We start from the raw sequence: 70,157 nt of genomic DNA, 5'->3' as shown, positions 1-70,157 counted from the left end.
ATGACACGAGTGTGAGCATGTCGGAAGGCCAGGTGGCCTACAGAAGCAGTCTAGAGCATGCCCACTGGGCCTGGTGAGATGCAGCCACTGGCGCCATTACTCACCATAAAGTTTTTGCCGAGTGTACATGGAAAGAAGGTGGAAAAAACACACACCAAGAGGTGTCGCTTGATACAGTGTGGTGTGGACTGCCCCTCAGTGTTTGGCCCGCCTTGGGAGTGGGCTGTGAGGATAGTGTGGTTACCAACTTGTTTGGATAAAAACAAGATCAACCTGGTTTCTCCTCTCTGTCTGCTCATCCCCTAAATTGAAAAGACTGTTGATTGAGATACTACTGACCTAGGCGTTTAAACCTAGTAGTTTAATAGCCTATGAGTACTGTAATACAAAAACCATAATTAAACAAAAAAAATCATATCATTTCAGCTTGGTTACACAATCTTTTTAAAGTATTTGCACTAGGCAAATTATCTCTCTCATTTAACAACTCCAAAATTCAGAACAACATTTACACTTTCTTATTAGCTAACTTCTGTGTTTTGGAGGGGAAATACTGCAGAGATCCATACAAGAAGCCCATGTGCCCTCATGATGGAAAGATGGTGGAAGCTGGCACTATTATATTTTTTTTTATCCTGATTTTTATTGTGTTGTTACAGCTATTATTTTGAAAATCCCCCCAAATTGTGTGGATTTTATGTCCTCCCCATTCTTTGGAATTTGTACAGCTACTAGCTCTTTGTTATCCAGGTGACACAGTGAACTCTATGAATGCTGAACATCGTGCTATCAGAATACATTAAATATTTCATGTTCTCTTGTTTTACCGTAATAATATTTTACATGGGGCAGGAGGGAAAAGACCCTGATATGTCTGTGGAATCTTATTCTCCAACAGAACAAAATATTTTGGGTTTTTTTAAAATCCACCTTTGGAATCACAACCAATAGTATGAAGACCATTCATTCATTTGCTCCTTCTCCTCAGAAACATAAGGCAACAATTTGTAGGAAATAACTTCAATGTTAAATGCTGCCCTTCTACATTAATTTGAATACAGCGTGAAAATGCAATGAACCATACCTTCAGTTCAGCTACATTCATTGATTGTGTACTTTTGAGTATACATACCCATTCTCAGAGAAATTGTGTATTGTTTTGCTTTTACTTTATCTGTTATATTATTTACCTTCTCTTAGCTCATATTATTCTAGGTTAAACTTCCATATTGCTCAGTGTGCTGACTGAGGTTGAGGATAGGTATTCTATGGCCAATGAAGGATTTGGAGTGTAATATCATTGTTGTGGTTTGGCTCACTTCTGAGAGATGTGCATGAAATAGAAGGAACCAAATTGGACAAACACATTCCTAATCTGGAAATCATTAAAGTCACTTTTTTTTTGTATGAGACCAATAGTCAGAGATTGACCATGTAAAGCATTTCTTCTCCAAATAAACTTTTATTGATGCTAAAGTTTATACAGTGGTACCCCGGGATACGAATGCGCCGCCTTACGAAATTTCCGGGTTACGAAAAAAATCCATTTAAAAAAACTGTTCCGCGTTACGAATGTTTTTTCGGGTTACGAAAAAACTTTTGGTGCTTTTCGGCGCTATTTCGCACGAAATCGCGGCTTTTCCCCATTAGCGCCTATGGCTTTTCGGCTTGCGAAAGCCTTTCGGGTTACGAAAGCGGCAGCGGAACGAATTAATTTCGTAACCCGGGGTACCACTGTATTAAAGTGTAGTTTTTTAATGAAGGAGTGGCCTTGCATTGTGTGGTAAAGAGGATTCCAAAAACCAACAACAGTCATAGTTTCCTGTAGGTTCTTGGTATCTAACAGGAAAAAATGTAAGTCTGTGTTTTCTTGTTGTATCGGGGAGGTTGAAATCTGCTAGTCCCACCTAAAATAAACCCAGTGAATCAATCACAAAATGGCGAGTCAACACATTATTAAATTCAATTGATTCAATGGGTCTGCTCTAGTTTGGTGTAACAATAGGATTTAAAACTATGACTCTTTGCTATTGACTGGAGCCAGACTTCATCAATGTTCAGGCTGCATCCACACAGTGCAGAAATAATCCAGGTTGACACCACTTTAACTGCCATGGTTCAATGCTAGGGAATTCTGGGAATGGTAGTTTGTTGTGGCACCAGAGCTCTCTGACAAAGAAGACTAAATATTTCACAAAACTACAGTTTCCAAAATTACATAGCATTGAGCCATGGGAGTTAAAATGGTGTCAACCTGGATTATTTCTGCTGTGTGTATGTAGCCTTACAGCCAGAGTATAGGAAGCCGCTTTGAAAAGGGAATTAGTTAAAGTTTCAAGCACACCACCCCAATAGCTCATTGCCATTATAGTTTGATTTTTTGGAAATTAACTCTGTATTTTCCTGTTTCTCAAACTTTCAATAAATGTGCAGTTACCAAAAGAAAGACAAGCCCATCTAAATACTACAAGCCACTGGCCTGGGACAGAAAACACTTTCTCCTTCCATCCCTTATTCTTAACACTCACAGCAGAGCATGAGGCAGCAGCACAGCATGATTCAGTGCTTGAACCATGTGATATCTCTCCTCTAATGTTTAGTGAAGCCACATCTTTGTTACTATCAAGTAATTAAAACGTTACACCACAACAAGTATGATGTTCACTTTCAGCACAAATTGTAATATAATGCTCATATAACTTTGTTCTTTGGAAAATGGCATTTATTACAGTTTGCCAGTTATTTTCACCGTCTCCTTAGAGAACACCCTTTCATTCAAAGTGAATATCAGTAGACCCATTGAAATCAATGGGATATGGGTTACTCTTAACCCCCATTGATTTCAATGGACCAACACTAAATCTGGATCCAATCTGATATGTGTTACATTTTTAAAAAATCACAACCAAATGATCAAGCAAAAAACAAAAGAACCCCATCACTATCAATCCAAACAATTCATGGTCCAATCTGAGCCTAAGGCTGCAGTGATACTACAGAATTAATGCAGTTTGACATTTGGGCAATCAGAATCCAAACAGAATGCCTGTGACATGAAAAATAAGCCAATTTTGGCTGCATCCACACTGCAGAAATAATCCAGTTTGACACCACTTTAACTGTCATGGCTCCATCCTATGGGATCCTGGGATTTATAGTTTGTTGTGGCACCAGAGCTCTCTGACAGAGAAGGCTAGATATCTCATAAAATTACAAATCCTAGAATTCCATAGCATTGAGCCATGGCAGTTAAAGTGGTGTGAAATTGCATTATTTCTGCAGTGCAGATGCAGCCTAAAAAAGAAAAAAGAAAAGCTTTCCCGAAAATGTTTTATCCAACAATACTGTACCAGTCATTGCTTAAGGAGTACCTTCTGTGCCCTCAAATGAAGTGTGGAAAGAAGGAGACGAAGAGCGACTCACAAAGTTATGTCAGTATGAGGACTGGGGCACGGGCACAGAACTGGCCAGCAAACAGGTTATCCAGTCACCAGGCATTGATCAATGTAAACTGTAGGCAATTTAGGTTGGGATGGTGTTAAAACGCAGATTTGCATGTAGGTGGTTATTGTTCCTTCTGTTTTGATACTCAGTTGGTGCTACTGATACAGTTTTTAAAAATATCATCAAGAATAACTAAAGCAACAGTAAAAAAAAATCAGCAATACATATGCCACTTGACAGTGCATAGCCTCTTTCATGCAATTTTCATGCAAAGACTTTACATTGCATGGAGAGAGTTGCATGCCTATGAATTATATTCAGAAAGTCTCTCTGTGACAATCAGATGAATCTGCAAAGTCAGCATTGAGTTTCTGGCTCTACATCTTCTGTGCATTCAATGGGTATTTGTTATGTTATATTAAACAATCTGATTTTGTGTTGAATAGTTTTTACTTACATTGTGTTTCACAGTATGAACACCAATGGATGACACTTAGAATGCTTGCATAGACATTAGTCCAGTTTATCATGGTGGAATATATTTTCAAGTACATAAGAATAGAACTGCCATTTCACACCACAATCTGAATTATACTGGCAAACACCCAAAAAACTACTTTAGGCACATACAAAATTCTAGTGGGACTAGTGTAGAAAAAGATGTAATCCCAAATACCTTTGATTGTGTGGAACTAGTCTCTATGTTTCTTTGAAAACTGGCAACAGCCATGAAAATAAAATTGTCATCTCCATTCATATAATGCGTGGAAGTAGAGATGATTACATAGTTATTCTTGGCATAATCTGGGTGTTAAATAAAATGATTTGAGCTCGCTTTTAAGTTAATAGGACAGTTAATGCCAGGGTAAAGCCTAATGGAAAGCAAAGAAAGAAATCTGAATCCCAAAGGGGGGTTCGGGGATGGTAATAGGTTCTGAAATTTTGATTCACACTACAGCAACCAGCTGTTGGATACAGGTGAGAAATAAGAAAACATATTTAAGAAGGAAGGCTCTTCTGGCTTTACACATGGGCTTTTAAGAAAAAGCAAAGGGAGTGCTTGAATGAAGCTAGAAACACCTAGATTTCTGGGAATGGATTTTCTCAGAACAGACAGTAATTTCATGTCAGTTTTGTAGCTACATGTAATTAAGGAAATCAGAGCCAATGTAGTGTATTGGTTTGAGTACTGGACTAGAACTCTAGGACCCAAGGGTCAAAATTCCTGCTCATCTATATAAATCTACTAGTCAACTTCTCTCAGCCTCAGAGGAAGGCAAAGGCAAAACCCCTCTGAACATATCTTGCCAAGAAAACCCTGTGATAGGTTCACTCTAGGGTTGCCATAAGTGAAGAATGACTTAAAGTCATACAACACAAACCAAAATGAGGGAAATGGTCCCCGTCCCCCCCCCCCCCCCGGATCTTTACTATGCTTTCCTTTTTCTATTTTAAAAATTCCAATTCCATTTCCATTAATTCATTGTTCATCCTAATTCTGTATTTTTGACAATGACCCTGTTTTATCTTTTCTAAAACTCTAGGGCCAAATGAAATGCCACAAAATTTTTCTCTATCACCTCTTTGAATAGTATGTATAGAGATCTTGTAGCACTTTTGAGACTAAGAAAGAAATTGGCAGCATGAGCTTTTGTAGACTTAGTCTACTTCCTCAGAGTCCTTCTATTACCCCTCTCCTCCTTGCTTCTATCACTATTACAGGGAAATCCATGTCCCTCTGGCTCTGTCTCCTCTGAAGGTCTTGCATTTAGAAATATTTAGCAATATATTTAACAGCTTGCATTCATTACTTATCACAATTATTCTTCCAAGTATGTTAATCAATAGTGTAGATACAACCTACATTTCTTTAATAATATATAGTTAGATGGCAAATAAGCTGTTTCAAACAAAATAACGACATATAATGATGCTGTAGGAATCTTGAGCCAAAGCTCTAAAATGTTTTTAAAAAGCAAACGTGTAGAAGTAATCTGTCTACAAAACTAATACTTAGTGGTACAGATGCTTATTATGTAAAAAAGAAGAAAAAACAGATATAAGAGATTTTATACACTTACAAACAAAACCTCTACTGATTGGATAGCTGCTGAATTGTCAAAACAGTCCATTAAGTGATCAATGTAGAGCGATAAATTATTATGTGGTGAAAAGAGTGACTTTTATCAATTCTGAACCACAAAATAATAAAGTTTGGAAAAGTGCATGAGATATTTTGTAAGACATATAGCCTTACTGACATATGAAGCAAAAAACAAAATAATTTTCTCCTATGGTTATCAAAAAATAAAAATCTAGTCAAAACACACAAAATCTGAAAATCTTTAGCAATGTGCTCTGTGTATGTTCAAATGAGTTAAAACAATATACCCTGTCTTTTAAAATACAGCTACATAGGTATACTGTAGTTTTCTATTTTCTGTCTCTAAAAAGATCAGTCATATAAATCCACTTATGTTCCCAGTTACTGGAAGACATAGGACACCTATAAACATATTAGTGTGACTGTTTCGAAGCACCTGATAAGGCAGAGGTGTTAACCTAAAAATGAATTCAGTAAGAATTACCTCTTATTGTATTTAATGTTGCAGACAGAACTGGATAAACAAGTTGTCAGTTTCCCTGGCACAATATTAAAATTTTCTTCCTACAGCAGACTCTGGGGGAAGTAATTAGTATAGATTAGAGCTCAAAGCCCAAACATATTTACTTGGAAGTAAACTCCAATGAATTCTGTGCAATTTACTTCAGGCATGCATGCATGCATAGGATGGTACATACACAAGATTTCACTTTAAATTGCATTACTACTTGAGGGGGAAATAGCTTCTTGTTCCTAAATGCTTGAGAGATGAAAAACCTGGTGCTGGTTACATATACTTTACAGAAAATCTCATAGATTTCAGTGGATCTTAATTCCAAGATGTGCTGCTTTACTTGGAAATAAAATCTGCTTGTTGGAACTTACATATATTCAACAGATAACACAAAATACTTAACATTTATATTAAGGTTTTAGATTGTTATACACACTTCACACAGAGTTTAACACATTACACAAATAACAACCCTTTCTGTAGATCAGTCAGTAGATAAGTAACCAAGGCTAATACAGCATGGCTTACCCAAGACTACGTAGACTGTGTCCAAAATGAATTCAGAAACTAGCTCTCAACTCACTTTTTCAGTCATTTCACCACACCAGAATGGATATTTGGAAGCTGTATATTGCCCCTGTCCTGTTTACCTGAAGCACAGAGGTAGAAGCGGTCTTGGCCCGAACACTCAACTTCAATGAACTCATACAAGCTTTGCCCAAGTGTTCTGAACAGCTTCTTGTTGAGATCCTCCTTCACCAGTGATGACATTGCCTTGGCTCAGGTCACAGTTGACGCTACTGGTTTGTTTCCACTCCTCTTTTTTGTTTGCCTTTTTGGATCTATCCAGGAGTCAGGACTTTGGTGCTGCAACACCACAATCAGGCCCCTACCTCTAGCTGCTCAACTTGCGGGATAGAAGGGAAGCAACATCAGCCCCCTTCAATGTCCAGCCCAACATAAGAGGTTCATTTGCTCTGACATACTTTTCTGATTTGATGAGAGTTTCTTTCCTATGGGTCTTAGAAACCCCCTGGCTATCATAACACAGAGGCATCTTTAATACCAAAGCAGTAATTTGCACTAACTCATTTTGATTCCATTATCCCAGTCAGTTAACGGCTGCCTGAAGGTATTGATTGGGAAGATCTTCCATTAAGGATATTACCACTGGCGAAAGAAGAGACAGGAGCAAAAGCTACATCTCCTCACCCGCCCTCGTCTGCAACGCGCTTGCTGTTCCTGAACACTTAACTTTTCCCACAAGTCTACGTGCATCACTTCAGAAAGCAGAGCCAGCCAGTTCTGGCTCCAAACAATGCACCAATTCTAAAAGAGCTTTCTACTCTTAGGTCACCAGAAAAGACAAGGCGGGGAAATCATCATCCATGCTATGATATTGTGGAAAGCTGGTCTTCCTTTGTAACTCTTTCTTTGCTAGTATCTTATTCCACTATTATTATTATTATTATTATTTATATAGTACTGTAGATTTACACAGTGCTGTACCTACAAACAACACTATTATACCAATGCTGGAACTCATTTTACAGTGGACCCTTGTTATACGCTGGGGTTTGGTTCCAAGATCCCCCATGGAGAACAAAATCCGTGGATGCTCAAGTCCCATTAAATATAATGACATAGCAAAAGGGTGTCCCTTATAAAAATGGAAAATCAAGGTTTGATATTTGAAATTTGTTCTTTTTTTTAACATTTTCAAACCGTGGATGCTTGAATCCGTGTATAAAAAATCCGTGTATAAGAAGGGCCGACTGTATTTATGAGGAATAATGAATCTTACTCTTGCTGAAAGCTTTGTTATTTTAAATTGATGTGTATTTTAACTGATGTTTAGCTCTTCATTATTGTTGTTCCCCACCTCGATCCATGGGGAGAGGTGGGTAAGAAATAATAATGTTAATTATTATTATTAAAGTTCTACATGGATCATGTACATAAACGGTTCTACTGAATTTTCTTAATTCTTATGCATCCTTAATTGTTTCACTAACTTTGTTCCCTTCCAAACTGTAAACTAATTTTCTCCCTGGTAAATTTAATACAACAGATTTCCATCTCATTTTTAGAGGAATGGGTCCTATTGTGAAAAATAGGCGAAAAAATACTAAATGTGCTGGCTCCCTTGAGCTGACCAACTGAGCCTTGTGGACACTGTCAGGACTGTAGAAAGTATCTGCACTCAGTATTGATTTTAAATAATTTCGCCACAGTATCTTTGCTCATTATGAGAATTGCTTTCTCTTTTCTGACCCCTGCCCTCAGAAATTGTTTGCAACATGTGGCCACTTAGGCCATCTGCAAAAGAGATGCTTCAGTTATTAGTATCTCCTGTACTATATTGGCTGAAACACACATTCAGTTCAAACTTAACTCTCTTTCTCTTACTATCTTGTACTGAAAAATGGATTGTGAAAGTGTTGCCACCCTGAGAAAAGTTACTAGGAAGACAGTGACATTTACTCAGGGGCAAGTTAAAACAGATATCGAAACAAATGTCTCTCAGTCCTTTTCATTTTGAAAAGATGCTTTTAAAATGGGTGACTAGAGAAGAGAAAAATAGTAGGAGAGAGAGGAGTGGTAATCATTTCCGCATATGTCAAATCAACTTTCCCCCAAGCAGCTTTTCAAGTTGAAAAGAGCCATTAGGCTACCATTATGCCCATAATCTCTCACTTGGCTCATGGTTGGGTTAGTTCTGATAGTGGCTTTGGGTGCACTCCAGAACAGAAGTGATTCATTTCCTTTCTACATGTGTCTTCATCTTATTTGAAAAATCACCTCCAAGTAAATATGAGCAGGTTTGCACTGCATGTACCATGTGAAAAATTCAATTTCAGGTGTTTTGGTTTTTTTAATTCCAAATCCAGAAATTTATGGAGAATTAGTGTCTGAATGTCTTTCTTTTAGAATCCCATGCCTTTCTAGGTGTGCCAAAAAGAGGTGGTAGGGAAGGAAAGGTTATGAAGTCCAACATATTTTTGACTTGTGCTCTTACTCAAGGCTCAACTTGAATAAAAACTAGGTGGAAAGTGGCTTAATACCAGGTTCAAATTTTTTTAAGAGTTCCGCACTAGGGAAGAATTCAGTTCAATATATATTAGACTCAATCTTTTATTTACCTGATTTGTATTCCACCTTTCTTTCTAAATTGGGATTCAAGGCATCTTAACAAAAATAATTTTCTCATAAACATGGATGTGTCCTCTCTTTGGAGATTATTGCATTGTATTTAAAGCAACTTATCCCTGACAAGATACAGCCGAGTGTTATCACATGCAGCTGGCCATGCGAGTGCAACCCGTATGCAGCCGGATCCCAGCTGTTAACATTAAATAATGCAAAGTTAAACTGAAATTAAACCGGAGAAAAACAGTAGCTTTTACTTTTGGGAAATTCCAAAAGTAAAAAGGTGGTGTCTTTCTCTGGTTAACTTTGCATCATTTCACTTTAGCAGCTATTCGGTATGATAAACTCCCCAAAATTGTGGGTTCTGTTTACATTCAAATTTAATTTAACTCTCTTTAAATCCTGTTTTCCTGTGGGATCTTGCTAGTGTGATAAACTCCTTTGAAAGTTGTTCACACCTAGAACTATTCCAGTTGTTGTGTTCACATTCCCTTGACAATTGTGCCTTCCCATTTTTGTTGGATGCCTAAATTGTATTTCTAAATGCTCAAGCAAAGGGTTAAGTTATTGAAATACTAGACGTGTTTATTGGGTGCGAAGAATACTCATTTGGGATCAATGCTTTCATTTTGCCACACCCACACCTACACTCCTGTTTCATCGACACCCCTCTTCAGTCATTTTAAAAGGAGCTGTTTAGTTCCTAGAGTGACAACATATTCATGATTTTTATTTTTAATACCCAGGGCTGTAGTTTTTAAAGTGATCAGTGGTCATTCAAGAAGCTGGCTGTATTTTGAGCTTTGTGAATTCTTTTGTAACATCCTGTGGATTAATATACTTTCTAACTGAAGATAATGATACTAAAAAATTAAGAGGTACATAAAAGATAAAACAGCCAATGCTAGGATGGTTCTTCAAATACTTTTGGCCCAAAACTGTTAAATATGAATAAACATTTAAAGGGTTTTTGACTGGCTTTTGGTTTGGCCCGTTTTGCCCCTGTCCCATAGCCATTGTACTAATAGCCATCTGATGGGATGACTGGCAGAAATCAGAATAGTACAAATTTCTCCAGCATAGAAATGCAATGGTAATAGAAACCACATCTGTTGCAATGCTGTTAAGTAACTGTTTCAGAAACAGATCCTTGGGTGGTGTGTGTGTTTGCTGTGTGGCCTATGGTTTCCATGTTTGCCTAAGCTGAGGAATGCTCTAAAGATAGCACTTGCGTTCCCACCCTTGCTTGTTTATGGAGGGGAGGAGTACCCCTTTATTCAGATTTAGTTTTCATTCTCTGTTACAGTAAAAACAAGCTCACTACTGAAGACATTTATACTGGAGACTGAGTTATGGATGTCACAGAGCAGACGGAGGTAGGCACCTTGTTCGTGGAGCCCTTTCACAGTATACAATATCATTTTAACTGCTATGGTTGTACTTCATGAAATCCTGGGGTTTGTAGTTTGTTGAGTCATTAGAGCTCTTTGCCTGAGAATTTTAAATTTCTTGTTGTGCGCCCTCAATTTGTTTCCGACTTATGGCAACCATAATGTGAACCTATCATAGGGCATTCTTGGCAAGATTTGTTCAGAAGAGGTTTGCTCTGAGGCTCAGAGCCTGTGACTTGCCCAAGGTCACCCATTGGGCTTTATGCCCAAGCTGGGAATCAAACCCTGGTCTCCAGAGTTGTAGTCCAACACTCAAACCACTACACTAAATACTCTTGTTTAGGAGTATTCTAGATAATTATAAATACTCCTCCCTAAATTGCATATCCCAGATTTCCATCAGATGTTGTTGTGGCAGTTAATGTGGAATCATCGTGATATCATTATTCAATGTGAAAAAACCCCTTTCCTTCCCAGCTTTATCCCTTTCCATGCTTTCCATCCTCACATGTACCTTTTCACTTGCAGGCAGCAACAGCAGTATTGTCTGGAAAGCAACGATTCTTTAAAGCAGCCTCAACAATTGCTCATCTCTGCGGACTAGTGTTGAAAGGGAAAAGGTAACTCACTTGGCTGCTTGGTTTGATTCTGTCCTTAATCTCCTCATGGCGTCTGAGGGCAGACAGTGGTATATGTACATATTTACAAAAGCAAATAAAAATGAGTGTAGGTAAGCTTCTCAGGCTGAATTTGAGTAGGCCATCTAGTCTAATGTGTACTTAGATGGCTTCATTCAATTGGAAGAGAAATAGAAAGAGAAATAGGCGAGAAACCCTTTGCACATGTATTGGAAGTGCAACATTTTGTTACTTTTACCATACCTGCTGCTCTAACTACTGTATACACTCAAGTGTAAGTCAACCTCAAGTATACGTTGAGGACACAAAGGACAAAGCACAGGAAAATGATCCCAAAGAATACCACTATTTTGACACTCAGGCATTCAAAAAGGCCATAGTGGTGCCATAGTAGAGAGAGTTGGGTTGGTGGCGGCGGCTCAGTGCTTATTTTCTGTTGTCCCAGAATGAACTAAGCTCTCACCATTTAGCACTCTACTGAATGAAAGTGATTGTTCCTATTTTTTTAAAATAAGAGTTAAGGTACAGTATATATTGACCGAAGGATAAATCAACCCAGGATTTTTTTTGGGGGGGGGGGTGTCAATTTTTTGACGAACATTTCTAGACGTATGCATGAGCATGTACAATAATCCCTGAGGTTTGAATGGTTCAATGGCACTGATATAAAGACCTAGATTAATTTAGTTTTAAAAATAGTTTCTCACAGTCAGAAGACCTGGAGTTTTGTTTCTCTCTTGTGCCCTATTTTTAATTTGCTTCAGGACATAGCCCTGAATTTCAGAGGGCTAGGTCAATCCTAATCGTGATGTTATAGAAAAAGAAGAATCTGCCTCTGAGCATGTTTCATCATTTCTGAACATCTGCATAAAGATCCTGTACATATAAGATTAGAAGGGTCAGCTCCAGACAGATTTGAACCCTGGATCCCCTTATCTTTGTAACATGCTGCCCAGTTCTTTGTATGTTTATTTGATGGTAAACCCCACTATGTTCAGTGGGACTTACTTTAGGTAAGTATATTATAGGATTGTAACCTGAAACTAATTTATGCATTAGATCAGTTCAGGCTATTCATTTTATTTCTGTTTCTCTTTTAATGATACTAGAAGTATAAATCCTGAATAACCTTAAATTACTCGCAAAGTCACATTTTTAAATTTTAAACACATTGGCTTATGGTTCTGTATGCTATTTTTATATAACAGATAGTTATGCTTAAGGATAAAAACAATCTAATCAACTAATAAAAAGATGATTATTATAGTATCCTGAATTCTTTGAGGTAGAATACAAAAATATTGTATAAGATTATTTCAGAATTATATCATCACATGCTTCTGCTTCTTCTCTAGGTATATTGGAAGGAGTCCAGTAGTGCAATGGGCCACATTTTACCTGCAGGGGCAGATAAATGTCAGACGTGATCTCTTATTCAACATCAGTGATTATTCTAAAAAACATTTTGTGAGTATTTCTGATGTTTCATGAGCCTTTCATCTCTAAGAGAGATTCTGGGCCTGGAACTCTCTGGGTGCTCTTATGCATCCTTTGTCTTCTATCTTTAATATGGGGAGGTTTTGAGTGATACAAAAAACACCCTGAAGCCCTATAGGAAGAAAACTTGCAAACACAGCAAATGCCTCTCTCCTCTCCCCCCCCCCCCCAATTTATAAGCCAGAAACAAGCCAAAAATTAAGTGATGTGAAGTCACTTCCAGGGTAGTTGACCATCCTTGACGTAAATGTCAACTTCTGTTTTAAGAACTGCTTGGTACATTGATGTTGTTCAGATAAAATAATTCTCTCTCTACTATGTGCCTCAGTGTAAGTGTGTGTCAGAAGACAGGAGCTGCTATTGGCAGGACCATAAGATCCCAAGTCCCACAGTACTTTTTACATGGGTTTTTCACAAGGTACGCAACTCTTTCAAGACATGATTTACCTGCCTTGTGAAACAGGACCTTGTTCAGCCCTATATAATTACTTTTAATTCTAGTGAGAGTTTAAAATTACATTCTTAATTTTTATATGATGTGAACCTTGAGCTGTGTCTGTTCTAATTTTTGTAAGCTGCCTTGACCCCTGGACTGAGAGAAAGGTGAGAAGACGATAACAACATTCCATTATTAATCTGTTTTCTGCTGTTGTCCATTTCTTCACATTGTTCGCCTTCCTATACTGTTGCAGAGCCCATTCTTATTGCACAATTATAGAACTATTATTCCACTTTTTCTGCCATGGTTCCATTGCATGGAATCCTGGGGTTCATAATCTGGTGAGGCACTGGAGAGCTCTGGTTGAGAATTCAAAATGCCCCTCCCTAAACAGCTAATCCTAGGACAGATCCATGGCAGTTAACGTGGAATAAAAGCAATATAATTCTATAATGTGAACAGTCCCTGGTTGCCTAGCAAAATATACTGAATCATGTATCCCATTTTTTTTAATCTCATGTCCAAGAACTCTGATATCTGATGCTGTCCTTGCTGACTTGGGAAATAAATGTACCAGCATGGGATTTGCTTTTAGTTTCTTCACCATTTTTAATGGGTTTCTGTCACTTTTAGTCTCATCCCTCAGCTAAAGCTATTTGGCTTGGAAGGCCCTACCATTATCAATGCCACCATCCACATAGCCTCTTGCCTCACGCAAGTGTACAATTCCACCTCCACAGAAAAACAGGGCCAATGACTGGGACTTTCCTTTAGGAAAAGGACACAAATATGGTTACAGTAGTGATAGGTGCTCTGGAAGCAGTTCCAGATGGACTAACAAAACAGCTGAATGAAATAGCCATGGACAGGATCACAATAACACAAATGTGACACTGCTTGGAATGCAGCACATTATCTGACAATATCTCACTGACTCCTACATTCTTGGATACAATCTGTATTGTTTCTGCATTGGTGTCAAACTGCATTGTTCCTGCAGTGCAGATTAGGCTTCAGTAGGGTCAGGAAGGATTTCTTCCCCCATGCTGTCTGAACTGACACCAAGTGGTTGCCATGTTTTTCACCTTCCCCAGGGAGAAATCAACTCATTTTATAGGCTATAGGGCTACAACAGCCATTTAGATGTTTACCAACCTGTTGCTGTTTGGTTAATGTGGAGGGCTAGTTGCTCAAATAGTACAATTGTTGGAAGAGAAGGAAGATCAGGGGCAAAAATTAAAAGGTGTGAGTGGCAGAACTCTTCCTGGTGAACTCCAAGTGAAGGACCAATTGTTCAAATTGGGGCAATTGGGAGGTTAGCTTTCCCACTTCAGTAAGGTCCCAAAACCTATTGTAAATCAGGTCAGCTTTTTAGGAATGAAGATAAGCGGCCTTTCATCCTGCCAGATGATTAATTGCTATCTTGATTTCTGTATTAATTTGTTACATTTCATTACATGATTATCATTAAGCATCAATTGATAGCTGATGGTTAGATCATTAATGACTCATTGCTGTTACTATACAATTAATGGCACTGTAATCTTTTATATACCCGAGTAATGCATCAGCTCTTTCTCTCTGCCACAAAGAATTATATTGAACTTTTTTTTCCATGTAGCACTTGATTACTCAGACATAACTCACCCCAAACCCTGTGTACTTAGGAATAGCTACTATGGTTTCTAATTTTAAATAGCTGTAGGTTAAAAATGCATCTCTGGCTTCGATAGCCAGCATGACTCAGCCTGAGTCTTGGACGCGGACCCAGGAGACTGACCCCAGCACAGGTCATGAACTCTCAGCCTCATTTCCCAAACTGTAAAAAGGAAGCAATAGTGCCAAGTCTTGGAGGGCTATTTAGAAGCTGTAAGCATTTGTACGGAACATAACATTTTGTAATATCATGCCTAGTGATGGTTGGCATGCCCCATCCTAAGTACTTATTTTTCTGGCACAAGAAATCACATTATCACAGTCTATGAGTGATATATTAAAAATCAACATTAACAAATGAAATGTACTGTAATAGTTTTAACATACTTTTAAAAAAGAAAATATTGCTTTCCATAAGAATATTTCTGTCCCATCGTTCAGTTCCAAGACTGAGAGTACATCTATGTGGGCCAAACAACACAGTCTCACCTAGTTTTCACATCGAGCTGAACAAATGGCATGTGGGATGATTGGGGTCAAATGCAGGCCTTTTCATTGCTTCAGGGTTTTAATATGGAAGAAAACAAGGAGGGGGTTTATCCCAGTTTTGAGCAGACAATCTGGATATTCACACATGTATGTGGACTGTGCTCCATAGTGGTGTGAGGCTGGGGGAAAAGTTCAGAAATATATACATTCACACACATGGGAAACCGGGGGGGGGGGGGGGACTCAGAGTGGTCATGGCCATGTTGCCATGCATACTGCGATATATCAGACTGGGGTCTGCTTGAAAGGGAGAACTGTGTGGACAGTTCTCCCAAATTTACCTCAGTGTTTGTAGACAAGCCTGTAGTTACTGCAGATTAGGGTAACCCAAAGGTAAACAGGATTTCCCTATCAGTATTGACAGGCCCTTAGCATTTTCTTTAATTATTCAGTCTTAATCTTGAAAATGATAAACACATTAGTGGGAGGATGTAAGCAGACTGTGTTCTTGTTGGAGCTGTTGATCACCTTGTCCTCAAACAGTAAGTTTTAAACTGGATGCTTGCCTAAACAATTAATCATGGCATGCATCCAGAGAGAGTTTCTTGCAATGAGGAGAAATCACTTCCTTATCGCATAAAGGGTTGGGTGGGTTTCTGGCTGCTGCTACCCCTATGCCACTTTACATACAGTTCTATAATGTCCCCTGAACACTGGGCCTGAACAGACGGGCCAAAATAAAGCTGCTTCGGGTCACTTTGGAGATATGCTGTGTAAATGATGCATGTGTCCTAAGAGGCTGGAAGCTGTGCCAAAGCCATGCTCCAATCCTAGGGCCCATTGTAGCCCTGAAATGGCTTGCTGTGGGTGCAGTTGGCTTCTATATACATAAGTGTGGATGAGAAAGCTCTATGGCATGTGTGGAACTTCCTGCAGTTCTCCAGATCCAAGTCAATGAAAGAGAGAAGAAAACTTGCTGAAATTACATAGTCATTCTATTATTTCTAGAATAATTGCTGTTTGTGATAAGGCATATTATTTATATGCTCAGTCTGGTGATCTTATAGCCTTCTTCACGCATTCTACAATGTAGTAAATTCAACTTGCATCCTCACCCCCTCTGTTATTGCTCTTTATGGATGACTTTTCAAGGTTCTTGACTGACTGGAGAGCTACGGCTTTCCTCTTCAGACTACCACTCTCCTCGTGTGGAGAGGCCCAATAGATGGAGGAAGCCTAGCACACTTCCACCCTGGCATCTTTTCTACAACTAACAGGACACCTGAATAGGACTTCTCATTGTATTGATAATAGCTTCAGTCATGCATATTCTGCTACACCCCTGAATTGCTATATTGCACATGGGTCTGAGCCTGAAGGCAGTCTGAAAACACCAGTTAGCACAAAATATAGCAGCGAGAAGGCTAACTGCAACTAGACATTGTAAACATGTCACACTAATTACACAGGCCTGTTTTTAATGTATTTTGGGGTGCTGGATTTGGAAAAACACAATAAAAATGCCATACCACACACAACTCTTTTGCAAATTCAGGCCTGTTACAGACTGCCAAAATAAAGCTGCTTCGGGTCTCTTTGGAGGTATGCTATTTAAATGATGCATGGGTCCTAAGAGTCCGGAGGTCGCACCAAAGCCACACTCCATTCCTAAGCACTGGAGGGCAGCTTTTGGTGCAGCTTCCAGATTCTTAGGATGCATGCATCATTTAAATAGCATACCTCCAAAGAGACCCGAAGCAGCTTTATTTTGGCAGTCTGTAACAGGCCTCAGTATTTTTTATCAATTCAGTTATTACTCAGCTGATGTTCTAGTGCAATTTCTTTTAATGTTTTTGAACAGATTTTTGTATTTTGTATCAATTAATAAATAATAATAATAATAATAATAATAATTTATATTTCATTTTTCACAGGGAATCAAAGTGGATCACAACAGTAAAATGACACAGCATACAATTAAAATTACAATTAAAAAGAAAGATCCCAAAAAGCCAGCCCTCTCCCCCTAATAGTGTTTTGAAAATCTATTGGAAGACTTTAACCCCTTTCTTAATCTTTGCAGGATAATTCTTTGCAGAATCATTTCATTCGGTTACCTATTACAACATAGCATCGAAGAAAGTTGTGAAAATAACTGGACATGATGGAGCAAATCTGAGGCCATTTTTGGATTTAGAATGCCTAATTTATGTAAAACCAGCAGCACACTTTTAAAAAAAGTTTTTATGATCCTCAGTTTTGTGGGCCTGTGTTATTTCTTGCCTGTATTGCCTTGGCAAATATCCTCTGAACAAATCTTGCCAAGAAAGCCTGATGGCAGAGTTTGCTTTAGGGTCACTGTAAGTCAGAAATGACTTGAAGGCACACAACCAGCACAGCAACAATTGCCTCATCCATTTCCACATCTAATTCAAAGTGCTGGTTTTAATGCACTGCAAACCTTGCTATATTGATACTGCCTTTTATAATATGCTCCTTTGTTATTTCATGCCTTCAAGTCATTTCTGATTGTCTCTACTAATCCCTTAATTAATGAAGCTCTTTTTCCTGAGCGATTCTCCATTGTGACCCTCCAAGTGTAGAATCCTCTCCCACACAAGGCTCACCAGACACTTATCCTGACATCTTTTAAGCACCAGGAAAATTACTATTTAAAATCCTTCCAGGCTTTTAATGTTTTAGTTATCTTAAAGTTTGAAATTCATCTGACAATACAGAAAACACTGCAAGTCTTACACGCAACTGATGTTAGCATCGTAATGGCTGCATTTCTGTTTACTGTGGAGTTTATCAGACAAGGGAAATTGGAAGTATAATCCAATGGCAATCCGAACGCAATCATGGGGTTTCACGTTAATGTGTGATAGACAACCACACGCAGTTTCGGGCAATGGCAAGCTGTTTTTTGGCAATGAGAAGCTAAGCTAAGAAACTTCTGTTGAATAATATAAAACAAACGGGCTGCAACTACACTGCATTAATGCAGTTTGACACCACTTTAACTGCCCTTGTTCAATGCTATGGAAGTTTTGTGAGATAATTAGCCTTCTCTGTCTGGGAGCTCTGGCGCTACAACAAACTACAAAGTGGTATCAAAGTGCATTAATTTTGCAGGGTAGCAGCTGACATAATGAATATATCCAACATAAATAACTAGTAGTAACACAATCATTCTAGATGAGTTGTATCATCTAACATTTGTGGTAGGGTTCAAATGTTCTGTTTTCTGTTAAATTTTCATACATCTGATGAAGTGGATTCTCAGCCATGAAAGCTTTTGCAGATGCCACAATCAACATTAACAGTGTGATATCACTAAGAAAATACAGTGGGCCCTTGTTATCTGCTGGGGTTTGGTTCCAGGAACCCCCATGGATAACAAATCCGTGTATGCTCAAGTTCCATTAAATACTGTACAAATTGGCATTCCTGCTGAGTTGGGAAACCCAGATTCCATAATAAGGTACACCTGGACTTTGGGAGAAGAGACTGAAACAGAGCAACACTCTAAACTTTTCTGAAAATCTCAGTGCATGTTTACTTGGAAGGCAATACCATTCAATTCAGTTACATTTACATCCAAATAATTTACTCCCCAAATAAAATTGCACAGGGTTGTTGCCTATGCAAATAGCACTATGAATCTGTGAATAGATGCTATTAAATTAAATGGGTTTTACTCGCATGCATAGGATTGTATTGTATGTGATTTGACCTCAGAAGATAGAGGCAAAGGCAGACAGATGTCCTGTTCTTGAAGAGCATTGTGTCTAAACAGGATTGTAACCTACTTTTCAGAAATGGTTAATTCAAGTTCAGCACAGAGCTGAAAGAGGTACCCATGACTGCAGTGTACATATTTATATTGTTCAGAGCAGGCTAAAGTATCCAGGGTAGTAACTCAGCTATAATAAATGATAAAGGCCATGAATAATATTTACATTTAATTTGTGTAGCAGAAGAAAAGTTTTGGGAAACTTAAGCGTCTGCTACGAATCTGTCCAGAACAAAGAATACAGCAAAACATCCTGCAGGTAAGGTAAAAACGAAATCCCAGATCATGGAAAGTTATTTTAAAAAGCAAATGCATTTGTGCTTCTTTAATTTTTTTAAAAAAAAGAATGTATTCTGTGTTACTTGCTATTTCTATGCTGCTGCCTCAGCTACTAATGTGTTGCTTTCTTGGTTCCTTTATCTCCCCCCCCCCCCCCACAAAAAATCACTTAAAAATTCCGAAATAACCCGGAATAGGATTTTGAAGAAGTATACTAATAGCACTAAATAATAATAATAATATCAGATATTACTTTATTTTTCAAAAAAGTCATTATTACGCCCTTGCTACTCCAAAAAGGGTAAAAATCATTTTTATATTATTTATATAACATATTACTTGAAAGCACTGAGAAATAACCGATACCACTATTGTGTGATATTTTGGAAAAGAATAATATGAAAAGCTATACTATGTATTAAATTTGTCACATTATATTTTTGATAGTTCTTGCTTTCACCAAATATTTTGACCACAGTCCTTCCAACTTCAGCATCATTCAACTCCTATATTTCGTCAATAATACTTACTGTCACGATCACTTTAATTATCACCACTATGTTTCTGGGATGACAGCACCCTAGGCCTTTTCATCCCATCACTGCCACAAAATTGTCACTATGGATTTCTATATAGGATGGTGCAATGGCATTTAAGCTGATGTCAAACTGCTTTATTTCCACAGGGTATGTTGACATTAAGGAAAGTCATGTGATACAAGCCATAGGATGTGTAAAACTGGGAGCAAATCAATAGTAAACCAGTAGTAAACTGCCATCAAACCAATAGTAACATGTTAGTAAACCAGTAGTAAAGTGCTAGCAAACCAATAGTAAAATGATAGTAAGCCAATAGTAAACTGTTAGTGAACCAATAGTGAACTTCTAGTAAATCAGTAGTAAATTCCAAGTATGGGGTAATAGTAACAGGCACAGGCATTTACAAATATCTCTAGGACTCTAGGATACTATTTCTTCCTACTTACAACTATGTAGTTGTAAAATACTTACAACTACTTTACTACAGTCAACACCTTCCAACTCTAGGATTCTGTTTATTCCTTCATGGCAGAAGGGGGTTGGAACAGATGATCCTTCAGGATCCCTCTCATAGATTCTATGATTCTATGACATTAAACCAATACTATGGGAACAAAGCTCGATATTGTCACATAGAATAAAAGGCATACTGATTGCAAGCTTGCGAAGGAACAGAAGTAATCATTGTCATGGGAATTTCATGCTTAGAGTTTGTGTACAAAATTTTTACGATAAAAATAAATTGCCAACCCAGCTGATCCCCCAAATTTTCACAGGGACTAGTAGCATGAATGGTTTTGAAGTTCCTGGGGGTGCTTTGGATTAAAGATGCTTTCAGAGCACACAATAGGTATAAATTGTGAGTTAGTTTTCTTTTCCTAGATGGATTATTGTTGTTAACTGACATCCTATAATGTGAATTTCGCCACCCCCTTCCTTTTCCCAAAGGGCCAGTCCATCCCTTTCATAGTGACTTTAGACCACCAAGCATCAAAAGAGGCAGCAAGTTCAGTATCAGCAGAGAGATGATTAAACCAGTACTGAATTAGTAGTAGGGGGTTAGTAGTGGAGGAATGGCAATAATAGAGATATTTGTAAATGCCCATGCCTCTATTACCCTATACTTGGAATTAACTACTGGTTTACTAGCAGTTTACTACTGGTTTACTAGCAGTTTACTTTTGGTTTACTATTAGTTTATCTACACACTGTTTAGCTGGATGCCAGAATATTACTGTTACTGCATTATGTGAATATTTTAGATATTAAAGCTTCCTTATGTATTACTTAGTGTACAGTTTTTCCTAGACCTTTCAGTTTGCCATACTTTTCTGTTTTTGGTTTAGGCTAACACTTTATTGTTTTGATTATCTCAAAAATTATACAAGCTAAATGCACACTATATTTCCACGCTAAATCTGAAATAGTCTTTTGTTTATTATCTAAACTTTCTTCCAGAGTAACAATTTTCTCTGTTTTTCCTTCCATTAGGCCTTGTAAAGACTGGTTTTCTGACTCCAGTTCAGCTACTTTTTCTTCAAATGTACCAATAACTTTATCTTTCTGTTTAATTGTTAGTTTCATTTGTGCTATTGAAACATCTTGTTTCTTCTCTTTAATACCATCCAGTTTTTCTGTTAGGTCATTGTATTTCTTTCAGGCATTATCCAGCTTCTGTTCAGTTTTCAAAAGCTTTTCACCCAGGTCTTTCTCTTGAATTAAACTCCTCATATTATCTATTCGTTCTTATTTACTGAAACCCTATCTAACTCTCCTTCTCAGCAACAGCCCTATTTATCTTCTCCAGCCTTCACTGGCACCAGCTCTCTTCCTGTTGGTTGTTGCAGGGCTGGCCCATCTCTGTCAGCTCTCTACACTTTTAAAAAAATCAATTTTATTTAATTCCTAAATCCCTAGCTGGATAATAGTCATTTTCATACACACAGGTTCTGCTAGTCTTAATAGCAGGATAGAAGTGGAATGGATAGTGGGTATTTTGTAGGACTGGATATTTCTCCATTTTCCCTGCCCACTTTTCTTAGGCTACCTTAGAAAATGACTTTTTAACCTCTTAGGGCTCATTTATGCACCCTCTCACACACACTGAATCTGGTGTGATAAGTCCCCAAGACATGGGACCTTATCCCCGAATCTCATGGAATAAGGCCACATGATTCACAGCCCTATCTGCACCAAGTTTGGGATATACCACCTTAAAAGGCAAAGGTAAAGGTTTGCCCTTGACATGAATGTCTAGTTGTGTCTGACTATAGTGGACAGTGCTCATTTCCATTACTAAGCCAAAGAGTCAGCATTGTCCAGAGATGACTCTGGTGGTCATGTGGCCAGTATGACTACATGGAACAATGTTAGCTTCCCACTGAAGTGGTACCTAGTTATCTATTTCACTTTTACATACTTTTGAATTGCTAGGTTGGCAGAAAGTGGGACTAGTGATGGGAGATCACCCCATCATGTGGTACTTGGGCCTCGAACTGCCAACCTTTTGACTTTACGATAGTCAGAACTGGTATCTTAACCGCTAAGCCACCACATCCCTTACTGTAGTGGTGGGAGCGGATTGAAGAAGGCAGTAGCAGCAGACCAAAGTAACATCCAGATACAGGGACATGTGTATATATTTACCTGATGACCCTGCAGAGAATCAGGTAGCGGAGTGGCTCTGGGGTGAATCTGGGGCAGAACATGTCGGGGTGTCCATTCGGACTTTTGCCCCTAGTGTTGACTTGGCCACTTCGTGATCATTCCCACGTGTTAATTAAAGAATTAAAGAAGCCTTTAACTCATTTTGTTACCTATCCATAAAATAAACAGGCTTTTAGAGCTCATAGATTTTTTAAAAAGCGATTCAACATAAAAAGCTTTTTTGTAAACACAAGTCTCATTGGAAAACATCTGACAAATATTGACAAAACTTTCTATCTCTTACCATATTGCATCATGAGGAATTGTTTTGTATACTATGGTAATGCCCAATAAGCAACAGAGTCCTTTTGAATCAAAGCCTGGGACAGATTTAATTATTTCACTCAGTAAATAGGTGTTGTATAAATTATAACCTTTAAAAACCATTAGCAATATCGATAAAGTAAAATTATCCATCAACTAATAGTTATTTCTGCTAATTACATGAATTCCTATGTGGATTGTTTCCATTACTAACTTCCCCCCAAAAATCAATTTAAAGCAAGTATAATTCCAAAACTGAGAGTTTCTTTTCACACAAAATTGTGACTATGTAGAGATATTTTGTGGCATCTTTGAGACTAAGGGCCTGAAAAAACAGGCCAAAATAAAGCTGCTTCAGGTCACTTTGGAGGTATGTTGTTTCAACGGTTTATTCAGTGTTTAAAAAGCCCAACGCATTTCAGCTACGCCAGGCCTTCTTTGGGGGCTGAAAGCAAATATAAATACACTTGAAATATAATATTTAAAAAGATAGGACAACACTCATCAAACTACGATACCAAAATATCCATATAGTTCTTATCAAAGTTATACATACCCTTCAAAAGAAATCACTGAAGTTGTAAACACTCTTCACAATACAGGACCATAGAGATAAAGGGAACAGACACAGTAGCATTTCCATATATATATATATATATATATATATATATATATATTCTCCAGATGACCTTGGAAAGACATAACCAATGATATTTCTTGGGACAGGGCACAGGGGCATATGATACAATCTCTACAGACAGTTGTTCAATCTATTCATGTCATTATATTACACACCCATACATGTGTTCTGATATATAATTTCTCTGTTACATTCAAATTAAGGACTGTAGGTCCAAATCTTCATTTAAATCTCTAGGCAACAAGGATTTCAACCTCCATTCTATCGCTTTTTTTCCCTTTAAAACATCTTCTTTATAATTATATGTTTTTTCTATAACCCAAAATCAGAAATCTGCTGTAGAATGTTGCATTTCTACAAATGACCAACTAAGGGAGCTCCACTCTTCTATTTTTTAGATTAAGGAGGTGTTCCCCTATTCTGCATTTTTTCAGTCTTGTGGTCCATCTCACATAAAGTTTCTTGCATGCACCATGGGATCTCAGGGGATGTAAGCATAGCCAGAGAAGTTGGGGTTGAGAAAGAGAGGACTAGGCTAGAATAAAGAAGGTAGATAATCTCCCCGCTGGCAACCAGTTGTTGATCAGAAACCAATTTAATTTTCTTTTGATCTTTATTCTGGTTTATGTTTAGTTAAGTGTTTGTTCCCAACTCTGGTTATGTGTATGTTCTCTTTGGCTCCAATGGGAGCAGGATAAAAATACTACAGACAAATTATAAATAAAGGAGGAGTGTAATATTCCCTTGAAATTTCAGGGAAGGGAGAGAGAGCACTTTCTAGAGCAAGCTTCAAAGCAAGAGGACAATGAATTTAACAAAACAAGGGAACTGACTTACTCATAAATGCTATTCCATGACTCATCACCAGCTTTCTTCATAAGACTCAAACTACCCATCCAGCAGGTTTGAAAGGCATGTTGCCATAAGATTAGTGAATAGGATAAGTGCTGACTTGTCTAAGTGATGTATAGTCAAGGCAGAAGGAGATTTGGATAACAAGTGTGTATGGGCTGGTTTGAAGGTTGTTTTGGCATATGTCAGGATTTTGGAGGTCAAGCAGCAGTGGGTGGGATAGACATTCTCACTTGGTGGTTCAGGTCTAGAGTGAGGAAACTGAATTATTGCTAGTGAGAGGACTCTGAAAGGGTTGGGGAATTGATTTGATTGATCTGGCTTATGTTTAGAGGAGAATCACTGTTCATACCACTAGCATTCTCAAGAAAACTTACATTTTGGGTGAAGTGTTCTGGGGTTTGTTGAGGCATCAGAGAGTGACAAAATACTTTTATTTACAGAGGGGACACCAAGACACAGAAGTCTATGTCACTTGAGGGCAAATCTAAGTCAAAGAGCTGGAAGTTCCAGATGCTGCATGATTTGATAAATAGCAAGATGCACTGAGTGAAAGATAAAAGAGAATAGTATCATACTAGGCACCCATGGCTTTATTTATATCTCACTTTTCTCAACGTGGGCAGATTGCATTTCTTCCAAACTATTTGAGCTGCATCTACACTGCAGCATTAATACAATTTTGACACTGCTTTAACTGCCATGGCTCAATACTATGGAATTCTGGGATTTATAATTTTGTGAGCTATTTAGCCTTCTCTGTCAGAGAGCTCTGGAGCCACAACAAATTACAAATCCCAGGATTCCATGGGATGGAGCCATGATAGTTAAAGCAGTGTCAAACTGCACTATTTATTTCTGCAGATGCAACCTCTGGTATTGAGCATATTGAGTTTATCAGATACTGAGTTTATTCAAATATCTCTCAAATATTGAGACTCTTTTCCTCAGACATGAAGGAGGAAGAGTTGGGTACACATGCAGCCCTAGTGCTTACAGTAACTCATTCTCAGAATGCTAAATTGTAGTTTGTGTCCGAACTGGGACACAATATTTGCAGTAGGATGCTCCTTGCAGAGTGTGTGTACTATGGCAGGTGACTGACTCTGCCCACAAACCCAGTGTCAAATATAAAATATGCTCTTTTCCCCAGATTCAAGCATGCTTGAAGACAAACAGGGCTTTTCAATGCTTGCCCAGCAAAACACAGCTCCAGCTATGCCAAGTCATCATCTATCAAAAGTAAGTAAGATGCCTGGGCAATACTTGGGTAATAGAATGGGATCCATTCCATAAGCTTCCTTCAGAAAGCTGGGTCAGAAGGTGAATATTTTTCAACATGGCTCAGATTTTTGTGATTAAATATTTATCATAATTCAGAAATGCCCTGCACTGATAAAATAAAATATTGACAGATGGAAGCTATGTCATCCTTCTTTGGTATTCCACGATTTCAACAGCAGTCTTCTAATGGAGAGTTGTTAGACCTTTGGTGATTAAGAAAATAATATAGGCAGCTGTTACTTTTAAAGAGTAATGTACAAAGATGCATTAAGTCTGTACAATCCTTTCCCATCTCTTGCTTTTTATGACCCTTACCATAATAAAAGGTATCAAACCTTTTTTTAAAAAAAACAAAACAAAACAATCTTACCAGATTTCTTTGAAGAACACAGTTAAAGAAGTACTGATTTTAAAAGGAAAATTCAGAGTGAAGGTGAATCTTATATGAAAGTCACAGCAAGTTCTTCCATGGTGGGAACCTAGTTTTGCATGCCACATAACTAGAATACTATATGATACTTCAGATGGGCTGTCCCTCTTTTAAAAACAAATTGATTCAACTACTGTATGTATGCTTACCCATTTAGCCTTTATTTTTCTATGCATTTTTGAAAAAGAGTTGCAGTGCTGTTTGAGGAAATAGTAGGTTCTTGATTTCCATACCCTCCAACATTTCACAAAAGAAAAGTGGGGCACATGTGACCAAGCAATATCAAAGTGTGGTCAAGATGGTCAAAGTTATTAATGAGAAAGAACACACAAGCTAGGAAAGGCTTCAGCAGTTTGTTTTTGACTCAACCTATTAGGAAGGACAAGACTCTACACTCTCCTCTCTGCCCTGTCCCTTGCTGAGCTAAGTTCAAATTACTTTTAAGTGTTGGAAGTGGGATGATAGAGGGTTAATTGGGACTGTCCCTATCAAATCAGGAAAGCTGGAAGATAAGAACTTCATATGTGCCAGCAAATAGAAGTTCAAAGGTGAGTATTCATGATTGAGCCTTTACCAAAATTCCTACCTAAATAGCCTTTAAAAAAGTTTGCATGTGAATGAAGGAATTCATTCTATAACCATAAAACTGCCTCTGCCATTCTTACAACAGGGATGACTTGTAACTGCTGACTTTTATCTTTATATGCTTTAAATTGTTTCTACAGATATGAAGCTGGAACAGTTATTATAAAGCAAGGACATGTGGCAACGGAATGTTATTTAGTATTGTCTGGTAAACTAAAATTCATGATGGCCGATGAAAATGAAAAAGACAAGATTTCCACCTCTGAAACATTATGTGAAGCAGAAGAAGGAGACTTCATAGGGGTAATTGTTTTCTTCTTTAGGTAGTCTTGTGTGGAATTAGATTCTTTTCAATACAGAGATCTCCAAAATAATTGAATAAGAAACTCTCTGTTGATATTTTTATTGTATTTATTTTGATAATTCCAATTACATCATTTACAGTGCAGCCATACATTATACTCCAAAGTAAGTCACAGCATGTTCATTCAGATTTATTAACAGGGAAATGTGTATAGAACTGATTTCAGTCTTAAATAAGTGGTGTCCAGGTGGTCTACTTGCTACACATAACCTGCTAGTAGTGTGTCACCCATAAATCCTTGTGGCTTATAAAATGAACAAGAGCCTAATAGAAACAAACAAAAATTAAGAAAACAAAAGTAATGACCACAGCTTATTTATATAACTTCAGTCAAGAAATCAGAAGAAACCTAGGACTTGGAAGGGTACCTATGAAGGAACTAGACAAAATCCTGAACTATAAAGATATATCATTAAGTACTAAAGTTAGGATGGTTCATGCCATCATATTTCCCATGTCTATGTATGGCTGTGAAAGCTGGACTGTGAAGAAAGCAGATAGGAAGAAAATCAACTCATTTGAAATGTGGTACTGGAGAAGAGTTCTGTGGCTATTGTGGAGTACTAAAAAGACAAACAAATGGTCCTAGACTAAATTGTGATTGTCATACATGGTCACATCATGAAAAGACATGACTTTCTAGAAAATATAATAAAAGTGGAAGACAGGAGGAAAAGAGGAAGGCTACATTCCAGATAGATAATCAAAGAAGCCATGATCGAGTCTGCAACACCATGCAGAGAGAAAATAAATGACAGCAGTAAGAGAGCTCTGTTGGCTGTCAGATGGTTTTAGGCAAGGACATGTTATCTCAGCAAGGAGATCAAACCATTTGAATGCATATGTAGACTGACAAGCCTTATAATGTGATTGGTTTCACCCTCTAGAAGTACTGCCGGATTATTAAAGGACCCTTACTTGATTTTACAGTCTTTGAAACTTCTGTAAGCTTGGAAAGATGAGGATATTCCATAGAACACATCTTTAGCCATCTTGGCTAATTGGGTCCTGAGTAATGAGGTAGTCATTCTTCCCTGAAGCACTTTCAGCCTTGTCCAAGTCAAGGTATTCCCCACCTTAGCGCTGCATTATTAACTTATGGAGCTCATTACCATATGATGCAGTAATGCTGATCAGTTTAGGGTAGACAAGTATGGGTGACAAATACATCAATGTATATTTGCAGTGGTAGATGAAAGGAATATCTGGGTTCAGAAGAAGCATCTCTAAATGCCAGTTCATTGACCTGCAGCCCACAATTGCAACTTAACACAGATATAAATATGAACACAAGCTATTCCAAGCCAAAAGAAAGTTTCTTACCCTGTCTGGCTACAGTCCTTTCATGGTGAAAATAGAGGCAGAAGTGTTGATGGCTCAGCTCCTTGATCAGTGTGTTCAGAATATGCCACAGCACAAAAATGGACTGGATATAACAATGCAACTTTTGTTTGGTTTTGTATTACGTTGAGTATCATTGAGGACTACAGAAAGAGATTTGGGAGCTATGCAATTTATCAATATGCTAGTACAGTACTGTAAGTTATAACCTATAAAGATATGCTGTACTAAGTTGCACCATGTTTGCAAATCTTTATGCATACAGTACTACTGTGCAATTCTGTAAAAAGGTAAACTCAAAACTACTCTTATTTTTTCAAGGAAATGTGTCTGTTGACTAATACAAGACGTCCCAGCTCAGTTATATGCAAATCCGATGCAGAACTTGTTGTGATAGGAAAAGAGGTATGTACACAGGCCAACCCCATTATTCACACTCTTCCTTTTCTTAATGTTAAACTAACGTTACACTACTTCTTAAGTATTTTAAATATATTTCACAATCTGGCAGCATCAAAGTTTGTCTAGGTTGGGTCTGAGCCTAAATAACCTAAAGGCATAAGATCCAGTCTGATATTGGAAGCTAAGCAGGATCCATCCTGTTTAGTACTTGGATGGGAGACTGCCAATGAATACCAGTTGCTGTAGGCTATATTTCAGGGGAAGGAACTAGTAAAACTACTTCAGAGTATTTCTTGCCTAATAAAACCCTAAGAAGTTCATGGATTCATTATGAGTCAACAAATGACTTGAGGCTGGACACACACACACACACACACACACACACACACACACACACAGGGTCAAAGCCAGCTAACTTCAAGAAACAAGATCATAAAGCAATGCCGTTTAGTATATGATAGTTCTCATATAAAGTTCAGAGTAGAGCTATTCCCCAATTAGACTTGATGTATAAAGGGGTGCTTTATGAATTATTTTTCAATAGAGTTATAAGTTTATATTTCAAAGAGAAAAGCAGATGCACCAGGAATTGCCAATATCTTCAGCCAGTGGAGAATTGCCCCTATCATGCTTCTTGGAAGCTTCTGGCAATTAATCCATTGCCCCCCATCCTCACGGACGTGGCTGGGAAGATTCCAGAGCCAACATACTGACAAATTTGATGAAATATTATCCAGTACATGGTCTTGCATTATTTGCTTATGATGGAGAAAACCTTTATGATGTAGTCTGCATTGGCAGTGAGTTGCAATGGTGTTGCATGAATAACTGTAAAGTTTTTCCTGTTTTTTTTAAACGCTAGCCATTTTTATTGCTTGGTCTGGGACTCTTTTAATTCAAAAGATATTTATAATCTCAGTTTCATGAGGCTAAAGGTGCCAGGAGATTCCCTTGTCAATACAAATGGCTCTCTCAGGCTATTTAAGTCATGACTCTGTGATCAAATGATTTATGTATCCTGATATGTTATACAGCAGTATTTATCACTGTCATTCCCCCAGTGTACTCTTTGCTTTTCTCTGATGAAAGGAAAATGGGTGGTATTAATTAGAACCTTCTACCTTGGTTCATTCATTTAAAAATCCCCATGTGAAGCAGCTTATATTGCTGTAGTTGAGTAAGGGAAGTTAAGCCAGGACATGGTACTGATGCCAGATTTTCTTGATGGATTGGCTTACTTCACTGACCTAGACAGAATGTCACTTTTATCAGAATTTGAATGCACATTTTACTTTTTTGCACATGAAAAATATATTGGTTATTTTTTTTATTATTTGAAGACCTTTGATTTATTTTAGTATTTAATAGTGTATATCTATCTGTCATATTACAGGGTCTAAATACCCTGAAGGCACCAGATCCCATTTTCTTGTCTTTTAGACTAAGGAACTGGCAACACCATGTCTAAGTATTCCCTAAAAAATTCACATGAAATTAATAGAGTCATTACATTAACAGGCAGATTGAAGGCACATACACACGTGCAAATCTGTCATAGCAATATAGCAGTAGCACTCAGTGACTGCACACATTGGCCAAAAGGCCCATGTTCCATCTGTCTGGAGTTATCCTGTGTAGTTGATGCAGGCCAATAGCCTTGGCCTGGGATTGGCCAGACCAGTGGTTCTGGGTTTACCCTGGCCCAAAAGGCCCTTTAAAACCAGTGGTTGTGGTAGAATTTCCCAGAAACTCAACTGCAACAGCTCGCAAATTGCATGGCCACATGCCCATGTACCTGCTGCTGGCACATTCCCTGTGAATACCCTAGTCACAACCTGTGATTTTGGAAGGGAACCTATGGCCATGTGGGTGAAGCCAGATGCCCCATCTCTGCCCTTATGGGCCACAGTGGGGTTTTTCACAGGGGATGCAGTGGCGGCAGGTATGGAGGTGCGCAGCAGTGGCAGACAGGCATACAAACACTGAATACCAGGAATAAAAACCTCCTAGTGCTCCCACCTCGATCCATGGGGAGAGACGGAAAATATAAATAAAGATTTTATTTATTATTATTATAAAACCTGAAATTGTGTGTCACAAAAGAGTACATTCTTTTGGACCCAACAGGATGTACTTTTGGGCTGTGCTTCACTTTGAAATTATTATTGGCAATTGGGGAATGAAACATTAATCATTAGGAATATCCCCATGTTTCCACACCTTAAATGTAATGAAAAAAAAAATGCAATGTTCTTCACATTGTTCCAAAAGTAATACCAGGCATTATCTTATTATCTTTTTTTATACTCTTTAACAAAAGATTAGACATGTACTGGATTTAATTTTCAAATCTCTGCTATAAAGATTTTTTAAAATGAAAATAGACTGTACATTTTATTTTATATTTTCAAAAAACTGATCTTTTTTAATAGTTATTTGGTTAAATAACCATCTTGAGAAATAGTGTACTGTGGTGGAAATATTAGCTTGAAATGGAAATTTTGCAAGAAAATAGATGAAGTGCCTTGCAAGGTCTCTAGATGACCCAGATCAGGGCTGGACAAAATGTGGCTATCTGTAACACCCAGAATAGCTCAGCATTGCCTATGGCAAGTTGGGCTGATGGGCTGGACTTTGCTGAGCTCTGGTTTAGATCCACAGATATCATTACCCTTGGAAGAATGGCTGCTGTAAGTTCATAATCAACAATAGTATTGTCCAAGCAGAAATGTATTCCATCCTCCTTTACATTTTAGTGGGGGCTTGTGGTCTTCTGAATTCAGCACCACTTTTAATCAAATCAGCAGCGGGAGGAGAAGATGGCTGGAGTGTTCCACATATTCTCTCTTTATTGCATTATAAAGGTACGCCCATCAGGTAATTTTATTTTGCACGTTCACTCCTTCCGAGAAAAGGAGGGTGTCTGCCAGTCACCTATAGGAATGCCTAGCTCCACTATGTTTTATGTATTATTAATATTTTAGACTCAGCAGTGCCTTCAGTCCTCTTGTTTTATATTGCAAGAGACTGGCTCTTAAACTCTATAGAAAGATGTCTACTTAGGGGAATTGAATAATGGGATAAAGAAATAAAAAGGTACTTTAAAAGCCTTCTAAACTCTTGAGCAAGAGAAAGGGTTAGACCTTTATTAATGCTTTCACTTCACAGGGCAAGTGGGGCAAATGGACGGCAACACAGCAATAAAATACACTGGGCCTCCTAAGGGATGTTGATTATATTATCCAAGATGATTTACTGTCATGGTGCTTATGTGTGAATTAGATCAACCCTGTTTATCAAAGTTACAGCACAACCCTGCCTAGAGGAACCACTTTCTAAATCAGAGAAAAATACTTTATATTACAGCAAGACCAGGAAATGGTAAGAGACAAAAGAGTATGGCATTTTACAACCCCCTCATTGTGTGATTTTAGGAAGTCTCTTCATTTTCTCTTCATCCCAACATTATCAGTAATATAATGTTACTGGACATTAGGAAAATGTATTTAAAATTTGATAATGCCACGATACCCATGCTTTCTGTCTGATTCACAGAGTATCATTTGAAACAGCTTAAAACCTGACATGGTCTGCAATCATTTGAAAAGCACAAATATAAAGAAGTGATTTTAATTTTAATCATTTTAAGATTTGTATTTTCTAAAAAAAACCCCACTTTCTGTTTTTAAATATTTTACAAAAACACAACAGTCTTTTATGTACACCTCAAAGCAAAATAAAACTCTCCATTCTGTATGAACAGAATTAACTGTATTTTGCATATCGTGAGCTCCAATCCTTGTTTGTTGTTGTTCACTGCTATCAAGTTGACTTTGGCATACGGTGACCCTATGAATGAGATACCGCCAACTCACCCTATCATGAACAGACCTGTTCACGTCTTGCAGACTCAGGGCTGTGGATTTGAACTTGTCCTTCAAAGTAAGCTCTGCGTCAATACTGCATGCTAGTCAGGTTGTTCTCAAGATGGGAAAGAGTGATCTAATAATTAGAGTGGATTGACAGTAAGTTGATGTAGTAGGTTTTATAGAGGTCTATTAATCAGAGCTTGATGGATCCTGGAAGTTTGTTCTGCAAAACATTTGGATGTAGAGTTGCTTAGAGACACTTAACTAATATTGTTTACAAATGTTTTATGATTCATCTCATAAAAGTCATATCATGTGGTTTTGGAACACCTGCTACCTTTAAAAGCAGAACTTGCTGGGCCTTTGTTGTTTCCATTATCATCCAATGTGGAACCTAGGGCCATGTGTTATCTCTCCTTTCCTAACTTGTCTCACGGGATTGTTGTAGATGAAATGGTTGGGAAGAATCAAGTTAGGCCAGCCTGAGCTTGTTGTCAGAAATGCATGATAGAAATATTGGGGGGGGGGGGGGGGGACTCATCAGTGATTTTTTTTGGCTAACTTAAGATACATTATCACACTGAACAACAATTTTGGATCATTTATTTATTTATTTATTTATTTCGTACCTTCTTCCCAGTTTGGGACTCAAGGCAGCTTCAAATAGTTTAAAAAACAACAACATAGTTAGAAATCTACAAAATACAAAAATTCAAAAGTGATTAAACTATATTAAAAAACCTTGAAACCATTTAAGAACATAAACCATATAAAGGACAACAGCACAATAAAATAAGAAACTGAAAATCCAGCATGTTGTACTTTCTGCCTAAACAATAAATCCTCAGAGACCGGCCATAATAGAAAATTCTTTACATAAAGAGAGTAGATAAGGTGCCAGTCTAACTTCTTTGAGAAGGGAGTTCCAGAGCCCTTTCTTTTCTAAATGCAGCCTATCAAAAGATATTTGAATGGTTTTTCTGATCCATATGAAACAACAGCCCAAAGTGCAGAGGGTTTCTCATGCTCTGAAGACAGGACAGCAAGTCAGTATTTGGTAAATGAGTCTGGAAAAAATAACAAATAAATGCCTGCCTGCCCTCCTCCTCCTGCTGCTTCTCTAAAGCTTATTAACATGGAAACTAGAAGTCATGGGAAAGGGTACTAGTTTAAATTGAATTTTTAAATGGGGATTCGGAGAGTGCTGTCTTAACCTCCCTACTACCAAAATAACAGGATGTTTATCTAGCTGCCTTTCACCTGAGAAAAAGATCAAGCAATTTATTGATTCACATTAATAAACAACAGTGTCTCAGTATACCAAAATACATTCAAAACTCCAGATCCCATCTGATCGTGGAATCTAAACATGGTCTGGCCTGACTAGTACTTGGAAGGGGGACTACCAAGGAATACCAAGCCATAATTGAGAGGAAGGCAGTAACAAACAACCTCCGAGTGTTCCTTGCCTTAGAAAACCCTATTCATGGGGTCACCATAGGTCTACAGGTGATTTGAAGGTACATAAACACAAACAGGTGCATCAACAACATGGATAAATGAACATAAAATACTGTATCAATAAGACTTCTCACCTGCCAATTAGGTCTAGATCGGGAGTGAGAAAATGCAACCCTTTTAGATTGTTAGACTGTAACTCTCATTAACCCTAGTGAGCATAGCCACTGGTAAAGGATAATGGAGTTGCAATCCAAAAACATCTGGAGCACACGGTTGTCCAATCCTGTTTTATATTTAGTGGTTCTGGCTTTTTCTAGTTAAATTTGATTAAATGGAAGTTATACAACACTTTTGCAGAAGTACTGGATTGTCCTCTGGAGTATATTGTATTTTTGTACAACAGAAAAATATTGTCAGGAGACTGAGAAGGCCCTTTGAGAGGAAAGTAAGACTTGGATTTTCCTTCTTTTAGCCTCTAATCCCATTCTGGTCTGGATCCAAAATGCACTTAAAGATACCAGAAGTGAACATTGGTGGTTTCTATCTTGCACATGGGTGCATTTAAGGTCCATTAGCACAACGTGATGTTCATATATTCCTGTAATGATTGTCATTAGAGGATTTCCATGCAGAAGTGCTGTGTGTGAATAGTAATAATAAATAAACATTTTGATAGTGAAGCAAAAACTAATCTCTGGGAGCAATTTGTCAGTTCCCCAGGTCTGTCATTCAAACAGTGTATTAGTAAAGAAATCTTCTTGGAGAAATAGAAAAGGTTAGTCTTTGAGGGCTGCCTTTCCCATTAATTATACGCTTTCTTGAAATAAATGTCAGGAAATGGTCAGATGAGAGATGGTTATGAATATTGTCAGACCTCTTTCTCCTGAGACAACAACCTCTTTTTGTCTGAAGGTGGCTGCCTGAGCACATGCCTATCAGAAGTTTCCAAGTATATGTATTCATATGTTACCTGTTCATTGCCTGTACTGTACTATTTATTTTTACTGGGTTTTGTGTGATAACTGGATTAAGCATAGTCAGCTCTTTACTCTGGATGTGGGGGGATTCCCAACTACATTAACCCACATCCAGAAATACTGGATCTTTTAAAAAGACCTGCTTGTCCCCTGAGTTAAATTTTGCTGCTGAAGTCGCAGATAGTTAGACATGTAAGTAGGCATTTTATGGTATTGTCACGTGATGAGTTATAACAAGTTTTCCTGAGTTTCCAACACCCAACAGATACAGTTTTTGGTTTTGTTTAACAAAAACTAGCAGGGACAAAAATTGTACCAACAAAGAGCTTATCGCTCAGCATTTTAAACTGGCTCCAACCTCCCAGGCTGGATCTGGGACACAGGATGGAGGCGGGGATTATTGCGCACTAAATTGCTGCTAAACTGCTGGCCGCCATCAGCCCGGGTCCCTGCCGCGCTCCACCAGCACTTTTTAGAAGTCAGAAAGTCGGTGCCGTTGGATACTTTTTAATTATTATTGTAAAATATATTTTCTTATATGGCGTTTAACAGCTGTTAGTTAAATACAACAAATCTTGCTTGCTTGCTTCCTTTATTGATTGATTATTGTATAATACTGGAATTCCTATGGGGTCAGTAAAAACTCTAGATTAAACCATTCATTGGAAATCAGCTTTAAGATAGGATAGCTAAAGGAAATAATCATCTTCCAGAAAGCTAGCGCCTGAAAGAAGTGGATCATATGCCAAGTGTACAGGGTAGCCCAGAAATAGCATTTTGAAAACGAGTTCAGCCTTGGACACAAAATCTTATGAGGAATTTTTACATTTCTTTTAAAATAAAATGACTTGACTTATTTCCTTTAGTATTCTCTTTACATTTTCTATCAAGAACTGGATATTTCTGTCTAAATGGGCCATAAAGTTATTCTGGTAGAAACACACAGGTGACAGTCCTATTTACATAATCAGTGTTTACAAAACCATGAAGAGCAGGATAGCCCTTTAATGTGTTTTAAGTGTTTAATTCTCTGAGGAAAGAACAATAATATCCAATCAGGTAGGCAAAAAAGGCTTCTGAAAACAATACCACTTCCAACACTGCTTATCTGAAAATTCACATTTAAAGAACTAGAGTGTTAATACTTATAGAACTTCTCCATACATTTTTAATAACTTCTAGCTTTTGTAGTTGAACGTGTAGTGAATGAAGATGCAAGAGGTTGAGTCATCATGCTGCTAGTGGTGCCAATCTCCAGGCATTAACTTGAATTATTTATGGTTTTCACTGAAAGAAGTTATGGCACATTTGAAAAAGCGAAGATCCTCCATTGCTAAAGGGAAGGTCTATCTTGTCACAGTGGGTAAAATTAACAGAAGTGGAAATCCTGTTCGAGCTTTTGTCTTAGCATCAGAGCTTCTTTCTTAACATTTTTGTCTTCTATGCTGGACCATCACCAGAAATTTGCCAAAAAATGTCCTATATCTGAACCTGATATAGACTGAGGGTAGGGTAGCCACCATGCATTGACAAAATAAAGGATATTCATCACCTTAAAAAGAGGATGCAAATTTCCATATATTAACGTGGTCCAATAACAAAATGAGAGGGAGAGTAGCAGTTTTGGTGAGACATATTTATAGCCAGCTAGCCAAAATTTTTGCTTCGTACCTACATGAGATTGAAAGCAAAGAGATGAATTTGAGGGGAAAATGGAAAGGAGGCCATGGCGGGACTGTAGTAGAAATTGTAAAAACAAAGCAAACTTCCTACTTTTAGTGGCTATCTGGGGAAAAGAGGACACTATGGAAGACTACTGGAACTCTTGGCCCAGCCATACAGCAAGCTGAGTGACCTAGTCCTATCTATCTTGCTTCAGGAGATGCACAGAGAATGTGATGTCTAGTTAGATGCAACCACATAATATGCTTTTTATTTTCATTCTTTTGTGCAAGGAGATAGATTCATACTGTTTATAGCTTAAGCGAATAATTGTCTTCTGAGCAGACGTTCTGTTTGCACTTGTTTAAGACTACAAAGTCAGCTACTAAGAGAGCCCAAATTATATGGGAATTAAGGCAGAGGTGGGAGATCCAATCTCTCTCTTTTTCTCATGTTAGTTTTTGGACTATCGTACGGGAAGGAGGGTCCCAAATAATTCTCTCTAAAGCTGGGACCCCTTATCTCTTTGTAGGTACTACAAGAGATTAAGCAATGTGTGACACATGGACCTCCTGAAGGCCCCCCTGACTATTTTTGTGCTCCCAAGCCCCCTGAAACAAATGTAGTTTCACCTGTTCTGTTTCTTTATTTGAGAGATTCTTGTTCTATGTCAGTCTTGGCTTGCTCAACATGCTTTTATACTGTCTCAGTATATACTCCTTCTATCTGTTCCTTTTCAACTGATCAGAGGTGATTGTTCAGTGGTCTTCTGTTACCAGCCAAATAGATATGACATATACTCACCCATCATCCAATTGGAAATGAAATTTTACTGTTTTTTTCTATAAGACCAATCACATGAGATGTTAACTGGTCTTTTGACAACCAACTGCTCTTATTCTGGCAATGTGCCATCACGTGATTTTATCAGGTATGACTCACAATGATTAAGTGCTATTCTATCAATGAAGTGTACCTTTTTGATTCTTCTCTCTCTTACCTGGACTCCCCCGTATTTGCTTTATTTTATCTTACTGTTGGTACTTAGATGGCTGAATGCACAGATCTGATATTAGTATATGCTGTCAATTCTGTAAAGATGGCAGTCAGAGAATACACTTATGGCTATTCTTTCTCTCAGTATAAAGGCTTCAGGGCCTTAAATTTTGCAAAATATACACAGCATACAGCATCTATCCAATACATCTCAAATACCCTGTATGTGTGTATATGTCCCTTCAAGTCACCTGTTGACTTCTGGTGACCCCATTAATGTCATAAAGTTTTCTCTAAGGCAATCTGTGGGTCGAGACCCCTTTGGGGATCAAACAACCCTTTCACAGGGGTCGCCTAAGACCATCAGAAAACTGATATTTTAGTTAGTTATGAAGTAGCAATGAAAATAATTTTATTGTTGGGGGCCACCACAACATGAAGAACTGTATTAAAGAGTCACGGCATTAGGAAGGTTGAGAACCATTGCTCTAAGGAATACTCTGAGTTGATTTTGTCAGTTCTTTCCTCCGAAATATCGCCTACAGCATCTGGTGTTGTTTGGTGGTCTCCCATCCAAGTACTAACTAGGGCTGACCCTGCTCTGGTGATCCTGATCTGGTGCCTTTGGGGCACAGTTGGATAGTTTAAACCAAATTGCTTTAAAAAACAATATTGTTACTATTTTCCAGCCCTCATACTGGAACAGCAATGACTCTTTGCATTTAAACATTTTAACTTTCACCGTTTATTGGCAGGGTGTTCATGATTAGAAAAGTATCTAGTGTCAGTTGCTTCTTTTTAACCATTTTATTTTATAGAAGAAATGCCATTCAGAAAAAATCCTTCAATTAATATAAGTTAACTCTAAAAATATTTTGTATGCTTTATTATGTATGTACAAATATTCAGATTTAATAGGAATAATAAGCAGTACAAAATTGGTGTTTCCTTGAAGGATGTACATCATATAAAAGCCTAATAACTTTGGATTGTTAATATTAGAGCACATTAAAACATGGTTGATCAAGCTTTATAAAACACAAAATAATGTTTCATAGAACTAATAGAGTGGGGAATCAGACGGCCCTGAAGGGATGGCTTGAAGCTGCCCCTTCCGAAGACAGATTGGGCCATGGCAAACACATGCCGTGGCCTCAAACTGCCTTGAAGCCAGTTGAAAAAGAGGTGGCAAAGATCCACTCCTTTTTCAGCCAGCAAAAAGCTGGCTTTTCCCAGCCCATCATGGCTTGAAGCCACTGCAAGCCACTCCGGCAGTGTGCAGTATATAAACACCATGCCACTGGAGCATCTTGAAGCCACCCATGTCTGTGTGGCTGTCCAGCTTCCAGGTGACTTCAGGGTGCCATCAGAGCGCACTTTGTGTAAACTGGGCCATGTTAAATTTGAGTCATGAAATTTACTGAAACAACAAAGAAAATTTTGGGTTTTCCTTTAATTTTGTGTATTTTTGTGATACATTTAAAGCTAATTCTTTAAATATAACTTTTTCATTTAACAGGACTTTAAACGTATTCTAGCCAACATAAGATATGAACAACACCACGCAATGTGTCAGTTTTTAAGGTAACTCCTTTTACCCCTAAAATGCTTTAGATTAGATATGAACAAGTTCAGCTTTATGGGATCAAAAACTTTTCTTTTTTAAAACCTAGAACAGTGCTATCCAGAACCATAAGTAAAATAGTGCCTCATGTGTGGAACCAATAACTAAGTGCACCCACATCTCAGATCAGGGATTATACAATCTGTAGGTCCACCTCTTTCTCACTACTGTTTTAGATTGTTTGTACAGTGCTACATTTCATGATGTGAGTGGATCAATAAATGGAGGTATCGCAGTTGGACAGTTCTTTAATGTCAAGGAGAAAAAGCCTGGATCTAACATCACACTAGATTCTGATAGCCAGTGTGATACAACTTTCTTCCTAGCAGTCCTTTGCACTGTTTGTAAACCATCTCTGGAGTAGGTTTTGGATTGTCTGAGGGCTGCCGAGGAGATGGGAGGGAAATCATTCCTCCTCCTTGTTTCTTTGATGGAAACAGTTCCAGCAGCAAATGGACCCTGTTTTAGCTTGGTCAGAAGCAGTAAATGCAACTTCTCCATTAACTAGGATTGCCAGGCCAGGACTATCCCAGGCCCTTAGATTTCAGGGGCAAAAACTGAGACCTAGAGACAATCTCTTGAGATGTCGCAAAGGGAGAGTCCTTTTGTGTAATAGTCCTGGCAACGTAGCTACATCTCTGTTTCCTTCCTGAGAATGTGTGTGTTGTGCAACATTGCAGTTCATCTTAAGTGATGATAAGTTAGTTTGTGACAATGTAAACACCTAGCAGGCTGCCAGCCTGTGTTTTCTTCAGTCCTCTGAAAGTAATCTGTTTTTGTTACACAACTGCCCACTAGATGGTGTGGGAAAGACACTCAAGCTGCATCCACGCTGCAGAAAAAAAATCGACACCACTTTAATTGTCATGGATCAATGCTATGGAATTCTAGGAATTTTAGTTTTGTGAGTCATTTAGCCTTCTCTGTCAGAGAGCCCTAGAATTCCATAACACTGAGCTCTGGCATTTGAGGTGGTGTCAAACTGGATTATTTCTACAGTATGGATTCAGCCTTAAATAAATTGACCAGATGAAAGAAAAGGAGAATTTGTATGTCGTTCTTTAGAAGATGGAGATCAGGCACGGGCAGCCTGACGGGAAATAAGACATGCTTATTGAGTAATCAGCCACTCTATTCATTTGAAAATAGGATTTGGGCAAACATAGGAGACAGGAAACTGCACTGTTGCCAACCCAAACCCATTGAATTTGGCACTGGGGTATCAAACAAATAAATAAATGAAACAGTTCCCTTTTCATGTGCTTTGTTTTGTAGTTAAATAGTTTTCTAGGTAGGCTTCTGGGAGCAGTAATTAGCTTCTTATGCACCTAATTTAAAAGGAGAAGTACCTCATTTCTTTGCTATGTTTTTGACTTTCACAAGTATGGCAGCAACATCAAAGGAAAACCAGTGCTTTCCTCACTGCACCATCAAATTGTAGTGACACTAGGAAAGCTCCTTTGGGAAATGCAGAAATGTTTGGCATGTCCTGTCTTAGACTTTATGGACTTCACAAGTTGATTTGTTTCCCTATCAGACAGTAAGCCAGGATTTAGATATCTACACAATGCTGGATTAAAGTACTGCATGTCAAATCAAAGCTCCCTATATTCTAGACCTCAAATCCAGAAAATCATGCAACTCCTTCTGTGCTTTTGATGGGAATTTGGATCTGAGCTTCTCAAACAACTCACAGAAATCTGTATTTAGAAACGGGGAAATTCAAAATCAGTTTACAATAAACAGCTCTTCAAAGTTTGTGGTGTGAAAACTCTTAAAACAGATCTCTGAGTCACGTGAGCTTAGTTTTCTGCTATAAAATACATCTAGATATTTAATGATTTATTCAGGTACATAGTTCATTATGGCCTGAAAGTTCAATTACAAAAGCTCGGAATCCCATTAAGGCTGCAAAACTAACATATTACTTTATTAGTGTAAATTCCATTGAGATTTGCTTCTGGGTAAGCATGTTTAGGATTGCAGTGCTAAGTATTGTTTATTCAGTACCAAGTCAGAATGCAAATACATCATCTTTGTTGTTTAAAGTTTGCAGACAAGACAAAGACAAAGATTTGCACCTATTTTTATCTATTTTATATTTTGTGTATACATTAAAATAGTATTTCTATAATAAGATTACCTCTATTCCATGTATAGGATCCAAAATTAAGGTTGCCATCTTAATCACACTTTTCAGAGTCACAAGCCTCACTGGATGCAGTTGAGCATTTAATTCTGAGAATTTAATTCTAAGATTGGTCTTTAAGGCTGAAATGTAACCAGAATATAGCCAACAGAGATGGTGTACATTTGACATAATGTTCTGGTTTTTGTTGGATTACCTATACGAAATTATTGTAGGAGAGACTGTTATACCACCTTGTGACAGTAGTCAATAAGAGACAAACTGAAAGAACAAAAAAGCAGGTTTGCCGCACCTTTTAATACAACAGTATTCTATATTTTCCTCTAAATTTCTGTATAATTGCTTCAATCATGTTCATTTTATCTTTAACCTGTAGGTGTCAGGGCAGTGCTTTGTTACAGTATTTTGAACTAAACCCTTGAGGCAGCCCTGTTACTATAGCCAAGTCTCTTGTGTTCCAGCATTCACCACAGGCATCAGTCTAAAATGATTAAATGTACTTACAGCTGCCATCTGAGACTTCAGCAGCAAAGTTGGATCTAGAAGTACCCTCAAGCTATAAATGTATCCTTATGGGAGTGTGATTCTATCCAGAGCAGAAATGTTCTGGTTCCACCAAGTCTGTCCCTACCAAGTATAATTTCACATATTTCTGCTGTAAATCAGATATTTCATTAGCAATTCTAATATATAAATATTTTCCCTTTTTCCCCTACAGAAAACATCTGCTATTCTCTACATGGCCACAAGGAAAAATAGACTTTCTTATTCAGTGCTCTCTTTGGAGATTTCACAGGTTGTCAGTAATAAATGTTCATGCTCTCCCCAGCCCCATTAATACTCAACACCAGATGTTCTACAGATGTATGGTGACTCTTTAATGACCAGGTCCAAGAACTGAAATTATAACAGTTATATTTTACTTAGATGAGTGTCAACACAGACTTTTATTTTTAACGTTAATTGATTTATAGGCCCGGAACAGATGGGCCAAATGCGCCATGCTGGCAATGATTCTAGGGTTAGGGACCAACCGCATGGCCCCTAACCCTAGCATGGCGTGGCAGTCTCCTGTCCACAAGGGCGGCTGCCATCTTTACATAACAGATGCATAGCATCTGCATATCGCAGCACCATGGTTACGTCATGAGTGTGCCAATTTAAACTGAAAACAACCCTCATTCAGATTATGTTTGGGGTTAACTCAAACAGAAAGTCAAAAAAAATAAATGCATTTGCAGGATGTTTTTCAGATGATGTTTGCGTGAAAGAAAAATAATGTGAAAATAACCCAAATGCAAAGTCATCAAAACCATCTCCTTTTTACTTTCGCTAAATGCCGCAAGTACAAAGGAGCTTTCCCTTTGGATTATTTTTGTGTTATTTCTCTTTCATGCCAGTGCATCTGACAAACAACACTTGGATTTTAAAATCCCATTTCTGCACAGGATTTTACCAGTTCAGCTGCCTTGTGATAAACTCCCTAGAGGTTTCAGAACACTTTGTAATCATGCTGTTAAAATATTTTAGCATGGATAATGAGCATCTAAGAATGAGTAGAAATTCTAATGTCATTTCAATTTTTCTTCTTATGCAGGGCAGGTACAGCTGTTGTAACTGACAGCCTGAATTCTTGTTTTCTCATTATTGTCCACTCAGTAAGTACCTTGAAAGTAGCTAGCATAATAACAATGCCATATTCCTAGTAAAAGTTATTGGATAAAATGACTTACCTCATTTTTTTGTAATCGATCCTAATAATTCACAAAAGATTTTTGGAATTCTTTATTAATCAGCCTTTCCTACTCAAGAGTTGTAATTCACTCATATGAAGGATATACATTTAGAGCAGTGGATAATTTACTGATTTTTGAATGCTATTGAATGCTATAGTTCATCAGGTGATCATGTTCTGTCATTTCCATGTTAGTATGTGTTGTTGCTTTTTAAATAAGAGTAAGATCAAGAACAAAGAAAGTAAATATGAAAAAAGAGGAGGAGATAAACACAGATGACAAAAAGTCAAAAATGGGCTTTGTGTTGCAGATTATTGTTAAAAAGTAACAACAACAACAACATTCATTTTTATCCTGCTTCTACAAACAGATTGAAGCAGCGAACAATAAAAGCATCAGTAAAATATAATAACAACTTATCATCATTGTATAACAAACCCTCCCAAACCCTCCTATCCACAATAAAATACAGTTAAATTATTAAACGTTTATTAAAACAGTTATTAAAAATAGGGCAGAGTCAATTACAGCAGTTGTTGAACAATTGATAAAATGAATAAGAGATTGATGGAATGTTAATCTGGAAAGGCCTGTCAGAAGAGATATGTCTTGATTGCCTTTTTAAAGCAATCGAGACTCGTGGTATGTTGGGTCTCTTTGGGCAGACTATTCCATAATTTGGGAGCGAAAGTGCATATTGTGTTGCAGATTGCTGTTAAAAGATAAGGTGAGTTCTAAATCAACAGGGCATCAGATTGGGGAAGATGGCAAGTATTCTATATATGGCTTTGAAAATTTGGTTTGGTAAATGAGAGCCAGTGTGGTGTAGTGGTTTGAGTGTTGGACTATGACTCTGGAGATCAGGGTTCGATTTCCATTTGGCCATGAAACCCACTGGGTGAACTTGGGCAAGTCACATGTTCTCAGGTTCAAGGGAAGGCAATGGAAAACCTCCTCTGAACAAAATTGCCAAGAAAACCCCCTTAGGGTCACCATAGGTTAGAAATGACTTGAAGGCACACAACAACAACAACAGGTTTCCAAAGAGATAGTTGAATTTATCTGTTTCAGTATAAAAAGGAAGTGAAGCAAAGTATAAAAAGGGAGGAACGTAGCAGTAACTTTAAGACTTAACATTAATTTTAGCACAAGCTTCTGTGCATTTCAATCCTTCAGGTGCTCTGATGGAGCAGAGTCAGAGCATGTGGACTGAAATCCATGAAAACTCATGCAAAAATAAATATGTTAATCTTAAAGGCTCTGCCATATTCTTTTCCCCAACTACCTTTTCACAATGATATATGGCAGAGTTTAATTCTATCAGTAAGGGAGGCTCTTGAATGCACAGTGCCAAAATCTTCCTCAACACATTAAAATAACAAAGAGGCTAATGCTACACATTTGAACATTTACTCTTATGTTTTTATTTCTGTATGTGTGTGTGTGTGTGTGTTTTGTATGTGCGGTTTTATTTTTCCACTGAAGTCCATGGAACCAGGAAAAAAAAAGGTTCTTTGGATAATGCCCAAATAATCATAAATTAGCTAAAAAGTGACACATAATGATTAAAGTTAAGGAAACAAAATACTGTATGATTGAAAAGATGTCTATGTACTTGTAGGGTCGTTGCATGGAGGTCGCAAAGCTAGAATTGGAGACAACATGCACTCAGAATGGTGACTGCTTACGTCTTATTAACCAAAATCCTCCCAATATAATTATTACAATATGGATTTTATTCAACAGGTTCTAGAAAATAAGTATAGATGATAGATGGAGTTTTGCTTTATATTAATTGTTGGAAACCATACTAATTTTCAGTCCATCGCAGACAAAGTAAGAGACACCAGTGTTTTGAAAACCACAGCTTTAGTTAATTACTGAAATACTAAAAAGGCAAACAAGTGTAAGAGTTCAGAACTGATTGGCTCATTGGGAATTTAAGCTGCCAGTTTCCTAACGGGAAACACTGAGAAGAGGTTTTCTTTTCATTGTCCACTGATATTCTGTCTTACATTTTGTGTTTTAAAACAACCAAACAAAATAGAAATAAAACTATTTTGTTTGAAAGAGAGAAAGCAATGGATACAGCATATTTTGGTTTTGGTCTTTGGTATGTCCCCTTCTTTAACTTCTTCAGCAGTTATTGCAACTACTATTTTAATTTTTCAAATAAAATAACAGCAGTGTTAACTTACTCCTCTGAATCTGTAAAGACAAAACACATTCTTAATTATTGTTATTATTTATTTTCTTATATTCCGCCTTTCTCTCAATATAGGGACTCAAGGTGACAAACAAGTATAAAACAATAAAATTTAAAACAATACAAAATATAAAAATACATAAATATAAAATTAAAAAAACCTTAAAAGTATATACCAATTTTTTTAATGGCACCTGGGCTGCTTCTTCATCTGTTATGCTGACAGGTATGGCGTTTCTTGGATTTGCTTCTAAATAGCTGTTGCATCATATCTATGCATTATACCATCCTAGTGTCATGTATACACTAGTGTTAAATCAGATATATATTCTACTTTAGGAATAACTGCTTGATATATGCGGAAGTGGAGCATGCATGGTGTAGTGGACTGAATGTTGGACAGACTCTGGGAGACCAGGGTTCAAATCTCTGCTCAGCAATGAAAACCTACCGGTTGGCCTTGAGCAAATCATGCACCCGTAGCCAAAAGCAATGGCAAACGTCTGTATAGGTTTTTTTTAAAAAGCCCTTGTGTCAGGATTGTCATCTGAATCAACTGGAAGACATATAACAAAGTCAAATATGAAGTAGTATGGGTGGAAAATAACTGTTGTTGTAGCAGTCCTTGCGCCATTCACACATATACTCCATGTGGTTCAATCTAAAACTTGAAAACATGAAGCAATTACTGTGATAGCAATAGCAATAGCAAGTACATGTCTATACCGCTTACCAGTGCACTTAAGCACTCCCTAAGCGGTTTACAAAGTGTAAGCTAATTGCCCCCAACAATCTGGGTACTCATTTTAGTGACCTTGGAAGGATGTAAGCCTGAGTTGAGCTTGAGCCCTGGCTGGTATTGAACTCGCAACCTTGTGGTTTGTGAGTGAGTGGCTGCATTTAACCACCGTGCCACCACTTCACCACCAAAGCACTTCAAGTTTGCGTGGAAAGACATGGGGATATTAATGACTTGAGGAATGAATTCCCCTTCAAAGAACAGGAAGCAAGTTGTACATGCATTACCCTAATTGGCATAGTAATGCAACCTGAATGAGCCAGCTCTGTTTCCTGTTTGATTTATTTTGTATTTTTAATTAAGCCAAGTTTGGCAAACATCCCCAAACTGATTAAAAGCACATTACATGGAACCAACAAATTATTTGTTTAGGCATATAAAACAAGTCTAGTAGCAAAAAACAAAAGGATCTTGTAGCAGCTTTGAGACTGAGAGAAAGAAACTGATAGCAGAAGTGTTCATAGTACTTCATCAGATGTATGGATTTTTCTAATGAAGTTGTCTCCATGCATCTGAGGACACAAACTTAATTCTATGAAAGCTTATGCTGCCAATTTATTTCTCTTATTTAGGAGATTATCACATAGCAAAGTCCTGCTGTGATAGATGCGGGATCTAAAACTCAAAGCCAAATCCTATTGCATTGCTCCCTGGCAAGGCAGTAGGCAGCCTGTATGCAACCCCGGCTTTTCTGGGCTTCTCTGGAAATCCCATTCATGAAAGGCTGCAGGAGAAGCTTGGAGAAGCCCAGGTTGCATACGGGATGCCTACTGCCTGGCCATGGAGCAATTAGATAGGATCTGGCTTTGAGTTTTAGATCCTGCATCTATCCTGGCAGTGTGATAATCTCCTTAGTCTCATAGGCACTACAAGATGCCTTTGCATACTGATCCAGACTAACACAGCTATGGGCCTTATCACATGGGAGGCAAAGTGCCCCAATCCCATGGATAAACAGGGTTTAGATCCCAGGAATATCCCGCAAAAGTGGGATTGTTTTCAGACATGTCAGGCTAATTGAGCATTAACGCGACATTAACACATGCAGAAAGTGGGCAAAATTGCACCGCTTTTTACTTTTGGGGTTTTCCCAAAAATAAAAAGCGGAGTAATTTTGCAACAGGAGAACAATTTGTTTTTAAAAAGTCAAGTGGTCATATAATTTGTAGCAATGAATTATCTATCCTAGAAATATAATAAGCTTTATACATTTTCAAAAATTTGAGAATTTGAAATAAAATTTAATATTTAAAATGTAGTATGTAAAAAGCTAGCCTTTTTATTATGATTATTTGTATTTTTACAAATGTATGACTTCAGCCACATGGAAAAGGACACCTCACTACAAGTCTGAAAAACAGAAGCTACAGGTAGGACAACTGTCTGCATTGTTTGTTTATAAGAGCAGATATTTTATGCCTGAAAGTGAAAGGAGAGAGAGAAAGCCAATGTTTCCTATATCAAAAATAACTGTTTTTATTTGTATTTATTTAGAAAAAAAATCCTACTAGTTGGTATCATATGGTACCCCTAAGCATGCAGCAATAACCAGTTTAAGAGGCACTTAAACTGATCCATAGAATTGACCAGTGTTAGCATGCCCTATCACCTCTCCAGCTGAATATGAGATTTTTATAATTAATATCGAGAATAGAGGAGCACTGGAAGTCATGATGATCTGGTACTTATTTTTGGGGAGCACAATGACCCAAGGAAGCAAAAGGCACCAGTAGCAGGGTCACTTGACCTACAGCATGCCCAGCCTAGATAAGAACAAAAGACAAGTGCCATGGGTTATTCTAAACATGACACTTTCCTCCTACCTGCCTATTTTGCATTTCCCATAGAAACCAAAGAAGGCATTTGTCAAAACTGATGAAGACCATGCCCTGTTTTCCCTCTTTGAGGTCCTTACATTTTCCCTCCTTGTCTGATCATCAGAGGTTTGTCTCAGATTGCATCAGTGGAGTAACACCTTGGTGCTTAATAACCTTATGTTTTCTGGACTAGTTTGTCTATTCCTTGGGAAGATCATCAAAGCTTTTACAACACATACTCTGAGAGCATTTTTATACCCTTTCTGGGTATAAAAGAACCCTCAAATCTCAGCCATATTGTTCACTTTTCTGGGTGTACCTTTGGATGTTGTCCGAGTCTCCAGTGGACCTCTCTCTTATATATCAGTAAATATACCCCCCTTCTTAACCCTTAATCTTCTGCTACCTTCTATTCATGTAGCCTTGTTGTGTGAGTATTATTGCTCAATCAGTTCTTGTGTGTTTGTGTGCCTCTTTGCACATTTTCTAATAAAAATCCATTATTTACTCAGAACAGGAGTTTTTATGGTTAGTGCTAGTATAAATAGGTGTAAAAAGATCCTAGTTATTATCCACCTCTCACATGCCTCCTTTTGAGCTAATTAATTCCCGAATATTCAAAGGAGGCATTGACACTGCTGGCAGGGACCCTAAGTCCCCCCACCTTTGGGAGTAACACCACAAATGAAAAACACAAGATTTGTAATAGTCTGTTTCTAATAGACTTGCATTGTGTCTTGCCCCCATCCCAACAAGAATAAATATGCAAAAGCTCAGATAAGCATATCAGTTTTAGGTTATGCACTTTTGCTCTACAAAGCCCCTCTAAAGCCCCATTGAGTTCAGTGGAACTGATTTCCAGGGAAGTGTGTATTCAACTGCAGCCTTATTCTGTTTAACTTTAATTATTAAAAAATTATCCAGTTCAGTTTTGTGTGTGTGTGTGTGTGTGTGTGTGTGTGTGTGTGTGAAGGGTTTGAATTACTTTGCAACAGAATTCATTTTTAAAGCACTGAAAACATATGTGGTAAGTCTTACTTATTTATAACAGTATATTTCCCCAGAGGGGCTGCTACTTAAATTAGATGACTCTGTTTTCTCCATAAGGCATTTCCTTCCTATTAATTATTTTGACTAATATAAATTAACACAAATTCTGCGCCAGTGTTTTCAGTTATAGTACATTTCCTGCTCTTCCAGTATAGTAAAAATGAAGCCTTGAGTTGTTAACCTTCCCTGGCTTGGCAATTGCCTGCCTGTTGCTACATTTGCCATATTTTGCTTTTCATCACAGGAAGCTTCATTAACTCCACGGTTCCTGAAAATTAGGACTCTTGAACAAAGTGATATTTTTGTGAGTATCAGAGATGCACAAGCCTGTCTAATGTATTTTTTAAATTGTTCTAGTCCAGCAAGTCTGAAGGTTTCTATAAAAGAAAATGGTAGGCATAAGGTGCCTGTTGTGTTCATGTGAACTAGACATGTCTCATGAATGTATGAAAGTGTGTTCCCCATGTTGCATTTTTCCAAGGTAAACAATTAGGAGAAGAATGGATTTGTAGAAAAGAATCTGTCTTGTATTATCCTTCCCATCTATCCTGCCCCTGACTGTGTGTTATGCTTCCCATAGCTACTGCAGTACCCTTGCAAAAAACCACTCTGTTTTCTCCTTTGTTACTATTGGGTGTGTGCTTTCAAGTCATTTTCCAAGGCAAACCTATCATGAGGTTTCTTGGCAAGATTTGTTCAGAGGAGGTTTGCCATTACATTCCCATGAGTCTGAGAGAGTGTGGCTTGCCTAAGGTCACCTTGTGGGTTTCATGGCCAAGCCAGGATTCAAATCCTAGTCTCCAAAGCCATAGTCCAACACTCAAACCACTACACCACACTGGCTCCCAGTCATACTTATATCCCCAGTCATACTTATTTCCAGTCTTGGAGGATCATCCTGTCATCAACAGCCTTACTCAGGGCAGACTCAGGGCAATGGCTTGCTTGACTGAGTCAATCCATCCAGAATGTGGTCTTCGCCTTTTCTTACTGCCTTCTACCTTACCAAGCATTATTGTTTTTCCCAGTGAGTCATGTCTTCTCATGATACATCCAAAGTATGACAGTCTCAGTTTAGTCATCTTGGCTTCTAGTGAGTAGTCATGCTTTGTTTGCTCTAGGACTCATTTATTTGTCCTTTTGGCAGTCCAGGGTATCTTCTCTAACAATACATTTAAAATGAGTTGATTCCCTTCCTATCAGCCTTCTTCACTGTCCAGCTTTCACAATGATGCATAGAAATTAGAAATACAATGACATGGAAAATCCTGACATTGATATTCAATTGTATATCTTTATAATTCAGGATCTTGTCTAGGTCCTTCATAGTTGTCTTTCCATGTCCTAGTCTTCTGATTTCTTGACTGTAGTCTCCATTCTGATTCAACCAAGGCATAGGAAATCTATCACTGTCTCAGTGGCTTCATTGTTTACTATTTTATGTCTATGGTAATTACTTTTGTTATCTTAATGTTCAGCTGTAAACCTTTGCACTTTCTTCCTTGACTTTTTTCTGTAGTGATTCCCAGCCTTTGCTATTTTCTGCTAGTAGCATGATGCCATCTGCATATCTGTTTTGAGTTACTTCTTCCAGTTTGAGTTGTTTGAGTTACTTCTTCCAGTTTTACACCTCTTTCATCCAAGTCTAATCCTGCTTTACATATGATATGTTCTGCTTACAGGTTAAACAGATAGAATGGTAAAATGCAACCTCATCGAAACTCTTTGAAAATTGGAAACCAATTATTTCTGCTCCTTCTTTGCCTAGTTCTTCCTGAATACTGTGGGCTTGGTGCAGCTTCCAGCTGCATTCAGGGTGTGCATCATGTAAATGCCATGCCCTGAACGCAGCCGGAATCTGTATCATTTGGCCCGTGTGTTTCAGGCATATGTCTAGCTTCCCCTCATTCATGCTTCTCATATTCCATGTTCCTATAATATGAATTGTACAGCTTCAAGATTTTGCTTTCACCTCTAAGTACATCAACAGCTGAAAATCCTTTTGGTTTGAGTCCAATTGCATCATAAGCCACTGTACTTACTTGTAGTTGTCCTCTGCTGTACCCCAATAGTTCTGTGAGTGCCATCCAACCTGGGAGTTGACTCTTCTGGCTCTTGTCTCATCATAATGGTTTCATCATATTGGACTATTGGCTAACACGGCTGAGGCTTGTGGGCGTGGAAGTCCAAAATCTCTTAAAGGGCACAGTTTGGGGACCACTGGTCTAGAGTATTAACCAATCTATCTTTTTAAACTGTATCTTTCCATTATAGGGATTGGCAGACATTATGGATAAAGATGGTACCCTTCAGCTAAGCTTGGTAAGAAAATATTCTGAACTAATTTTTTTATCTGCCTTATTGAGGTTTTTAAAATAATATTAATTTGGGGTCTGGGAGCCAGCTGCCACAGCCTCCAATTCAAAAAGGAGATTGTACCCACCAGGAAAGGGTGGGAGAATGTAAGTACAGTCGGCCCTTCATATACACGGATTTTTTATACACAGATTCAAGCATCCACGGTTTGAAAATGTTCCAAAAAAGTATAATTTTCAAATATCAAACTTTGATTTTCCATTTTTTATTAGGGACACCATTTTGCTATGTCATTATATTTAATGGGACTTGAGCATACATGGATTTTGTTATACACAGGGGATCTTGGAACCAAACCCCAGTGTATAACAAGGGTTCACTGTAATGTGGGGGATAAAAGGTGAAATGTTTTGGTTCAGTTCATATGAATAAAGCATCATGAAGAATTGCAGACAAATGATTTCTTACATCACCTCACACTCTCCCCCATTCCAAATACATACTGTATTTAGTCAAGGACTTCACTGATACCTAATAGATATGAGAGGAACTGTAGCCTACCCCTCCCCTCTTTGAATGCTCCTTCCCTACCAATGTTTGCAAGGTAAACCTTAGTAACATATTGGCAGTAAAGATGGCTGAAGCAGTGGAAACTTTTAGGGAAAAGCACAATGGAGTGGCACTTAAGTACTTCTGCACTGCATCTCTGGTGCCGATTATCTCCTCTACAGTCAATTAGAGAAGCCACTGTCAGTTACAATGATAGCAGTTTGTCCTAAATACAACAAAATTCAAAATCCACAAAAGAGCAATATGTTTATTGGCCAAGAAAAATGCAGAAAATATATCATGCAAGCTTCAAAGCTTCACTGGCTTCTTCATCAGGCAAACTTGTTAAAAATCATACAGGAGAAGAAAATGGTACAGTACATTAAAACTATAGAGAACATACTAAGCTTCAGTACCAAGTATGCTTGTGGCTTCCCTAATGAAATGTATTTATCCATGTTGATGATGAACTATGCCTGTAGCTCTAGCGAATGCATTGCTACAACACATTGAACAAACAAAAGGATGTGTCTGTAGCAAGGATCACTAGTGTATTTGCTTGCCCAATATACAAAGCAGATGAATCAGAGTACCTGAATTATGCTTTGGGTTGATTCATTATAATTGTTAAATTTTAACCAGGATTTAACAACCACTGTTTGAAACCAGAATTTGAAGACAGTTTCAGATCTCTGCTTAAAAGATGATGCTGGTTAGTGTTACCTTTTACAAAGGCTGTGGTTAGGAGTATCCAGAGGGAATCATGAAAGGGAAACAACTAGGAAGACTGCATGCTACTATGGGCACTTCTGAAGTACATAAAATTTCTCCTGCATAGGCTTCTTATTTTTATTCTTATTTTTATATATTTTACTCTCATGTTCTCTTATATAACTCTTATTTAGAATTCTACACAGAGTTTTATATATAATTTTATCTTGTTTTTCTATTTTGTATTGTGGTACTCTGAGATGGCCTATGGGCTAATCAATAAAGATTGATTGATTGATTGCATAGGCTTGTGATTTTATTTGAACACAGAATATATATTATTTCAAAGCAACCATTATGTTATTATTATTCTTTGATTTAAAATATCTTCCCTGCTTCCATTGTGAATTAAATTTAAATATGCCTTGTTATTTAAGCATGTTGTAAACATACAGAATAGAATATACATTTGCTGTTTTTTTCTGCAGAACTGAGATTTATATTTTTCATAACACAATATGGTTTATTGTGTTATGAAAATAATTAAATAATTAAATAGTATGGTTTATAATAGCAGTGTGAAGCTTCTTCTAAATTCAGCTTGGTTATTTTCTCCTTCCCTCAGATCAGTGAAGGTGCAGCATGCATATTTATTCCCAAAAGACTTTTTCTAGAAGCAGCACCTGCAAAATCGAGGCTGATAGCACTAGAGATGCTGAGCAGGTATCCCACAAAGAGGACCATCCAGGAAAGCTACAATATGCAACAAGCATGGAGCACTTACAGAACCAAACTTATTGGATTACATCTTGAAAAGCATGCTAGGCCAGGTTTAGCAAGTATTAGTGGCTGGTAGGTATGCTTGGTAGACCACCACTAGTTTCTGCATGGATAAGAAATACTGATTTATTTTTGAACATAGTTATTCACAGTACAATTCAACCCCTTTTATATTTTGTATGGTGGTTCTGTGTTTGTCATTGATTTGTTTTACCTTAATTTTTCTGCTTGAGATACTGGTCAAAACACATTATACAAAGTCATTAAATTGCATTAAATATATATAAGCAAAGAACGTCTTGGGACCAGTGAACTCTTCCTCACTCAGGAGATTTGTGAGTTCTTTGACTAGATCCAAAATGATGGGAGGGATGAGGCACAGGCTTATTGATTATGAAAGACAAGAAAGCTTGGCATGCATGTTTTAGGTGCTACCACAGTAGTTTGACCCGTTCAAGACATGATTAGGAATACAGTACTATTATTGGCTTAGTAGAAAATTCATTGGTTGCTGTGTGGGAATGATGGTAACCCATATGCCTGCTCAGAATGCTCTCCAAGGGGTTGTTCTCACTAGGTGAAACCCCGCGTTCTGAATCGAATCCAAGGAGTGGCGTTCCTATTAGGATCCGATTTAAACCTAGAACGGTTCTAGAGCAACCCGCAATCGTCTCCACTACAAATCGAATTGTAGAGCGGAATAAAATTTTGATTCGAGTTTTCCTCATTTAACGCGTGTTAAAAAAACACTAGGGTCTGACCTACGTTTCGATTTAGGAACCGGAGCATTTAAATAGGAACGACAGCCTTTGAAATTGCGTTAGATGAATGGGAGGAGCGGAGTGTGATGGGGCTGTCCTTGGGGGAGTTGCCCTTTCTGTCCCCATCCGTCTGGCTGTCGCCATTTTTGCTTCCCTCACCCCTTTGTCCGCTGTGGTCTTTCAATAAGAGATAAGGATTATTTTTATTTTTTATTTTAATGGTTTACAGGCGCTTAATCTCTTCAGCGCTTTAAGCGCCTGAAGTCCTGGCTGCTCAAGCGCCTGCATCTGCCAAAGGAGTACAAGGCTTCCCCCGGTGGATTGCAACCTCCCCTCTGTGTGGGGAGAGCCCATTTCTAACAGAGTAGAGGCAGGAAGGGAAGGCTCCTCTCAAAGAGGCATTCCCTGCCCGCTTGGGCACTGATCTCGCCCAGGCAGGGAAGGGAAGGCTCCTCGCGAGGAGGCATCTGATCTCACCCAGGCAAGGAAGGGCTCTGATCAATGGGGGGGGGGGGATAGAGCCTTTCTCCCTCCATTTCTCAAATGGAATCTGCCTTCTCCTCCAACCCTGGAAAGAGAATCTTTGGGAAGAGTGCTCCCTCCCTGCTTTTCCAGCAGCCTCCTTCATTGATCTCTGTGCTCTCTGAAGGGATTCTCCCTGGCTGTCTTGGGAGACAGGATGCTGCCCTCCAAAACCTATCCCATAGTTCCTCTGGAAAGAGCTTCGCTTTTTGCCAGCAGCCTCCTTCATTGATCTCTGTGCTCTCTGAAGGGATTCTCCCTGGCTGTCTTGGGAGACAGGATGCTGCCCTCCAAAACCTATCCCATAGTTCCTCTGGAAAGAGCTTCGCTTTTTGCCAGAAGCCTCTCCCATTGATCTCTGTGCTCTCTGAAGGGATTCTCCCTGGCTGTCTTGGGAGACAGGATGCTGCCCTCCAAAACCTATCCCATAGTTCCTCTGGAAAGAGCTTCGCTTTTTGCCAGAAGCCTCTCCCATTGATCTCTGTGCTCTCTGAAGGGATTCTCCCTGGCTGTCTTGGGAGACAGGATGCTGCCCTCCAAAACCTATCCCATAGTTCCTCTGGAAAGAGCTTCGCTTTTTGCCAGAAGCCTCTCCCATTGATCTCTGTGCTCTCTGAAGGGATTCTCCCTGGCTGTCAATGAAATGGAAACGATGCCAAAAGATAAATCGCTTCCAAATATTCCGGATTAACGTTACGTCATTCTGACGTACTATTGATTGACAGCTCCAAATAAGGTATGGAGGAGAAGAATCGCTTTATTTAAACACCGATTTCATGCCAAGTAGGAACGCTTGCAGGTAAAAACTTCGATTTAAATAACCAGATGGGAACGATGAACAAAGCGATTCGGATAGCGGGATAAGAACAGTGTTATTTTGAATCGATTTTATTAAAAACGTTGTATTTTAAATCGTTTCAAATCTTAAGTGGGAACAACCCCCAAGTGCAAACTCTTGATAAGCGACTTCAGGTGCCATGTTGCTCTCTTGTGCTTCTTTAAAGAAATTTTGACCAAACAGCTCTCCAAACAGAGGACTGTTCTTTGTACGGTATATTACAGCACATTAGTGGTTATGTAGCAATTTAATTGTCATGAATCCTCTATTTTTATCTTGTTGAGGGGTTTGAGAATATTCTCTGCTGTAATTCCCTCAATTTGAATACTGTCATGAGCCCACAGGCCAATCAGATATGTGTGAACAACATTCAATGGGACCTCTTACTTGAGAGAGAATCAAGTTTAATCAGCATCCAGCTCAGAAATGATACAGGAACATATATAAATGCTTAAATATACAAAGACATTGGCTCTTAAACTGAATATAGAGCTCTGAAAGATTAATTTTAGGAACGACAATCCACAGGATCCCACAGTGGCTGCAGTGGCTGAGGGTTTGTGGGGTCTGGAGTCCCCAAAAGTAACTTTTCCAAGCACTTTAGCATATGTGGTAGCTTTCTCCTCTGCCTCTTTGCAGAAACCTTTAATTTGAGTGATTATTTGTATGACATTTTGCTGGCTTTCCCCAATACGTAGGTTTGGATGCCTGTTTCCCTTGTGCATAGTTATTGAATTTCCTCCAAAAGTGAAGTCCTGGGTCTGGGATTATTGTTGTTGTTCAAAGACTCTCACCCCCGGCCCAGATTTTGTTACCCACTGACTCACAGTGTTGTGGCCCTAATACTAAATTGTGAATCTGTTTCCGTAATTTATAATGCTTCCAGGACACATTCTCTGACCAATTATCTCCATCTGGAGAGTCACTATTCATAATTTCGCTTCCCATTTTCCCCCTTTAAAATATCAATTTGATCAAAATATAAATATAGTAATTTAAAAGGTTACGTTTTAAACAATCCTTGTTAGATGGCCTTTCTGTTCTATCTGGTAAATAATATGCTGCATTTTATCAACAGCTGCTTGATGTCTTCTGGGTTTATCAAATATGTTTCATAATTGGTGATAAAAGGGAAAAGGGGGGAATTGTAAAAATTACCAGTGGCAAAAACATACAATTACTGTTATAAATATATATTGCTATGAATATAATTAAACGTATTATATTTATGGTAGTATACTTTCTAAATAAATTAAAACTTTTATCTCAAATATGGATTGAAAACTGCAAAAAATGGGATCATGTGTTGTATCCTTTTCTCTGCAAATAAAAGAAATGAAGAACAAACTCATAATCTGTTACTAATGTCTGATCTTTAGCAAGGGTACTGCAGAACTGGAATGGATCCAGATGACGGCAAGAAAGATGGTGGAGTTTTGGTAGGCCTGGAATCATTGAGGACACAGAAACAATTTGTCTCAAACCCCCATTTCCTCTTGTATCTGTGTAATTTGAGCCCATGTCCAGTTTCAGTTTATATCTGTGCCAAGGAGTGGGAATCTGAGATAGACCCCCTCTCAAGTCACCTTTAAAGTCACCACTTTCAGCTTCAGAAATGGAGGAAGAGGAATTATTCACAACAGAACCCTTCCCCTTTATCCCTCAACTCAAAGCGATGACTGGAAAGGAAACCAGGTAATGCTTCCTCTTGGTTGTCCTCTTACACTACACTCTTACTTTCATGATATACTTCCTCTATTATGTACATATCTGATCTACATTATAGCATGGACATATTTAGCTTGGATTACATCTAGTGTGTATATATCGTATGGACATATTTTATTAATATTACTAGAATAAAGAGCCAGTGTGATCTAGTGCTTTGAGGGTCGGGCTTCTCTCAACAACATACTTCCTTTGAATATTGTAAAGTAATTGCAATATAAAACAAATCTAAATAATAATAATAATAATAATAATAATAATAATAATAAATTGTTTATTTATAGACCACTTTTCCAATAGATCAAAGCGGTTTACAATCAAAGGAATGAATACACTAAAAGATAAAATAGCACATTAAGACATAAATTAACATACATCATACATTTTAAAAACCAGTAACATTATCTAAAAACATACATTCAAGGATCTTAAAAACAAGGGTATATATAGATTGTAGTCAATAGGGGAAGGCTTTTATTACAAAGAGTTGGGAGGGTAAGCTGTAGGAAGAGGTAGGTTTTTAATGCCTTTTTAAAGGCTTCCACTGTTCCACTAAGGCAGATCTCTTCTGGTAAAGCATTCCAGAGAGAAGGCGCTACTGCTGAAAAAGCCCTTTGATGAGTAGTCGCCAGTCTCGCCTTAGGATAGTTAAGTAACAGTTTTCCTGATGTTCTGAGGATTATGTAGGGAGAGGCGTTCCCTCAAGTAACCCGGGCCCAAGCCATTTAGGGCTTTAAAGGTAATGACCAACACTTTGTACTGGGACCGGAAACGAATTGGCAGCCAGTGAAGAGATTTTAATACGGGTGTTATGTGGTCAGATCTGGCTGCCCCCGTAATTAATCTGGCTGCAGCGTTCTAAATCAATTTAAGTTTCCGAACCTGATACAAAGGTAGCCCCATGTAGAGTGCATTGCAGAAATCCAAACGAGAGGTTACCAGTGCATGTACTACATTTTCTAGGTCCTTTTGGTCCAGACAGGGACGTAGTTGGCGTATCAGCCGAAGCTGGTACCAAGCACTCCTGGCCATCGCATCTACTTGAGATGATAATTGTAGAGATGGATCCAGGAATACTCCCAAACTACGAACTGTATCCTTTAGGGGAAGTTTAACCCCGTCTAGGACAGGATGACAAATTTCCCTGCCCGGACTTGGGGAACCTATCATGAGTACCTCTGTTTTCTCTGGATTCAATCTGAGTTTGTTTTTCCTCATTCAGCCCATTACTGCCTCCAGGCAGGCATCGAGAGGAGAGGTGCCATCCTTAATCACTGTATCAGTCGGAGACATGGAGAGATAGATCTGGGTGTCATCAGCGTACCGATAACACCATGCTCCATGGCTCCGGATGATCTCTCCCAGCGGCTTCATGTAAATGTTAAATAGCATGGGGGACAGAATGGCGCCTTGAGGGACGCCGGATGTAAGCTCTCTTTTACGAGAGCAACTGTCCCCCAGCCTCACCATCTGGAACCTTCCCGAGAGATAGGACCGGAACCACTGGAGCACAGTGCCCTCGATACCCAAATCTCTCAGGCATTCCAGAAGGATACCATGGTCGATGGTATCGAAGGCCGCTGAGATGTCCAAGAGCACCAACAGAGTTATATCTCCCCTGTCGGTGGCCAGACGGAGGTCATCGACTAAGGCGACCATGGCAGTCTCAACTCCATATCCCACCCTGAAGCCAGTTTGAAATGGGTCTAGATAATCGGTTTCATCCAAGACCGATTGGAGCTGAAAGGCGACTGCCCTCTCAATCACCTTACCCAAGAAAGGTAACAAGGAGACCGGTCTATAATTACACATAGCTAGGGAATCAAGGGAAGGTTTCTTCAGAAGAGGCTTTACAATTGCCTGTTTCAAGGATGATGGAACAACTCCTTCCTGAAGAGATGTATTAATTATCATATGGAGAGCAGTTTTTATAATATCTCCTCCCTGCACGGTCAGCCAAGAAGGACAAGGGTCAAGAGGGCAAGTCGTCCTTTTCACGCATCCAAGGAGCTTGTCTACGTCCTCGGTACTCACAAACTCAAATTGATCCAGAATAACCTTGTTACCAGAGTCACTGGATACCTCTACTAACGGTTCTGCTCGAAAACTGGCGTCAGGATCAGCTCTTATCTGAGAGACTTTATCAGCAAAAGAGTTGTTAAAAGCGTCACAGCAGGCAATTGTTGGTTCTAATAGAGGGTTCTGGGTGGCCGGGGTTTGAGTTAATTCCCTGACCACCCTGAACAGCTCTGCTGGACAGGACTCTGCTGATGCAATCCATGCAGCGCAGATCGAATTCCTTGCTGCACTGACTGCCACTCCATAGGAACGTAACATGTTCTCATGGAGTGTTCTGTCGGATAAGTTCTGATGTTTCCGCCAATAGCGCTCTAGTCGTTGCGCCACCCGCTTCATCTGGCGAAGATCTTCTGTGTACCAGGTTCTTTTCTTTGGAGCGGGCCAGCAAGGACGCTCGGGAGCGATACTATCTATAGCCCCGGTAAGGTTCCTGTCCCAGTTGTTAACCAGGGTTTCGACAGTGTCGCCATCGTTCCCAAACATAGCACCCTCTAGGGCGTCTTGGAACCTTTTGGGTTCCATCAGCCTTCGAGGGCGGACCATTGTAATGGGTACTCCACCCCCGAGGGGTTTATGGATGGTGGCTTTCAGTCCTATCTTGAGTAAGTATCTAAACTTTGGAAAACAAAAATCTAGCATAGAGAAAGAATCATTCTATACACAGAATGCACCAGTACAATAAGAATCAAAAAGAAAGAAAGTTACTAACTACAGGCTTCTTTGGTTTTACAAGTTTTATGACCCAATGGGAGAATGGTTCTTGGAATGACACGAAGATGGAGGTTAAGGGCAATATCCATGATTCAAATTATTATTTTGTCTGGAGGGTTGTTTTCCTTCAGCTGTCCCTTCAGAGTTCAGGCAAATAATAAAATGAGTAGTGATCTTGAGTATAACCCACCACAGAGAGTATTTATATTGTGATGGTTGGAAATCAATGTGTCCTAATCAATTTAAATCCCAATACTACAAGCTAACAGGATCATATGCTTCTCTGCATAAGAGTATCAGTGACTTAGCATACAACATCCTGTTTGTTGATGTGATTTCAAAGAATTATTTGGCTGGATAGACTTTTAGCAAGATCTACAAAATTTAAGACCCACAAAGCTGAATGTACCAAGCAAGCCACATATTGGTCCTGTTGAGTCTGAACAACTTTTGCCCCTACATCTGTTTCTAAAATCCTGGACAAAATACCAAAACTAGAGGGTGAAACCGATGGTCAAAAAGAGCTAGCTTCCTGGCAGACTGGGGTCATGGTGTTCAGACAGCAGCATGCTCTCAGTCCACCAGGAAGCCGCACGGCTAATTGTACATGTGGGGATCCATGGCATTTTGGCAGCAGAGCATTTACACATGCTGCACCAGCAGAGCGTTTACACATGCTGCACTGAAGAAACTCTGAAGAAATGCTGCAGTAGCGGCAAAGGCACCGTTTCCCTGGTGCAAAAAGGAGTTGCTTTCTGCTGCTCCCTTTTGTGCCAGGGAAAGGCTGGGCTGGGGGTGTGGTGTGTGGGTGCCACAGCCCCAACCTGGCAAGCAAAGGGGCAGCCAGAAGCCATTCCTTTGGCGTGGTCTGTTTCAATAATAGGTTTATCCTGGAAGTTTATTGCACCCATTTTTCCTGCCATTATGGGCACAGGAAGGGGCCGCTCGGGGCCACACGAGTCTGAGCAAAAACACATTTTACCGCACCTCAAAATGTCCTCAAAATGGCCCGATTCCGTCACCTGGCACCAAGCCGTCCCCATTCAGTGCTGAGGAGCGTCCTTTGCCTAGCAAAGTCTTCTTGGTAAATGCTTCAGTGTTTTGTTTGCATCATTTATGAAGTTTGCTACAGTATTAGTTACAGTATAATGTAATATACATAGAAGACCATCAACACCTAAGTGTTATGGACTCAAAATGAACAAATTTGGCTAACTTCAATGTTTCTTATTCTATATAATGAAAATGGATTATAATAATTAGCCAGCAGCTTTCAATTTATGTTTTAAACTGGGTTTTTATCTAGGGATTCAACTCCAAAATTAAAAATCTATTATGTAATAATAATAATAATGTTTTATTATTATATAATATATAATATATAATGTATTAGTGAAGTTCGTAATAAACTGTAGATACTACATTTTAAAGCTGCAGAAAAACCGAAGCATAAAAAAAAATAGGATTATTCCCAAGACTTATACATTGGCATACACTGTATAGTAGATGTTGAGAACTTATAGTCTTCTAGGTGTTCTTATAATGTAATTTCCCTCTTCCCTGACTACTGTCTCTGCTGGCTAGAGCTGATGGGAATTAGAGTTCCAGACAGTCTTCAGGGCCTAGGCTTGTCTTACAACCTAAACATAGATCATTATAAAGTCTCCTTTAAAAACAGTTATTTATTACTGCCTGTGATTTCAAGATGATTTTCAAGAAAAGTATGCTCAATAATATGGTATAGTTGATTGTTTCCTTAATGAAGCAAATAGCTGTGGTAGTGGATGATTTCCACTGGAGAAAATAGTACAAGGAAAAGGTTTAATTCTCACCCATGCACCAGCACTATGGTCCTGACCCACCATTCTTTAGCTGCATTCTGTAAGACATTTGTGAAGTCCAGTAACATATTTCCAGTCTCTCTCCTAGTTTGGCCTTCAGGTTTTCTCAGCCTCCTTTTCTGTACATATTGTAACCTTCTAGTCTTTCACAGCTTTCATTTACATTCTCCCATCTGATTAATTGTGATGAGGGCAACGCAGAAATAAGCAAGTGCTGGCAAAAGTAATAAGCAAAGAAATTAACAATTTGAATGTGCTACCTGTCATATAGTCCATAAAATGGTTTATAATTGGTTAGTAAAGATGACAAAAACAAGAAACCAAACATCAGGCTTATGACACACAGAGAATCTGGTTTTCCACAGGCTCATTATGAATTTGACAGGAACTTCGGAGCTTCTTGGAACAAAGTGTACTTGAGCATTATTAGTTTACTAGCAAAATGCCATCATGGCACTGTGAGAAGGTAGGAAGGATTCATCCTTTACACTCATTTTAGGGGATCTCTGCTGAAGTGCTGGGAATGAAGGCAACTTTTACCTTTATCACAATCTGTATACCACTCTTTCCACTTCCTCTCACCTGTAGAACTCCAGGTTAAATCCTTGAGTTATCTGTTACAAGAGCAATGCCTCAGTGAGGGATAGGACTATGAAAAGTTGGGAAGTAAAGGGTAGCTCTTCTGTATCATTCTTTGCCCACCTGTAATTGAATTCTTGAGATTAAAAAAGTTACTTTTTAATATAACAGCTACATATAAACAGCACATCCAGTGGTTGTATTAGCTGCAGGGATCTGGGTGTTTAAGTCCAAAGAATTTTTCAAAGCATTGCTGAGTCCATTAAGAGCAGAACACACTGGGCAAGGCCTTTGTCATCATTTTTGTCTCTAAATTTTGGTCCTGACTCTAAATTGACCACTTATTCAGATCCTGTAAAGGTGATAAAGTACATTCTCCCATACTGAACTAGAAAACTTTGGAAAGAAAAGAAATGCTGAAATGTTTGCCACTTCTTCCCTACAACCACTGAGTTGTCTTAGTAAGGGAGAAGAGACATCATTCCTGGCTTCTCTGAGGTACCTTGATCTGTAGTAGCTGGCCCATCCACTGTTAGGTTTCTGGGAATTCTGCTCCAACAATTACCCTTATCTCAAAGTGGTTTTCAGCATAAAAATTAATGCTATCCTCTTATCTAAGATTAAGTGGAAAGGACACTGGAAGGGCAGAAATGCCAAACCTGCCCCCTGCCTCTGATCCTAGCCAGAAAGAAGGGAACTTGCTCCTGTCTGCCTAGTTCATGCTGGGATTTGTGCCTCACTTGTCCTAAAAGGAAAGGAATGACAGAGAGGAGGTTTTCTAAATCCAAGCAGATTTAAAAAGATTGTCAGTTGCTTATTTCCACTCTTTTTAAAAAACCTTTTCATGTCCTTTCTGTATTTTCACCAGGCAGTGGGAAAATGGAAATGGCACATTTGGCCCTCCACCACCACCACCACCTCCTTGGCTTTCTTCTGAGGAGACCTGGGCAGCAGCGAATCTGAAAGGGTCATGCTCACTTCTCCACCTCCTGCTTCTTCTCTTTCCTGCCCCCTCTTCCTGACTGCCATCTGGCCAAACCCCAAAAAGTGTTAGGTTTCTGTCCCACAGCCAGGGAACAGTCACTGAGAAATCCCTCTTCTCATGTTCCTCACCTGTTAAGGTGATGGGACTGGGAGAAAGGCATTCCCTGAAGAAATTAAGACTGGAACAGATTCATATGGGAAAAGGTCCTTTAGGTAGCCTAAACCCAAGTTATATAGGTTAAAACCAGTGCTATGAACTGTGTTCATATAGCTGCTGGAGTGTGGTGTAATGGTTTGAGCACTGGGAGAGCAGGGTTTGAATCCTGGCTTGGCCATGGAAATGGAAACCTACTGGGTGACCTTTGGCAAGCCACACTCTTTCACCTTCAGAGGAGGGCTATGGCAAACCTCCTCTGAAGAAACTTGCAAAAGGTCTGAGGATCACCATAAGTTGGAAATGACTTGAAGCACACAACAACAACAACAACAACAACAACAAGCTGGTGAAGCAGCCAAAAGGAAGATTTTCTGTTCTTGCTCTACTAGGTTGACTATTTATTACCTTACACATGGATACTATGCATATTTGTGTTAAGCTTATCAGGGTTACAGCAGAAGGATGACAGGTTACAGCAAAAGGATGACAGCTTCCTGTATTATCACCCCTAGCCAGTAAGTTCTGGCATACCCTGATCTGTGGAGTGTAATGTGCTGTCCAGAAGCCTTTGGCAATCTGTTTCAGTGCCTGGTTTCCCTAACAGAATATCTGTAGTGCCCTCTGTTTATTGCTCTGCCTTTTCATTTTATTTCTCCCTAATTCCCAGAATCTTTCCTCTCTCTTCCATTGTTAAAGTGACAAATCTGACAACTATAGCTACAGTCAAATCACAGAAGCCTCAGATTTCAGTAATAAACTGAAGGCATAAATATTGGCTTTACGCATGAAATTCAGCCACTCTTATCTTCTTTCCCAGCAAAAGCATATGATTTCTCTTCCTCTTCCTAAACCAGTTTCCTGCTGCCCACATGAAAGGGACATTTGGAACATTTAGGACTGGTTCATAACATCGCTGCAATTGCATTAATTTCACAGGCTTTGGTTAACTTGAGAGCAATGGTCTGAGTGATGGATTAGGAGTCTGGGAGACATGGATCTGAATCCCAGCTTGGCCAGAAATCTCACTGAGTGACTTCAGGGCGGTCACTCTCTCTCAGCCTCAGAGGAAGTCAATGGCAAACTTGCTCTGAATAATAAATCTTGCCAAGAAAACCCAATGATGGATTCACCTTGGACTCAACATAAATCAGAAACAACTTGGAGACACACAACAACAACAACAACAACTTCTTAACATATAGGTACTAGATATTGGATAATGAGTTCTTGAGTTCTGCATATTATCTGGATATACAATAGGGGTAAAGTAATCATGGAATAAGGCAAACTTGAAATGTTTATGTATTCTGGTTGGGGATTTTGCTGCTCATTTTTATTTTTTATATGCTGAAATGTTTTATTCTCTGCTGGTGGGTTTATCCTGTGTTGTTGTTGGTTTTTTAAAAATTCTGCTTCTTTGGCCATTACTCCATTGTCTTATTGTTGCATTCTCTATTTTTAACAGATTGTACACCAGGAGGAACTTTGTTTAGCAGGAAGTTTAAAACTGTAATTAAGTCGATAAGTCAATAAATAAATAAATAAATAAAACCAGGGTTGGGGGGAATCTTTTTTCAGCTGAAGAGCCACATTGCTGGCAAAAGGTGACACCACATCCCAAAGCATCCCAAAGCAGGGATGTGGCATGTTCTCTACCCCCAGAATTGTCTAGATCCCTATAAAGTAATACATGGGTTATTTCTGAATAGCAATATTAAAGAGTCAAAAGGGGATGCTCAAAAGTGTGGTACAGACTCATTCAAACTGTTTCTCCTCATCTCAGGTGTTCCAAATGAACTGTTGGCATGTTAATTTCTGGTCTTCTACTTTTGCTTAACACAGGTACTATCCATGATCAACTGTGTCTTGCAATTATTAAATCTATTGCTTTTTGCTGTTCTAAATATATTGCACACATGATGGAGAGGTGTACAGGCATCTCCCCCAAATTTGTGCAGATTATACATAGATTTTGGGAAGCCTACAAAAATATTAGCAAAACAATGCTGCACGTTTTTGTGCCTTTTGCAAGCAGGACAGGGAGTTGAAATGGATGAAAATAAATTATGTTCAATATCATTTTCTTGCTTTGTAATATGCATTTGCCAAACAAGTCAAGCACAATAAAAGCAGGGACTGCTGATCTCTACAGGCCTCCCTAGAGTCTTGAATTATTTTTTAGCATCATGTTGTAATTATAACAACAGCATAATATCTAAACTTGGAAGTACGTAAGCATTCACAAAATTGCAGAAGATATTTAGAAATATTCAACAAAATCATTATTGCTCATTTTCACATTCCAGAACTTGTCCCTGAAGCTTACAAGGGGCCATAGTGTGACAATTGTCAATGATATTAGAAGATATCTTTGGTTTCTTTTTTTAAAATCCTACAAAGATCGTGTGTAAATGTATATGTAACTTTTGCAGGCCTTGGGATGAGTGGGAGAGAAAAATGACCTGTAAGTATTAATAAATACTCTCTCTTGCTATCCCTTTTCAATATCATGCACGTTAATCCAATTGTTACTCTCAACAAGAATAAACACATGAAACCAATGAGAACTTGGTAAGTCAATATTCATATAAGTCACATTAATTCAGGGGTGGGTAATAGCATAAGGGGCCATTTTCACTGTCACACCACTCCTGGAGGGTGCATTGCACACCTGGCTCAACCAGAAATGATAACACACCACTTCTGGGTTTGTTTTCCACTAGTGTTCACTCAATTTGGGGGTTATTCTATTTTATTTTAAAGGTTTGTGAGGTTTGTGGAGGTTGTGGGAACCAAACGTCAGCATTTCTACAACATTTTAAGCTGAGGTGTATGTGAAGGTGTTTGAAATTTGGGGGAATCTTGAGGCAGCACAAAATGGGTGCCTAACTACACAGAGTTGGTATGACTGGGCAATGTCTGAGATTCTTATATCCACTACTTTCCTGTTAATCTCTATAAAAAAATCCACAGTGTCCACCAATTATGGGTAAAGGGTTAAAAAAAATCTAGTAATACCGGAGGATATTCCACTATACTTTTTTAATGGGCTGCACTACAACAATTTAGGAAACTACATTGCCATCAGTGAAGAATGCAAGAGCATAGTATGGTACATCAAGTTTACAAATAATGAACTAGGTCTGTGCAGATTCTGATATAACCAGACGGAACATAATTATTTGTTTTTCTCTTCAGAGCACAGTTCAGCGCTTTTTTGGATACAGCATGTCTAAGAAAGAGGGGAAATTACCTTAGCAGAAGGCCCATTAGCAATGTTTGTCTGACAGCCCGGTCCTAAACACACTGAGGGTGTAACTTCACATTGCTGTTTCTCTTTTAAAGATATGATATACTTATTTAGCACGCGTACGCGCACACACACACATGCAAAATATTCCTAGTCTATGGACAGTCTTCATTGATTCCCTAATGGTCCACACAGGAGACAATAGGAATGGAATGGAAATTGCAAGCTCAGTGCAAGCAATATATTATTATTCTATTGCGCAGCTCCTGTTAATTTCAATGAAACTTGACCAGGACAACTTCCTAGTGAACTGCAATGCTCTTCATCTGCTTTCATCATGACAAAGTGCAAAAAAGCACTTACAGAAAATTTCAAAGAGACTATCAAGTGGATAATACTACTTTCCTACTTATAGGAGATGACTGATTACTTTAGGTTGCAGTTTCTTTTGGAGGGGGTACTTTATTCTACTCTCATTTTTTTAAAAAAAGATCTGGTTGTGGGTTGAAGTGCACTTTAAAGAGACTTTAAAATTAGTCCATGCACCAAGGAAAGTTGGCCTCACTTATGAATCTTGTACACAAAAGCTGGAGAACATTTGAACTGATTCACCATACATTTGCAGGCTGGTTAAGTTTCCAGCTTAAAGTTCTCCTGCCAGTATTAGGTTTGCAAACTAAATGCAAATCCTGATATTAATGCATTGTTTGCTTGATTAGAATTCATGTTTTCCAGTAAAAAACATGAGATAGATCTGTACCAGAACTATTCTGCTCCACTTCTTTTGTTTTAACCCTTTTCTTGAAAGGTATATATGCAGTTCAGACCAACCAAAAATGTTTTGGAAATCTAAAAGTGTAAAAAATTTTATTTCTTACTGCAACATATCAAATCATCCTAACAAATTTAGTGCATGGCAAGTTCTATGTCAAGAGAAACAACTTAACCGGCTTATTGTTACACTACAGAGCAAAGCACCTGTTGATATCCCAAAGATAAGTTGGTGCACTGTCACATGGAATAAAGACTTTTGCACCTTTTGTATTTTTCCAATATTTTTGTTTGTGTTTTCTTGTTTGTTTTATTGGTGGTTGTTTTTCCCAATTTTGAATACACAAGCTATTTACAGTGCCTTCAGAAAATGTATTTTTAAAAAAACACAGTTACTTCAGATGTGAAAACACAAGATTGATGGGTCAGACTAAACATAACCTGCCAAAACACAGTGCACATATTATATAGTTCCACATCTTTCTGTGGCTCGAAAAGCTTTTTAAAAACACACCAAAATCAGGCAAACCATATATTTAAACACAGGGATAAATTGCTATATGCATCCAACCATATGTATTTTCACTTCCTCTAAGAGAAGAGTGGGTGAGGGGAGGAAAACCACAAAAGTTACAACAACAACCACAACAACCACAGAAATCATCAGTACTATATAAGTTATTTTCTCCCTCTGAAGGGAGACCCCTTGGTACTGCAGTTTGGATGTATAATCTGTTAAAACTTTCAGTCAGCTCCAATGTGAAGTTTTTTTCTGCTACTTTCCAGGATGAGTGAAGTATTTTCAACCTACACAGATAACCCACATAAGAGATTACATGGAAGCAACTTCAGTAGGATCTCATTATGTCAATCTGTTCCAGTATGCCATTTCCTACAGTAGCCAGACAGATACTTCTGAAAGCACTTGAAGAAGACTTGATGGCCTTCTCCATTTTTCATCTGCATCAGAAGTATAGTGCCACTAGCAATCAGAAATATAATGTCTCCAAAAATTAAGATTCCGTTTAGTTATAGCCAATGTGTTGGCCATACATTTTTTTTATCCCCTTTGGAAAAAAACAACTCAGCTATACTTATTTATGTGAGCTGAATCCCAGGAACACTAGGTGGATAGACTTACAAGTACAGTCGGCCCTTCTTATACACTGATTTTTTATACATGGATTCAAGCATCCACGGTTTGAAAATGTTCAAAAAAAGAATAAATTTCAAATATCAAACCTTGATTTTCCATTTGTATAAGGGACACCAGTTTGCTATGTCATTATATTTAATGGGACTTGAGCATCCATGGATTTTGTTATCCATGGGGGATCTTGGAACCAAACCCGAGTGTATAACAAGGGTCCACTGTATAGCTGGCATACTGACAGAAAGCTGACAGTTTACAATTTGAGCAAGTAGCCAATTGCTGGTAAATGGAGTTCTAAGAAACAGGAGTTCTAAGCAGATCCCATAAATTTCAGGAAATGGCCCACTTGCTTTAACCAGCTCTAAAGACCAACTGAGGCCTTATACCCAGGGCCAATTCACACACACACTTTTTAAAAGACTGTCTCCAAATCACTCCAACAGTTTAAAAGGGAGAAACAAAAGAGAGGACAATTCACAAGAAAGTATGGGTTATTCCTGGTAATCAGAGACTATTGACCTTACTTAGGCAGCTTACAGCTCTGTTACCCCCCTGTGTTGTCACTCAGATGGGCTCCTGGCCCATTAGGTGACGTGATATATAATTCATTTCTGCTCCCATTATGGTCAAACACTGTCCCTCCTGTTTCCTTCTATTGTTTCCTTCTGTTTTCAGCTACCAAGGCTACCGAGGCAACTGGAAAGGGCCTGGATTGTTCTGGACATCCTTTACAGTTGGCAATTTCAGCTCTATCAACTTACCACAGTGGGACGTGAGGATTTACAGGATTTCATGTGTTCCCATGTTAAGCTGAGGGATAAGACAACCTCCAGCCTCTGTCAAATAGACCAGTGGCTCATTTACATGCCCTGCAGCATAAAGCCTGAGCATCCATTATTTCAGCCATTTCCCTAGAAATGAAAGGTTGTTAAACTTTTACATTTTAGTAGGAGTGTGTGTCTATCTAACAGCACATAAAGATTCTATGGCAAAAAGAATTAAATGATTGCAATGGTTTAACAGCAACAGCACCACCACTAGAACAGATAGCAGCAGTACCAATGTAACTGTGCACTATGTAAGTAAATAGTATGCAGTTGGGGTGGGGGGATATCCCTCTTTATTGGCTTAGAATCTAAGAAGCCATAATTTTCCAAAATAGCAAATGGAGGGAAGTGAAAACTAAGGATTTTCTTCCTGATATTTACTCTCCATGTGAATTTAATTTGGGGGCAGGGCGGCAAGCTTTGCATATGGCGCTGGGTTTTTTAATTTGT

At 38.5% G+C, this 70,157-nt stretch overlaps 2 protein-coding genes across 2 annotated transcripts in view; one reads left to right on the top strand and one right to left on the bottom strand.

The window, feature by feature from the left end:
* LOC149312741 (exocyst complex component 1-like) overlaps positions 1-6,833 on the bottom strand; it is an 11,102-nt gene extending 4,269 nt beyond the window's left edge. Inside the window, exon 1 of the mRNA XM_089526976.1 lies at positions 6,713-6,833. Coding sequence (XP_089383102.1) covers positions 6,713-6,833 — 121 coding nt within the window. The remainder of the gene's footprint in view (positions 1-6,712) is intronic.
* Positions 6,834-10,545: 3,712 nt separating this feature from the next.
* LOC149312740 (uncharacterized) lies at positions 10,546-54,163 on the top strand. Its single transcript, XM_089526975.1, has 15 exons — positions 10,546-10,588; positions 11,132-11,223; positions 12,597-12,708; positions 19,300-19,377; positions 25,552-25,640; positions 26,838-27,000; positions 28,724-28,807; positions 39,289-39,353; positions 42,261-42,338; positions 43,140-43,200; positions 44,900-44,954; positions 47,604-47,653; positions 49,395-49,454; positions 51,425-51,472; positions 53,352-54,163. The coding sequence occupies exons 1-15, from the start codon at positions 10,565-10,567 to the stop codon at positions 53,580-53,582; spliced, it is 1,290 nt and encodes a 429-aa protein (XP_089383101.1). The 5' UTR covers positions 10,546-10,564; the 3' UTR covers positions 53,583-54,163.
* The last annotated feature ends 15,994 nt before the right edge of the window (positions 54,164-70,157 follow it).

This window comes from Sceloporus occidentalis, unplaced genomic scaffold (genome assembly GCF_023333645.1).
Source record: "Sceloporus occidentalis isolate IW3139 unplaced genomic scaffold, rSceOcc1.0.p SCAF_5, whole genome shotgun sequence".
Classification (NCBI taxonomy): domain Eukaryota; kingdom Metazoa; phylum Chordata; class Lepidosauria; order Squamata; family Phrynosomatidae; genus Sceloporus; species Sceloporus occidentalis.
The sequence above is the reverse complement of the archived record's forward strand: the minus strand, read 5'-3'. Positions and strand labels throughout refer to the sequence as shown.

Bases quoted from the DNA above. Each gene is read 5' to 3' on its own strand.
- LOC149312740 (XM_089526975.1), top strand. From the start codon at position 10,565: ATGGATGTCACAGAGCAGACGGAG. The intron at 19,378-25,551 runs GTAAGGTAAAAA...TCTTTTCCCCAG, and splicing joins TACAGCAAAACATCCTGCAG to ATTCAAGCATGCTTGAAGAC. The intron at 27,001-28,723 runs GTAATTGTTTTC...TATTTTTTCAAG, and splicing joins AAGAAGGAGACTTCATAGGG to GAAATGTGTCTGTTGACTAA.